The sequence below is a fragment of the Bombina bombina genome, chromosome 2, assembly GCF_027579735.1.
Source record: "Bombina bombina isolate aBomBom1 chromosome 2, aBomBom1.pri, whole genome shotgun sequence".
NCBI classification, from domain to species: domain Eukaryota; kingdom Metazoa; phylum Chordata; class Amphibia; order Anura; family Bombinatoridae; genus Bombina; species Bombina bombina.
The window spans coordinates 175373280-175445368 of NC_069500.1; positions in this window are offsets into that span (position 1 = coordinate 175373280).

Consider the following 72089-nt stretch of genomic DNA (forward strand, 5'->3'; position numbering starts at 1 on the left):
CTAATACAGAAATGCAGCCACGCACACAAATGCAAGCTCTTAATCAAACAAACTGGGAACAGGTCAGGGTTTAGGGACTTATGTAATCACCCTAGGCGTAAGCAAAACAAGGAAAAGTGGACAGCACTCTCAGACCAGACCGAGTACACATCCCATGACTCCCAAAAAGGCTCAGCCTTGGTTGCTATCGCACTCACTTAAAGCTACACTATTTACAGAGTCATAGGCAGACTACAAGTGGAGTGCTAAATATCGCTTTGATAAAAACGATATTTACGCTTCACTGTGTAATACCAGAGCACGCTAATGTGCGCTGGTATTACAAGTTTTCAGCAATGCGAACATGACCTCGGGCTCGTATTGCTGGGAAACATTGCACTCACAAGAGCGTGCTTTTATAGGCTATGCCTATGGGTGTCTCGTTCTGATGCCATAATACATGGCATCAGAACTCGTGCAGGAGGTAAGTAGCTCAGCGATGGGCAGCAATGGTTTTTTTCTAACACTCCCGCCTGCTTTAGCCCCAAAATATTGACTACTGCAGTAATTTTATTAAAAAAATAAAGATGCTGCCATCTTTATTTTGTAATAAAATACACTAGATAGTATTTTAGGGGCATTTGGGTCATATTTTGAAAAATTAACCCTATAATCTAATAATCTAGCCCTATATTTTAAAGCCTCTATATTTTAAACAACCATTCAACCTCTTTTCAAAAAGTAAAAAAGTTGCCTAAAAGACAGTAAAATCTATCTGCATATAAAACTTCATCAAGCTACAGCTAATTGTTTTCAAAGTTGAGATATTGAAAAGTATATTTTTATCAACATTTAATTACTTCAAAAATACTTTACCAATTTACTTCAAATGTGTGTGTGTTTGTGTATGTGTGTATGTATGTTGTGTGTGTCTGTGTGTGTATTTATATATGTGTGTGTCTGTGTGTATATGTATATGTGTGTGTGTGTGTGTGTGTGTGTGTGTGAGTGTGTGCTTATTTATATATGTGTGTGTCTGTGTGTGTGTATGTATATGTGTGTGTGTGTGTGTGTCTGTGTATGTGTGTTTGTATATGTATGTGTGTGTTTGTGTATGTGTGTATGTATATGTGTGTGTGTGTGTGTGTGTCTGTGTGTGTGTATGTATGTATGCATGTATGTTGTGTGTGTCTGTGTGTGTATGTATATGTGTGTGTGTCTGTGTGTATGTATATGTGTGTGTCTGTGTGTGTATGTATATGTGTGTGTGTGTGTCTGTGTGTGTATTTATATATGTGTGTGTCTGTGTATGTATGTATATGTGTGTGTGTGTGTGTGTGTGTCTGTGTATGTGTGTATGTATATGTGTGTTTGTGTATGTATATGTGTGTGTGCCTGTGTGTGTATTTATATATGTGTGTGTCTGTGTATGTTTGTATGTATATGTGTGTGTGTGTTTGTGTGTGTTTGTGTGTGTGTGTCTGTGTGTGTATTTATATATGTGTGTGTATGTGTGTGTCTGTGTGTGTATGTATGTATGTATTTTGTGTGTCTGTGTGTGTATGTATATGTGCGTGTGTCTGTGTGTATGTATATCTGTGTATGCCTGTGTGTGTATTTATATATGTGTGTGTCTGTGTATGTATATGTGTGCGTGTTTGTGTATTTGTGTGTATTTATATATGTGTGTGTCTGTGTGTATGTATATGTGTGTGTGTGTGTGTATGTATGTATGTTGTGTGTGTCTGTGTATGTCTGTATGTATATGTGTGTGTGTTTGTGTATGTGTGTATGTATGTGTGTGTGTGTGTCTGTGTGTGTATTTATATATGTGTGTTTCTGTGTGTGTATGTATATGTGTGTGTGTCTGTATGTATGTAGTGTGTGTCTGTGTGTGTATGTATCTGTGTGTGATTGTGCGCATGCATATAAAGTATATAACAGTGGTTCCCACACCTCAGGCCTCCACCCCATTGGTTACATAAATTCACCATCACCACCCCCTACTATAGTATTTAGAATAGCTATCCGCAACCCATAAAGAAGATAACAATATAATGCAATTTAAAATAGTAACAATTAATGAAACTTATTTCAATTTTAAATGAAACCTTTTAGTTTTATAAAAAAATGTTTTCTTTGAATCTTGTGATACCAGCTATATTAAATCCATAATCACTGTGCGAGATTGTTACATACCACATTTGGGGCCAGATTACAAGTGGAGAGGTATTTAAGGCTCCCACTCTTGCACTTACTTCACTAGAAGTAAGGTTTTTGCACGCCTCTGGTAGCACTCATATTACAAGTTGAAAGTAAAAAGTATTCTCTTGTACACTAACCCGATGCTCGCAAAAAGCCAAACTTCGAATATCGCGATAGCATTATTAGAAGTCAAAAAATCAAAAAAATTTGGAAAAAACTCTACTTGCACGTAAACCTGATCGCATGTTCTCAAGTACATTAACCCAACATGAAAATATGAATATTTTACATTCCAATGTTCATCATATAGCAGAATATGATTATATATAGGTAAAGATATATACATAAATATATATATATATATATATATAGAAAGATCTATTTATAAATACATAGAACATATTCTTCTATGTGCAGAACATTGAAATGTGAAATGTGTACAGTAAAAACACAGTTAAACACTTTATTAAATATAAATACTGCATAAATATGCTTTTACATGTTTTCATCTACTTGACTTCAAAGGACTCCAAAGCACTTTTTTATATATATATATATATATATATATATATATATATATATATATATATATATATATATATATTTAGGTGCATATGTATTTAAGTGTTTGTATGTGTATATATATCTGTAAATAAATAAATACACATATAAATACATATTTAGATATGTATTTGTACCTTGATGGTAGATAAGAACCAAAAAGGCCCATCAAGTCTACCCATATTACATGTTATTTCTTTCTTAGGATAGCCTTATGCATGTCCCATGTGTTTACAACCTCAAATGGAAGTGTATTCCATGAATCCACCACCCTTTCTGTAAAAAAATGCTTCCTCAAATTTCTCTATGTTAAACCTGATTTTTTTTATTCTATTTATTATACACCTGAGCCCTTATAACTTTTTTATGCAATATTTTTTAAATACATTTTATTAGATAGTGTTATTATGAGTTTAACTGTACTTTGTAATGTTTTTTTATGTGTTTTATGACAATGTTTTGTTTCACAAAACAGTTAACCAGAGCTTTGAGGACGTGGTAATAATTCTATTGTAAATCGTGATTAAGCTCAATTGTTTACGTTTACACCCGACGCACACAAACACACACAATAATCTCCTTTTCGCTTGTGCGTAATCTGGCCCTTAGTAATTACTTCACTATTTAATAAATTGTTAGTGTAATGGATGGTCCTGAATAAGTGATACCAGTTTTCCAACATCAAGTTTTATGTCACTTAGCAGGAGTCTTAAATAACAATGTTTGGATATTGGGAGTCAGTTTCTTTGATTGTAGCATAGTTGTACAACTGCACCAATAAACAAAGTTTATGGAAAGTGTATTCTACTTATCAAAATTATATGTAGCGCACACCACACAAATAGAAGACCATTCACAGATGAACTATGTGCAAAGCTACTCAGACAAGCACAACAGATTTTTGCTGTATTTATAATTTGTTACTACACAATCATTTTGAACAATGCAGTTAATGTTCACAATATACACTCAGGGCCAGCGCTTGTGTAAGGCATTTAAGCAGCCGCCTTATTGTGCCCCAGCATGGGGGCGCTGGATCTGCCTGGCTGCCGGCATTGTCAAAGCTAGCTTAATGGTCAGCAGCACTGAAGGCAGATTGCCGCTCACTCGCTCCACCTAAATCCTAACGGTCCTAACTTACCTGTCCTTAGTTGTCTCAGTCAGTTTCACTCCAACTCAGACAACTAAAGGACAGGTAGGTAGGTTGGGACAGTGGGGTAATGCACCGGGTATAGTAGTCAGTGGGGTAATGGTGGGATGGAATTGACAGACACGCGTCACGTCAGCTGTCAGGTGAGGTCAGAGCGTCTCATCAGGACAGTCACAGCATCATTGAAAGCAGAACACTGTTCCCGCTTTCAATCAAGTGTATCAATATCAGTGTCCGACTCCTGACTGTCTGTGTGTCTTACAGTCTCTGTGGCCTGCATGATGCCACGATGCATGCTAGTTGGGTTGTTGCTTTGCTTTTACCTGCTGTGTGAGCTGCACACCATTTTGCGGCCAGTGGAGGGGGCTGGGTTGTGCTCTCCTTACTGTGTGATGGCCGCTGAAGTAAAGTAATCCAATCCTGGCAGCATGACTTTTAGAGCTGCACCTGCTCCCCATGAGTCCCTAGCAAGAAGATTCAGAAGGTAACTAAACTCACATTCCATAATAGCTCTCCCAGTCCCAACCTACTGAACTTTTAAGCTCACAGTCAGTTTCACCAAATTGTGTGTGTTTTATATATATAGATACCTATATATATCCATATATATATATATATATATATATATATATATATATATATATTTTATATATATATATATATATATATATATCCATATAAATACATATGTATATATATATATATATGTATATATATATACCCATATATATATATATATATATACCCATATAAATATATATATATATATATATATATATATATATATATATATATATATATATATATAATACACTAATGTACAGAAAAACAAAGAATTCATATACAAATCAAGAAACTCAGCCACCTAGGCTAAAGTGCAGCAACATATGCTCATTGTGCTTGGAGGGCCCACTAGCATCTACTTCCTACTAACACCCCTTATGGTAGTACAAGTGCCCCCTTGGTAATCCCACAGCCCACCACCACCCATTTTGGAAACCACTGATGTAGAAAAACTATGCAAATCTGACTTATAATGTGGCCATTTACTGCAAATTATTTTCTCCAGAATAGTATTTATTACATTTTGAATGGTTCGGAAAATATTTATATGAATCTTCAATAATCAATTGAAATGAATCATTCTTTTAGTTTAAGAGACTTGGGGGCCAATTTAACAAAGTGCAAGCGGACATGATCCCCTGTACCGGATCATGTCCGCCGATCATTGATAAATGCTGACAACATACGCTGTGGGCATTTATCATTGCACAAGCAGTTCTGGTGAACTGCTTGTGCAATGCTGCCCCCTGCAGATTCATGGCCAATCAGCCACATAGCAGGTGGTGTCAATCAACCCGATTGTATGCGATCAGGCGGATTGATGACCGTCGCCTCAGAGGAGGCATATGAGTTAAGGTGCAGTGGTCTTAAGACCTCTGCTTCTTAACTCCTGTTTGTGGCAAGCCTGAAGGCTCACGCGGAAACAGTTACATTCAGGGCCATTCGGGGCCATTGTTAAATAGGCCCCTTGGAGTATTATAATTTCAGTGAAAAAACAGGATATACACTATGGCCTAGATTTGGAGTTCGGCGGTAGCCGTCAAAACCAGCGTTAGAGGCTCCTAATGCTGGTTTTGGCCGCCCGCTGGTATTTGGAGTCAGTGATTAAAGGGTCTAACGCTCACTTTTCAGCCGCGACTTTTCCATACCGCAGATCCCCCTACGCCATTTGCGTATCCTATCTTTTCAATGGGATCTTCCTAACGCCGGTATTTAGAGTCGTTTCTGAAGTGAGCGTTAGAGCTCTAACGACAAAACTCCAGCCGCCTGAAAATAGCAGGAGTTAAGAGCTTTCTGGCTAACGCCGGTTCATAAAGCTCTTAACTACTGTACCCTAAAGTACACTAACACCCATAAACTACCTATGTACCCCTAAACCGAGCTCCCCCCACATCGCCGCCACTCGATTAAAATATTTTAACCCCTAATCTGCCGACCGCCACCTACGTTATACTTATGTACCCCTAATCTGCTGCCCCTAACCCCGCCGACCCCTGTATTACATTTATTAACCCCTAACCTGCCCCCCACAACGTCGCCGCCAGCTACTTAAAATAATTAACCCCTAATCTGCCGACCGCAAAGCGCCGCCACCTACGTTATCCCTATGTACCCCTAATCTGCTGCCCCTAACACCGCCGACCCCTATATTATATTTATTAACCCCTAATCTGCCCCCCTCAACGTCGCCTCCACCTGCCTACACTTATTAACCCCTAATCTGCCGAGCGGACCGCACCGCTACTATAATAAAGTTATTAACCCCTAACCCGCCTCACTAACCCTATCATAAATAGTATTAACCCCTAATCTGCCCTCCCTAACATCGCCGACACCTACCTTCAATTATTAACCCCTAATCTGACGACCGGAGCTCATCGCTACTATAATAAATGGATTAACCCCTAAAGCTAAGTCTAACCCTAACACTAACACCCCCCTAACTTAAATATAATTTACATCTAACGAAATAAATTAACTCTTATTAAATAAATGATTCCTATTTAAAGCTAAATACTTACCTGTAAAATAAACCATAATATAGCTACAATATAAATTATAATAATATTATAGCTATTTTAGGATTAATATTTATTTTACAGGCAACTTTGTAATTATTTTAACCAGGTACAATAGCTATTAAATAGTTAAGAACTATTTAATAGTTACCTAGTTAAAATAATAACAAAATTACCTGTAAAATAAATCCTAACCTAAGATATAATTAAACCTAACACTACCCTATCAATAAATTAATTAAATAAACTACCTACAATTACCTACAATTAACCTAACACTACACTATCAATAAATTAATTAAACACAATTCCTACAAATAAATACAATTAAATAAACTAGCTAAAGTACAAAAAATAAAAAAGAACTAAGTTACAAAAAATAAAAAAATATTTACAAACATAAGAAAAATATTACAACAATTTTAAACTAATTACACCTACTCTAAGCCCCCTAATAAAATAACAAAGCCCCCCAAAATAAAAAATTCCCTACCCTATTCTAAATTAAAAAAGTTACAAGCTCTTTTACCTTACCAGCCCTGAACAGGGCCCTTTGCGGGGCATGCCCCAAGAATTTCAGCTCTTTTGCCTGTAAAAAAAAACATACAATACCCCCCCCCAACATTACAACCCACCACCCACATACCCCTAATCTAACCCAAACCCCCCTTAAAGAAACCTAACACTAAGCCCCTGAAGATCTTCCTACCGTGTCTTCACCATCCAGGTATCACCGATCCGTCCTGGCTCCAACATCTTCATCCAACCCAAGCGGGGGTTGGCGATCCATCATCCGGTGGCTGAAGAGGTCCAGAAGAGGCTCCAAAGTCTTCCTCCTATCCGGCAAGAAGAGGACATCCGGACCGGCAAACATCTTCTCCAAGCGGCATCTTCGATCTTCTTCCATCCGGTGCGGAGCGGGTCCATCTTGAAGCAGGCGACGCGGATCCATCCTCTTCTTCCGTTGTCTCCCGACTAATGACGGTTCCTTTAAGGGACGTCATCCAAGATGGCGTCCCTCGAATTCCGATTGGCTGATAGGATTCTATCAGCCAATCGGAATTAAGGTAGGAATTTTCTGATTGGCTGATGGAATCAGCCAATCAGAATCAAGTTCAATCCGATTGGCTGATCCAATCAGCCAATCAGATTGAGCTCGCATTCTATTGGCTGATCGGAACAGCCAATAGAATGCAAGCTCAATCTGATTGGCTGATTGGATCAGCCAATCGGATTGAACTTGATTCTGATTGGCTGATTCCATCAGCCAATCAGAAAATTCCTACCTTAATTCCGATTGGCTGATAGAATCCTATCAGCCAATCGGAATTCGAGGGACGCCATCTTGGATGACGTCCCTTAAAGGAACCGTCATTCGTCGGGAGACAACGGAAGAAGAGGATGGATCCGCGTCGCCTGCTTCAAGATGGACCCGCTCCGCACCGGATGGAAGAAGATCGAAGATGCCGCTTGGAGAAGATGTTTGCCGGTCCGGATGTCCTCTTCTTGCCGGATAGGAGGAAGACTTTGGAGCCTCTTCTGGACCTCTTCAGCCACCGGATGATGGATCGCCAACCCCCGCTTGGGTTGGATGAAGATGTTGGAGCCAGGACGGATCGGTGATACCTGGATGGTGAAGACAAGGTAGGAAGATCTTCAGGGGCTTAGTGTTAGGTTTCTTTAAGGGGGGTTTGGGTTAGATTAGGGGTATGTGGGTGGTGGGTTGTAATGTTGGGGGGGGGGTATTGTATGTTTTTTTTTACAGGCAAAAGAGCTGAAATTCTTGGGGCATGCCCCGCAAAGGGCCCTGTTCAGGGCTGGTAAGGTAAAAGAGCTTGTAACTTTTTTAATTTAGAATAGGGTAGGGAATTTTTTATTTTGGGGGGCTTTGTTATTTTATTAGGGGGCTTAGAGTAGGTGTAATTAGTTTAAAATTGTTGTAATATTTTTCTTATGTTTGTAAATATTTTTTTATTTTTTGTAACTTAGTTCTTTTTTATTTTTTGTACTTTAGCTAGTTTATTTAATTGTATTTATTTGTAGGAATTGTGTTTAATTAATTTATTGATAGTGTAGTGTTAGGTTAATTGTAGGTAATTGTAGGTAGTTTATTTAATTAATGTATTGATAGGGTAGTGTTAGGTTTAATTATATCTTAGGTTAGGATTTATTTTACAGGTAAATTTGTTATTATTTTAACTAGGTAACTATTAAATAGTTCTTAACTATTTAATAGCTATTGTACCTGGTTAAAATAAATACAAAGTTGCCTGTAAAATAAATATTAATCCTAAAATAGCTATAATATAATTATAATTTATATTGTAGCTATATTAGGATTTATTTTACAGGTAAGTATTTAGCTTTAAATAGGAATAAGTTATTTAATAAGAGTTAATTTATTTCGTTAGATGTAAATTATATTTAAGTTAGGGGGGTGTTAGTGTTAGGGTTAGACTTAGCTTTAGGGGTTAATACATTTATTAGAATAGCGGTGAGGTCCGCTCGGCAGATTAGGGGTTAATAATTGAAGGTAGGTGTCGGCGATGTTAGGGAGGGCAGATTAGGGGTTAATACTATTTATGATAGGGTTAGTGAGGCGGATTAGGGGTTAATAACTTTATTATAGTAGCGCTCAGGTCCGCTCGGCAGATTAGGGGTTAATAAGTGTAGGCAGGTGTCGGCGACGTTGAGGGGGGCAGATTAGGGGTTAATAAATATAATATAGGGGTCGGCGATGTTAGGGCAGCAGATTAGGGGTACATAGGGATAACGTAGGTTGCGGCGGTTTACGGAGCAGCAGATTAGGGGTTAAAAAAAATATGCAGGGGTCAGCGATAGCGGGGGCGGCAGAATAGGGGTTAATAAGTGTAAGGTTAGGGGTGTTTAGACTCGGGGTTCATGTTAGGGTGTTAGGTGCAGACGTAGGAAGTGTTTCCCCATAGCAAACAATGGGGCTGCGTTAGGAGCTGAACGCTGCTTTTTTGCAGGTGTTAGGTTTTTTTCAGCTCAAACAGCCCCATTGTTTCCTATGGGGGAATCGTGCACGAGCACGTTTTTGAGGCTGGCCGCGTCCGTAAGCAACTCTGGTATCGAGAGTTGCATTTGCGGTAAAAATGCTCTACGCTCCTTTTTTGGAGCCTAACGCAGCATTTGTTTGAACTCTCGATACCAGAGTTAAATTTATGGTGCGGCCAGAAAAAAACCTGTGGAGCGTTAACAGCCCTTCTACCGCCAAACTCCAAATCTAGGCCATAGTCTGCTAACGTTAGGTGGCTTCCCTAAAATGTTATAATATAAAATGCACAGTAGGATATCATCATTTCAGTATGACCTGTCATCTACCTTCAATATTATGTATTGTGAACAGTGCTCAGATAAGTTTCAGCTTTTCAACATTCCAAGTCTTAACTACTCTGTTTTTCTTTTTAGTTGGCCTCAGAGGAGGTCATTCTTGCTCATTAGTAAAAGAAGACAACCTCTTTCATTGTACTTTTGTTATTGTTTCAAACCAAGACAGAGACAGAGCCAAAGTAAGGACACAATTGATCAATATCAACAAAATACTTTTGCTCACCTTACAGAAAACAATAAGTTTATTGAGAGACATGTCAAACACACATTGTATTTTATAATTTATCATGTTAGAAACAAAACATACTTGTAACTGCTCTTACAATAATTTCTTAATGCAAACAGGTGCACTCATGAAAGTTGTTCTTGCAATAAATATTGCATTTAGAACAATACAAATGATTTCATCTGTATGGATCCAGTATATATTTTTTACATGATTGTAAATATTTCTGGCCAGATTTCGAGTGGCGCACTATTGCTAGGGCGAGGAGCGTAAACGCAGAGTTTTTATGCTCAAATTCATATTACAAGTGTTGTGCTGTTTAAATTACCGCAAATTCATTTACACAAACTTGCGGTAATTTATGCTCACCATATTTTCTATGGCGGCTTTGAGCGGCAATGTTTGCTCATATTACATGGTGAAAGTAAATGCAATTGTTCGAACGCAATCACATTTAATGCTCAAACATTTTACGGAACCTGAAAGTTTGTGTAAAGAGTTTGGCCTGAGGAAAAAGTTGCACTAAGCTACACAATTAACCCTAAAACCTCCACATAGCCCACCACAAAGTACCTCTCTACACTATTAACCCCTTAAACCCCACAACCCCACTTCGCAAAGTACCTGCTACACTGTTAACCCCTAAACTGCCACACCTCCACATCGCAAAGTATTAGATGTGTGCATTTTGCAGTTTCGTTTACTGCTGAATAGTGAAGTTGGAGGCTATTTTCAGTATTCAGCTCTTTTCGGAGCTGAATATCCTCTTGTGCAAGTAAAACACACTAAAATCTGGTTTTGCACAGATCTTAGTGTGTTTCACTTGTACAAGAGGCTGTTCGACTCAAGAAAGAGCCGAATATCAAACATAGCCTTCTATTTCCACATTTGGAAGTGAACTAAACTGCCAAAAGCACACATCTGCAAAGTACACCTCTACACTTTTAACTTCTAAACTGCCACAACCACCATCACAAAGTACCCAGTAACCTCTAAACCCCCTAACCAGCTAACTCCGTAACACCTAACCAAACACCCCATAAGTTACAAAAAAAAAACCTAATCTTACATGAAAAAAAGCCCTAACATTACATTAATTAAAAAAAAACTTAAACTAACATTACATAAAAAAACTAACATTACAATAACCCCACCCCCAATATTACATTTAAAAAAACACTAACATTACAGAAAATAAGAAACCCACAGTTATGCCTATTCTAAAGCTAAAGCCCCACTTCAAACCCACCACAAAATAACCCCAAAATAAAACCCACCACAATATAAAAAAACTATATTAACACTAAAATAGACTATAGCATGAACCCTTATAAGAGCTTTTTGTATTGAATTGCCCTAAAGTACTTACGGCTAGATTATGAGTATTGCAGTAACAGGGGTGCGTTACTAACTTGCACATTATTCTCACCGCTCACTTTCCTACAGTGCTGGTATTACAGGTTTTTATAAACCCGGCGTTATTAAACAAGAAGTGAGTGTAGATCAAAATTGTGCTCCATACCGCACTCCAATACCAGCGCTGCTTAAATCAGCGGTGAGCTGGTTGAACGTGCTCGTGCACGATTTCCCCATAGACATCAGTGGGGAGAGCCGGCTGAAAAAAAGTCTAAGGCCTAGATTTAGAGTTCGGCGGTAGCCGTCAAAACCAGCGTTAGAGGCTCCTAACGCTGGTTTTGGCCGCCCGCTGGTATTTGGAGTCAGTGATTAAAGGGTCTAACGCTCACTTTACAGCCGCGACTTTTCTATACCGCAGATCCCCCTACGCCATTTGCGTAGCCTATCTTTTCAATGGGATCTTTCTAACGCTGGTATTTAGAGTCGTTTCTGCAGTGAGCGTTAGAGCTCTAACGACAAGATTCCAGCCGCCTGAAAATAGCAGGAGTTAAGAGCTTTCTGGCTAACGCCGGTTTATAAAGCTCTTAACTACTGTACCCTAAAGTACACTAACACCCATAAACTACCTATGTACCCCTAAACCGAGGTCCCCCCACATCGCCGCAACTCGATTAAAAATTTTAACCCCTAATCTTCCGACCGCCACCTACGTTATACTTATGTACCCCTAATCTGCTGCCCCTAACCCCGCCGACCCCTATATTACATTTATCAACCCCTAATCTGCCCCCCACAACATCGCCGCCAGCTACTTAAAATAATTAACCCCTAATCTTCCGACCGCAAAGCGCCGCCACCTACGTTATCCCTATGTACCCCTAATCTGCTACCCCTAACACCGCCGACCTCTATATTATATTTATTATCCCCTAATCTGCCCCCCTCAACGTCGCCGACACCTGCCTACACTTATTAACCCCTAATCTGCCGAGCGGACCGCACCGCTACTATAATAAAGTTATTAACCCCTAATCCGCCTCACTAACCCTATCATAAATAGTATTAACCCCTAATCTGCCCTCCCTAACATCGCCGACACCTAACTTCAATTATTAACCCCTAATCTTCCGATCGGAGCTCACCGCTATTCTAATAAATGTATTAACCCCTAAAGCTAAGTCTAACCCTAACACTAACACCCCCCTAACTTAAATATAATTTTAATCTAACGAAATAAATTAACTCTTATTAAATAAATGATTCCTATTTAAAGCTAAATACTTACCTGTAAAATAAATCCTAATATAGCTACAATATAAATTATAATTATATTATAGCTATTTTAGGATTAATATTTATTTTACAGGCAACTTGGTATTTATTTTAACTAGGTACAATAGCTATTAAATAGTTAAGAACTATTTAATAGTTACCTAGTTAAAATAATAACAAATTTACCTGTAAAATAAATCCTAACCTAAGTTATAATTAAACCTAACACTACCCTATCAATAAATTAATTAAATAAACTACCTACAATTACCTACAATAAAACCTAACACTACACTATCAATAAATAAATTAAACACAATTCCTACAAATAAATACAATTAAATAAACTAGCTAAAGTACAAAAAATAAAAAAGAACTAAGTTACAGAAAATAAAAAAATATTTACAAACATAAGAAAAATATTACAACAATTTTAAACTAATTACACCTACTCTAAGCCCCCTAATAAAATAACAAAGCCCCCCAAAATAATAAATTCCCTACCCTATTCTAAATTTAAAAAGTTACAAGCTCTTTTACCTTACCAGCCCTGAACAGGGCCCTTTGCGGGGCATGCCCCAAGAAGTTCAGCTCTTTTGCCTGTAAAAGAAAACATACAATACCCCCCCCCCCAACATTACAACCCACCACCCACATACCCCTAATCTAACCCAAACCCCCCTTAAATAAACCTAACACTAAGCCCCTGATGATCTTCCTACCTTGTCTTCACCATGCCAGGTTCACCGATCCGTCCTGGCTCCAAGATCTTCATCCAACCCAAGCGGGGGCTAGACATCCACTGAAGAAGTCCAGAAGAGGGTCCAAAGTCTTCCTCCTATCCGGCAAGAAGAGGACATCCGGACCGGCAAACATCTTCTCCAAGCGGCATCTTCGATCTTCTTCCATCCGGTGCGGAGCGGGTCCATCTTGAAGCAGGCGACGCGGATCCATCCTCTTCTTCCGATGTCTCCCGACGAATGACGGTTCCTTTAAGGGACGTCATCCAAGATGGCGTCCCTCGAATTCCGATTGGCTGATAGGATTCTATCAGCCAATCGGAATTAAGGTAGGAATTTTCTGATTGGCTGATGGAATCAGCCAATCAGAATCTAGTTCAATCCGATTGGCCGATCCAATCAGCCAATCAGATTGAGCTCGCATTCTATTGGCTGATCGGAACAGCCAATAGAATGCGAGCTCAATCTGATTGGCTGATTGGATCAGCCAATCGGATTGAACTTGATTCTGATTGGCTGATTCCATCAGCCAATCAGAAAATTCCTACCTTAATTCCGATTGGCTGATAGAATCCTATCAGCCAATCGGAATTCGAGGGACGCCATCTTGGATGACGTCCCTTAAAGGAACCGTCATTCGTCGGGAGACATCGGAAGAAGAGGATGGATCCGCGTCGCCTGCTTCAAGATGGACCCGCTCCGCACCGGATGGAAGAAGATCGAAGATGCCGCTTGGAGAAGATGTTTGCCGGTCCGGATGTCCTCTTCTTGCCGGATAGGAGGAAGACTTTGGACCCTCTTCTGGACTTCTTCAGTGGATGTCTAGCCCCCGCTTGGGTTGGATGAAGATCTTGGAGCCAGGACGGATCGGTGAACCTGGCATGGTGAAGACAAGGTAGGAAGATCATCAGGGGCTTAGTGTTAGGTTTATTTAAGGGGGGTTTGGGTTAGATTAGGGGTATGTGGGTGGTGGGTTGTAATGTTGGGGGGGGGGTATTGTATGTGTTTTTTTACAGGCAAAAGAGCTGAATTTCTTGGGGCATGCCCCGCAAAGGGCCCTGTTCAGGGCTGGTAAGGTAAAAGAGCTTGTAACTTTTTAAATTTAGAATAGGGTAGGGAATTTATTATTTTGGGGGGCTTTGTTATTTTATTAGGGGGCTTAGAGTAGGTGTAATTAGTTTAAAATTGTTGTAATATTTTTCTTATGTTTGTAAATATTTTTTTATTTTCTGTAACTTAGTTCTTTTTTATTTTTTGTACTTTAGCTAGTTTATTTAATTGTATTTATTTGTAGCAATTGTGTTTAATTTATTTATTGATAGTGTAGTGTTAGGTTAATTGTAGGTAATTGTAGGTAGTTTATTTAATTATTTTATTGATAGGGTAGTGTTAGGTTTAATTATATCTTAGGTTAGGATTTATTTTACAGGTAATTTTGTTATTATTTTAACTAGGTAGCTATTAAATAGTTCTTAACTATTTAATAGCTATTGTACCTGGTTAAAATAAATACCAAGTTGCCTGTAAAATAAATATTAATCCTAAAATAGCTAAAATATAATTATAATTTATATTGTAGCTATATTAGGGTTTATTTTACAGGTAAGTATTTAGCTTTAAATAGGAATCATTTATTTAATAAGAGTTAATTTATTTCGTTAGATGTAAATTATATTTAAGTTAGGGGGGGTGTTAGTGTTAGGGTTAGATTTAGCTTTAGGGGTTAATACATTTATTAGAATAGCGGTGAGCTCCGATCGGAAGATTAGGGGTTAATAATTGAAGGTAGGTGTCGGCGATGTTAGGGAGGGCAGATTAGGGGTTAATACTATTTATGATAGGGTTAGTGAGACGGATTAGGGGTTAATAACTTTATTATAGTAGCGCTCAGGTCCGCTCGGCAGATTAGGGGTTAATAAGTGTAGGCAGGTGTCGGCGACGTTGTGGGGGGCAGATTAGGGGTTAATAAATATAACATAGGGGTCGGCGATGTTAGGGCAGCAGATTAGGGGTACATAGGGATAACGTAGGTTGCGGCGGTTTACAGAGCGGAAGATTAGGGGTTAAAACTGTAATGCAGGGGTCAGCGATAGCGGGGGCGGAAGATTAGGGGTTAATAAGTGTAAGGTTAGGGGTGTTTAGACTTGGGGTTCATGTTAGGGTGTTAGGTGCAGACGTAGGAAGTGTTTCCCCATAGGAAACAATGGGGCTGCGTTAGGAGCTGAACGCTGCTTTTTTGCAGGTGTTAGGTTTTTTTTCAGCTCAAACAGTCCCATTGTTTCCTATGGGAGAATCGTGCACGAGCACGTTTTTGAGGCTGGCCGCGTCCGTAAGCAACTCTGGTATCGAGAGTTGCATTTGCGGTAAAAATGCCCTACGCTCCTTTTTTGGAGCCTAACGCAGCATTTGTTTTAACTCTCGATACCAGAGTTAAATTTATGGTGCGGCCAGAAAAAAGCCCGCGGAGCGTTAACAGCCCTTTTACCGCCGAACTCTAAATCTAGGCCTAACACCTGCAAAAAAGCAGCGTTTAGCTCAGTAACGCAGCCCCATTGATTCCTATGGGGAAACAAAAACATAATTTATGAAAGAACTTACCTGATAAATTCATTTCTTTCATATTGGCAAGAGTCCATGAGATAGTGACGTATGGGATATACATTCCTACCAGGAGGGGCAAAGTTTCCCAAACCTCAAAATGCCTATAAATACACCCCCCACCACACCCACAATTCAGTTTAACGAATAGCCAAGAAGTGGGGTGATAAGAAAGGAGTGAAAGCATCAACAAGGAATTGGAATAATTGTGCTTTATACAAAAAATCATAACCACCACAAAAAAAGGGTGGGCCTCGTTGACTCTTGCCAATATGAAAGAAATTAATTTATCAGGTAAGTTCTTACATAAATTATGTTTTCTTTCATGTAATTGGCAAGAGTCCATGAGCTAGTGACGTATGGAATAGCAAATAACCAAGGTGTGGAACTCCACGCAAGAGTCACTAGAGAGGGAGGGCTTAAAATAAAGACAGCAATTCTGCTGAAAAAAGAATCCACAACCCAAATCAAAAAGTTTTAATCTTTATAATTAAAAAAACTGAAATTATAAGCAGAAGAATCAAACTGAAACAGCTGCCTGAAGAACTTTTCTACCAAAAAGTGCTTCTGAAGAAGAGAAAACATCAAAATGCTAGAATTTAGTAAAAGTATACAAAGAAGACCAAGTTGCTGCTTTGCAAATCTGATCAACAGAAGCTTCATTCTTAAAAGCCCAGGAAGTAGATACTGACCTAGTAGAATGAGCCGTAATCCTCTGAGGCGGAGATTTACCCGACTCCACATAAGCATGATAAATTAAAAGTTTTAACCAAGAAGCCAAAGAAATAGCAGAAGCTTTCTGACCTTTCTTAGGACCAGAAAAGATAACAAATAGACTAGAAGTCTTTCTGAAATCTTTAGTAGCTTCAACATAATATTTCAAAGCTCTTACCACATCCAAAAAATTCAAAGATTTTTCCAAAGAATTCTTAGGATTAGGACACAACCAAGGGACAACAATTTCTCTACTAATATTGTTGGAATTCACAACCTTAGGTAAAAATTTAAATGAAGTCCGCAAAACTGCCTTATCCTGATGAAAAATCAGAAAAGGAGACTCACAAGAAAGAGCAGATAATTCAGAAACTCTTCTAGCAGAAGAGATAGCCAAAAGAAACAATACTTTCCAAGAAAGTAATTTAATGTCCAGAGAATGCATAGGCTCAAACGGAGGAGCCTGTAAAGCTCTCAAAACCAAATTAAAACTCCAAGGAGGAGAGATTGACTTAATGACAGGCTTGATACGAACCAAAGCCTGAAGAAAACAATGAATGTCAGGAAGATTAGCAATTTTTCTGTGAAACAGAACAGAAAGAGCAGAGATTTGTCCTTTCAAGGAACTTGCGGACAAACCCTTGTCCAAACCATCCTGAAGAAACTGTAAAAATCTAGGAATTCTAAAAGAATGCCAAGAGAACTTATGAGAGGAACACCATGAAATGTAAGTCTTCCAAACTCGGTAATAAATCTTTCTAGACACAGATTTACGAGCCTGCAACATAGTATTGATCACTGAGTCAGAGAAACCTCTATGACTAAGCACTAAGCGTTCAATCTCCATACCTTCAAATTTAATGATTTGAGATCCTGATGGAAAAACGGACCTTGAGATAGAAGGTCTGACCTTAACGGAAGTGGCCAAGGTTGGCAACTGGACATCCGAACAAGATCCGCATACCAAAACCTGTGTGGCCATGCTGGAGCCACCAGCAGTACAAACAAACGTTCCATCATGATTTTGGAAATCACTCTTGGAAGAAGAACTAGAGGCGGAAAGATATAAGCAGGTTGATAATTCCAAGGAAGTGACAACGCATCCACTGCTTCCGCCTGAGGATCCCTGGATCTGCACAGATACCTGGGAAGTTTCCTGTTTAGATGAGAAGCCATCAGATCTATTTCTGGAAGCCCCCATATCTGAACAATCTGAAGAAACACATCTGGGTGAAGAGATCATTCTCCCAGATGTAAAGTCTGGCGACTGAGATAATCCGCTTCCCAATTGTCTATACCTGGGATATGAACCTCAGAGATTAGACAGGAGCTGGATTCCGCCCATGCAAGTATCCGAGATACTTCTCTCATAGCCTGAGGACTGTGATTCCCACCTTGATGATTGACATACGCCACGGTTGTGACATTGTCTGTCTGAAAACAAATAAACGATTCTCTCTTCAGAAGAGGCCAGAACTGAAGAGCTCTGAAAATCTCACGGAGTTCCAAAATATTGATTGTTAATCTGGCCTCTTGAGATTTCCAAACCCCCTGTGCTGTCAGAGATCCCCAGACAGCTCCCCAACCTGAAAGACTCGCATCTGTTGAAATCACAGTCCAAGAGGCCCCTTGAACTAAACGGTGGTGATTTAACCACCATGTCAGAGAAAGTCGAGTATTGGGATTTAAGGATATCAATTGTGATATCTTTGTATAATCCCTGCACCAAAGGTTCAGCATACAAAGCTGAAGAGGTCTCATGTGAAAACGAGCAAAGGGGATCGCGTCCGATGCTGCAGTCATGAGACCTAAAACTTCCATGCACATAGCTACTGAAGGGAATGACTGAGACTGAAGGTTCCGACAAGCTGAAACCAATTTCAGACGTCTTTTGTCTGTTAGAGACAAAGTCATGGATACTGAATCTATTTGGAATCCCAAAAAGGTTACCGTTGTCTGAGGAATCAAGGAACTTTTTGGTAAATTGATCCTCCAACCATGTTTTTGAAGAAAAAACACGAGTTGATTCGTGTGAGATTCTGCAGAATGTAAAGACTGAGCAAGTACCAAGATATCGTCCAAATAAGGAATCACCGCAATACCCCGCTCTCTGATTACAGAGAGAAGGGCACCGAGAACCTTTGAGAAGATCCTTGGAGCTGTTGCTAGGCCAAAAGGAAGAGCAACAAATTGGTAATGCTTGTCTAGAAAAGAGAATCTCAGGAACTGATAGTGATCTGGATGAATTGGAATATGAAGATATGCATCCTGTCTATTGTGGACATATAATGCCCTTGCTGAACAAAAGGCAGAATAGTCCTTATAGTCACCATTTTGAATGTTGGTATTCTTACATAACGATTCAAAATTTTTAGATCCAGAACTGGTCTGAAAGAATTCTCTTTCTTTGGTACAATGAACAGATTTGAATAAAAACCCAGACCCCGTTCCAGATATGGAACTGCTACAATTACCCCAGATGACTCCAGGTCTGAAACACATTTCAGGAAAGCCTGAGCCTTTACTGGGTTTACTGGAATGCATGAGAGAAAGAACCTTCTCACAGGAGGTCTTACCTTGAAACCTATTCTGTACCCTTGAGAAACAATGTTCTGAATCCAATGATTTTGAATTGAACTGATCCAAACATCTTTGAAAAATCGTAATCTGCCCCCTACCAGCTGTGCTGGAATGAGGGCTGCACCTTCATGCGGACTTGGGGGCTGGTTTTGATTTTCTAAAAGGCTTGTATTTATTCCAGACTGGAGAAGGCTTCCAATTGGAAACCGTTCCTTTAGGGGAAGGGTCAGGCTTCTGTTCCTTATTCTGGCGAAAGGAACAAAAACGGTTAGCAGCCCTAAATATACCCCTAGATTTTTTTATCCTGAGGCAAAAAAGCTCCCTTCCCCCCAGTGACAGTTGAAATAATAGAATCCAACTGAGAACCAAATAATTTATTACCTTGGAAAGAAAGAGATAGCAACGTTGACTTAGAAGTTATATCTGCATTCCAAGATTTAAGCCATAAAGCTCTTCTAGCTAAAATAGCTAGACATATACCTGACATCAATTCTAATGATATCAAAAATAGCATCACAAATGAAACTATTAGCATGTTGAAGAAGTTTAACAATGCTATACACATTATGATCTGGTACTTGTTGCGCTAAAGCCTCCAACCAAAAAGTAGAAGCTGCAGCAACATCAGCCAAAGAAATAGCAGGCCTAAGAAGATTACCTGAACATAAATAAGCCTTCCTTAGAAAAGATTCAAGCTTCCTATCTAAAGGATCTTTAAAAGAAGTACTATCTGCCGTAGGAATAATAGTACGTTTAGCAAGAGTAGAGATAGCCCCATCAACTTTGTTTGGGGATTTTTTCCCAAAACTCCAATCTATCAGCCGGCAAAGGGTACAGTTTCTTAAACCTTAAAGAAGGAATAAATGAAGTACCCAAACTATTCCATTCCCTAGAAATTGCATTTGAAATAGCATCAGGAACTGGAAAAACCTCTGGAATAACTACATGAGGTTTAAAAAACGAATTTAAACGTTTACTGGTTTTAATATCAAGAGGACTAGACTCCTCCATATCTAATGCAATCAACACCTCTTTAAGTAAAGAACGAATAAACTCCATCTTAAATAAATATGAAAATTTGTCAGTGTCAATATCTGAGACAGAATCTTCTGAACCAGATAGATCCTCATCAGAGATAGATAAATCAGAATGTTGGCGGTCATTTCAAAATTCATCTGATTTATGAGAAGGTTTAAAAGACCTTTACGTTTATTAGAAGGTGGAATAACAAACAGGGCCTTCTGAATAGAATTAGAAACAAATTCTCTTACATTAACAGGAATATCCTGAACATTAGATGTTGAAGGAACAACAACAGGTAATGGATTATTACTAATGGAAATATTGTCTGCTTTTGAAAGTTTATCATGACAACTAACACAAACTACCGCTGGAGGAACAGTTACCACAAGTTTACAACAAATGCACTTAGCTTTGGTAGAACCGACATCAGGCAACAGCTTTCCAGAAGTATATTCTGATACAGGGTCAGCTTGAGACATCTTGCAATATGTAATAGAAAAAACAACATATAAAGCAAAATTATCAAATTCCTTAAATGACAGTTTCAGGAATGGGAAAAAATGCAAACAGAATAAGCCTCTGGTAACCAGAAGCAAAAAGAAACAAAGACTTTAATAATGTCAAAAAAATTGGCGCCAAGTATGACGCCCACAATTGACAAATTTTTTGGCGCCAAAAATGTGTGCAACAAACACGAGCGGCATAGATGACGCAACTACGTGAAAACTCTCGGCGTCAACTATGATGCCGGAAATTACGTTATTGACGTCAAACAAACGTAATTCTCGCGCCAAAAAAGTCTCGCACCAAAAATGATGCAATAAATTCTAGCATTTTTTGCACCCGCGAGCCTAACAGCCCGCAATTTAGAAGAAAAGTCAAATGAAACATTTTCAAGTAAGAATTTTTTTTATTTATATGTATTTCCCAAAAATGAAACTGACAGTCTGAAAGAAGGAAATATACTGATTAACCTGAATCATGGCAAATATAAGTATAAAACATATATTTAGAACTTTACATATAAAGTGCCAAACCATAGCTGAGAGTGTCATAAATAAAATAAGACTTACTTACAAAAAGACACTCATCTACATATAGTAGATAGCCAAACCAGTACTGAAACGAGAATCAGCAGAGGTAATGGTATATAAGAGTATATCCTCGATCTGAAAAGGGTGGTAGGAGAAGAATCTCTACGACCGATAACAGAGAACCTATGAAATAGATCCCCGATAGGATGACCATTGCATTCAATAGACAATACTCCCTTCACATCCCTCTGTCATTCACTGCACTCTGAGAGGAAAACCTGGCTTTAGCATGCTGCGAAGCGCATATCAAAGTAGAAATCTAGCACAAACTTACTTCACCACCTCCATAGGAGGCAAAGTTTGTAAAACTGAATTGTGGGTGTGGTGGGGGGTGTATTTATAGGCATTTTGAGGTTTGGGAAACTTTGCCCCTACTGGTAGGAATGTATATCCCATACGTCACTAGCTCATGGACTCTTGCCAATTACATGAAAGAAATTTATGTTTACACCTAACAACCTAACATGAACCCCAAATCTAAACACCTCTAATCTTACACTTAAAAAAATTAAATTAAAATTAACCCCTAATCTGCCACCCCCCCGACATTGCCGACACCTACATTATACTTATTAACCCCTAATCTGCCGCTCTGGACATCGCCGCCACTATAATAAACATATTAACCCCTAAACTGCTGCACTCCCGCCTCGCAAACACTAGTTAAATATTATTAACCCCTAATCTGCTGTCCCTAACATCGCCGCCACCTACCTATATTTATTAACCCCTAATCTGCCGCCCTAACGTCACCGCCACTCTACTATATTTTTTAACCCCTAAATCTAAGTCTAACCCTAACACCCCCTAACTAAAATATAATTAAATTAAATCTAAATCAAACCTACTATTAATAACTAAATAATTCCTATTTAAAACTAAATACTTACTATTAGTTATATTGTAGCTAGCTTAGGGTTTATTTTACAGGTAAGTATTTAGTTTTAAATAGGAATTATTTAGTTATTAATAGTAGGTTTTCTTTAGATTTATTTTAATTATATTTAAGTTAGAGGGTGTTAGGGTTAGACTTAGGCGACGTTGGGGGGGTTAGGGTTAGGGTTAGACTTAGGCGACGTTGGGGGCGGCAGATTAGGGTTAATAACTGCAATGTAGGTTGCGGCGATGTTAGGGGTGGCAGATTAGTTAATAATATTTAACTAGTGTTTGCGAGGCGGGAGTGCGGCGGTTTAGGGGTTAATATGTTTATTATAGTGGCGGCGATAGGTAGTTTTTGGTGTTACTGTACTTTTTAACACTTTAGTTATGAGTTTTATGCTACCGCTTTGTAGTGTAAAACTCATAACTACTGACTTTAGAATGCGGAACGAATCTTGACGGGATAGGGTGTACCGCTCACTTTTTGGCCTCCCAGGACAAGCTTGTAATACCGGTGCTATGGAAGTCCCATAGAAAAAAGACTATACGCAATTTGCATAAGTTGATTTGCGGTAAGGCCAAAAAAGTGTGCGGTGCCCCTAAATCTGCAAGACTCGTAATACCAGTGGTAGTTTTTTTTCATAAAAATAAATACTACCCCATTCTACAATACAAGTAACCCACCACCCAAAAAAAAACGACTTTAAAAATTGCCCTGAAAAGGGAATTTGGTTGGGCATTGTCCGTAGTAGGGAATTTGGTAGGGCAGTGCCCTAAAGCTTGTTTGCTGCCCCCAAAAAATAAATAATAAATGAATAAAACCATATTCTAAAAAAAACACCCCAAAAAAGTCTAGATGGTACTCACCAGACTTGAATCAGGCTCCTACGTGTTCACCAACTGCGTTGCTCCTCTTCTATCCCAATGGCAGTGCTCTTCTATCTTCATCCCAGCATCAGTGGTGGTCTTCTATCTTCATTGTGACGGTTGTGGTCCATCCTCATTTGTCTTCTTCCATCTTCATCCATCTTCTTTTCTTCTTATTTTCTGATCTTCCATCCGATGCCCTCTTCATGCTGTCACCAGCCGCACACTGAATTTTGAATGCAAGGTACCGCCTTTTTATAGGTGTACCCTTGCATTCTTATTGGCTGATTTTAAATTGAAATCATGACCGCATCTGATAAGAAAAGAAGATGGATGAATATAGAACACTGTTCTGATGAATATAGAAGACCACCACCGTCGCCGGAATAAAGCTAGAGGACCACCACCGCTGGGATGAAGATAGAAGACCACCGACACCAGGATAGAGGAGAACTGCAGTTGGTGAGCAAGTAGGAGCTGGATTCAAGTTTGGTGAGTACCATATTTAGGTTTTGAGGTAGACTTTTTTAAATGTTTTTTTTTTTTTTTTTAAATAGGGTTTGGGGGGTTTTTTGGGCAGCTAAAGAGCCTTTGGGCAATTGCCCCTCTAAGGGCAATGCCCAACCAAAAGCCTTTTTCATGGAAATTTTTAGAGTAGGCTTTTTTAAGTTAGGCTTTTTTTGGGGGTAAGGGGGTTACTTGTATTGTAAAATGGGGTAGAATTTATTTTTGTGAAAAAGAGCTGTCATATTAGGGCAATGCTCTACAAAAAAACCTTCTAAGAGCTTAATGCTATAGTTTTTGTAGTGTTAATATAGGGTTCTTAATTTCGGGGTGTTTTAAAGTGGTGCTTTAGTTTTAGAATAGGCATAACTGTGTTTTTTTTCTTTTTGGTAATTTATTCTTTTTTTCTGTAATTTTAGCTTTTTTAACGTAAGGTTAGTTTTTTTTTAATGTAATATTTGTTTGTTTATTCTTTATGTAATGTTAGGTTTTTGGTTTTTTTAAGTTATTTTAGGGTTTTTTTCTTGGTGTTAGGTGAGGGGTGTTAGGGGGCTAGCTAATTAGGGGGTTTAGAGATTAGTGGATACTTTGAGATGGGGTAGTGGCAGTTTAGGAGTTTATAATGTAGAGGGGTACTTTACAATGTGGAGGTGTGGCACTTTAGGAGTTAATAGTGTAGAGGGGAATTTTGCGATATAGGGGGGTTGTGGTTTAGGTGTTCATAGTGTAGAGGCATGCTTTGCAATGTGGGGGGTTTAGAGGTTAATAGTGTAGCAGGTACTTTATGATGTGGGGGTGTGGCAGTTTAGGGGTTAATAGTGTAGAGCGTACTTTGCGATTTGAGGGTGTGAATGTTTAAGGGTTAATAGTGTGGTGGGAACTTTGCGGTTGTCTATGAGGCGGATTAGGGGTTATTAGAGTAGGCGGCTTATGGATATTTGGGTTAGCCCGCAAGTATGGGTGTCTTTTCCGATTTTTTCTCTCCATTGAAGTTTATGGGGAAGTGCATTAATGTGGCTGCGATATTCTAACTTCGGCTCTTTGAGCGAGTTGGGTTAGCGCTAGGGATGGGCGAATGTGTTGATATATCCGAATTCGAATGTTAGAACGAATGTTATTGTAGAAATTCGATTTACATAATAGAATGTTGATAAGAACAAATATTCTTAAAAATTCGATTTTCGAATGTTATTTACAGTTTTCGAATGTCACATTCGAATGTCACATTCAAATTCGAATATTACATTTATAAAACACAATTGTAGACTAGAAGCACTATTTCGAATGTCACATTCGAATTGAATATCACATTCAAATCGAATGTCACATTGGAATTTGAATATTACATTTATAAAACACAGTATTAGACTAGAAATACTATTTCGAATTCGAATGTCACATTCGAATCGAATATCACATTCGAATCGAATATCACATTTAAAACACAGTATTAGACTAGAAATACTATTTCAAATTTGAATGTGACATTCGAATTCGAATGTAGCATTTGAATTTGAATATTACATTTATTAAACACAGTTGTAGACTAGAAATACTATTTCAAATTTGAATGTCACATTTGAATTCGAGTGTCACATTCAAATTCGAATATTACATTTCGAAATTGAATGAATACATAGCTAAACATTCTATTATTCGAACGAATATTTTCGAATTTTATTGAAAAATTCGAAAACGAAAATTCAAAAATAGAATGTTAGAATGTTATATAAACATTAGAAATTCGATTCGAACGAACAAATGTATAAAAATTCGTTTTAAATTTTGAATTTTTAGAAACATTCGCCCATCCCTAGTTAGCGCGCAAGCAAAAAATGTTTACTTTCAACTTGTAATATGCGTGCTACCCAATGCATGCAAAGATCCTAAGTCGAGTATAGTTAGCATGCGACCAGGAGCAATAAATAGTGCTAAACTCGTTATCTAGCCCTTTATAAATACTTTACATTTTGAGTATTTATTTAAAAAAACTAAGAAGTGCAAAAAGAAAATACTCTAACGAGTTAGATCATTTTATCTTTGCACTATTGATTGCATGTAACAATGTGTTCCTTCCTGCAATGGGGTAAAAAAAACACATAGCTAAAGTGAGCTCCACAACAGCAATGCAATACCGGGAGCTAGGTTATCACATAAAGCCTATAACAAGAGGCGATCATTGATAGATGCTTGTGTTAAAAGTTATTACCACTATAGTGAAAACTTAAAGGGACAGTCAATTCAAAATTAAACTTTCAAGATTCATATAGGGCATGCAATTTTAAACATCTTTCCAATTTACTTTTATCATTGCTTTATTCTCTTGGTATTCTTTGTTGAAAGCTAAACATAGGTTTCTAAGCTGTTGAAGCACCAAAAGGCAGAGGTGAATCAAGACAGTGAACTGCAATATTAAACTATAAAATCTTCTATATACTCAAAGTTACAATTTTTAATACATAATATATGAAATATAAATAAATTTAAACGTCATGGATCCATGCATACATGAAAAGCCTAAAAAGCATCAGACAATAAACCAGACTTGAGTCTTGAAAAAGGCCTGGTATCAGGCCGAAATGCGTCGACATATCTACTGGTGATAATATTTCTGATACTCTAAACAAGTATTTTTCAAATTGTCTACAGTATTATTTTTATTTCTTTTCACAGGTTACTTTTATATGTATTTTATTGGAATTACAAACCAGCCACCACACAGGAATCTCCTTCAGTTTTAAGATATTTCTATCACTACTGTGTTTTGTGTGATACCACCAATTCACAATTTAACTTGGTATTGTGCTAATTTGTATTTTTTCACTTTTTTTCATTTTTTGCCATTTTTTCATCTTTTTTCATTTTTTTCCACTTTTTTCTATTTTTATTTTTGTTCACTACCAGTATCACAATTTTTTTTTTTTTTTTTTTTTAAATGATTTTTATTGAAGTCATAAACAAATACAGAAAATATGGTATGCCCCAAAACGGTTACAGATCAATGTATACATCGCAAAATGAACAAGGTAATGCATTTCAGTATCACAAACATTACTATAATATGTGGGCAATCTCATGGAGAGACTTCAGTTTTGTTATAGAGAATTGTCAACATAATTTAAACAAGAATGGTCCTCTCCTAGCTATATAGGGAGAAGAGTAAGGTATCTATTTAAGTAAGGGTGAGGCTAGGGAGGAGGTGGCTCTATATTTTTAAGGGGGAGGGGGATGCAGCGGACGAGAGCCGCTCAAGATAGAATAAAGGGGGGGATGGGGGACGGAGCCGGCTAGTATGTCAGATTCAGATATATCCTGAGAACATCATTCTTTAATATGCTCTATGATATATAACTATCCTCTAATCACCTCTTGAATAAATTGAGGCTGGAATATGTAACTATAAGGGGAATTCCCTAAGGAGGATCCAGACAGGGGAGGTCAACTAAGTATATGAAAAAGTACATGAGAAACAGGGATAAATAAGGCCCTCGCATTGTCAGATATCTCCAGCACCATATATTATGTTAGTTACTACCTATATATCCGAACTAAGGTCATTAATTTATCTGATATACTGAGCCGTGCTTTCCCAGTTAACACAGCCCAGCAGTAACCCTTATATCATGTATTGAGAGACCTCCGTAGAGTCAATACCAACTCTCGAACTGAAAAGTATTGTTTGGAGATACTTAAGTAGTGAGTTTTTCAAACAAGAGCAAGTAAACTCGATATCAGAGATAGGTTTAAACATTTAAGGTAGCAATAGGATATATACAATAAGAAAACTGATTCAAGTCTATTAGCTAGGTATGTTGAAGCTAACTAGATGTATGTGTCATGAATCTAGCTGGGAGATTAAATCAGGCCCTGAAGATATAGCGAGGATAAGGGAACAAAACTAAAGATGGCTATATTGCAGACATTGAGGAGTGGGAGTAGAAACTGTTCGCTAGTCCCTTACATAGATATAAGGGAGAAGTTATAATGCTCAGTTCTCCACTGGAGGCTACAAGAGTACTCAAAAGACAAACTATGTGAGGCTAGGAGGTCTAGTATAGTGATTAAATTGTAATAGGGAGTCGTATGATGGCATTCACAATGTATTTGACAAGAATCCTAATCTGGCGCCAGAGGGATCTAATACGTTTCCTGTGCTTATGTATCAAGAGGCCTCTCAGGTTAAGATTAGATTGAAAGACATAAAGTTAGCGGTGATAGGAAGAACAGACACGTAAATAAAAAAACATCATAAAGTCTAACAGAAAGCTCATACCGCTAGGGGTGACCTGTAGATTTCCTCTAAATCAGGGAGTAGCAGTGAGAACAGATATAGCTGTGAGAAGATATAGCAGGAGAGAGCAATCATTATTAGCTGAGACAATATGTAAAAAGGAGCATCAAACTAAACCAAGCTCCTACATTAATGAGATAATTTATATACAAACAAGGTTGCAGGTTCAAGGTAAAAGCGATGTGTTATAAACAGGGTTGGCATATATATATAAATTAAATGAAAATGAACACAGCTGCTAATCTCTGAGAGGCTCATATCGTTATAACTGTATAGGTTTAAAATAGTGCAATACTTCCAAGAGAGCTGTAACATATCAAAAGCAAAAATCTAATTATTAAGGGTTAACAAGAAAATATAATCAACAGCACATTAGGAGCGCAAACATTCAGCTAACACAGGTTTCAACAGTGAGAATTATTAAACAGTCACTTTCAGGCATTGGTCTAAGTAGCCATATGCAGACCCGATTTCTAACCTACTCCAGCTGCGTGAGGGGGGCAGTAGTAGGGACAGTCAGCATGGCCCACATTATATTTTAGGAGGTACATATGTCTTACAAAAGCTTGGACTTCAGGCCCCTTTTGGAGGAGAGGAGCGGATGCGGTCAATAGCGATAGTTCATTTAGCCAGAGTCTCCCCCAGAGATCTAAAGATGCGGCCGTTATGACGTTTATGTCCGATGGAGGTCGAGGAAGACTCAGCACCTGGAGGGGCAGAGGTGAGGTAGCCATAGATTCCGTGAATGGGAGCTTCGCAAGTGATACTCCTCTCTCCTCTGACTCCGCCAAGAATGGGATGCTCCCTGTAGTGCCTGTTTCCTCGCTGCCCTCCGCAACATTCTGGTTCAGCGGTATGCGCGGCTCATACTCCGGCTCTCTAAACCCTGTATCAGAGGCAGGATGTTGAAATATTTGCTGCGACTCGTGGTCAGCATGCTCCGGTAGCGTGCTAGATAGGTCCGCCGGCATATCTTGTGTGATGCCCCCATCAAGGGCCTTCCCATCAGGGCTGCAGGGATCCTGCTTCAAGACATATAATAGATCCTCCCTCTGTCGGTCTAATTTTGCGCTGAGTGCCGCAAAGATGGAAGGCAGGTCCATTGTTTCTTAAGCGGTTAGGTTGGTATTTGTAGTAGGGCTTATCCTTGTAGGCTGGGATAAGAGGGAGAGTGACATCGCTTCACTTCTAGCCCTTGAAATAAGTGTTAGATACCCAGAGGAAGTTAGGTTCAGTAGCAGGTTGAAGTTGAGCGACCGCCACGTGGATTCTGTGTCAAGCTGATGTTAAATTGTCCAGTTTAAGAACTCACCAGGGTCATGAGTATGGAGGTATTCCATTTAGAGTTATAGTTGTCTACTTCTGCAGTAATTAGTCACCCAAAAAGAAAGAGATAAAAGTGTTTTTAAAAGCTGATTAGCAGGAGCTCTCTTACTATGTGTCTGCTCTTATCGGCGGTTGGCTCCGCCCCCTCCCCAGTATCACAATTTTTTAAGCACTATTTGTTCTTTTACATTTTTGGACACAACATGTTTTGCAACTAATTGTATATTTTTAGATATTTTTATTGGAACAGACTTTTTTTTGGTTAAACACATATTTTTGGACACACGCACTGGACTCTTCACTATTGGATACTCATTGACTTTGTTTAGGATTCAACCAATACCTTTGGGTAGGAAATGTAAACATCACCTTTCATCATTTATACAGCTGTATTAGAGACGATACTTTATCTAACTTGGTATTTAATCTGGTTTGACTGCAGCATTCCTACTTTTATTTTATTCTATTGTGTTTATTGTCCTCCTACTTCAAATTTGGCCTAAACACAAGTGGCTGTCTCAAAACAGTCCGGCCACCAGATAGATAGATTTGATAGATAGATATACATAGATTGATAGTTAGATAGAATCGATAGAAGATAAATAGATAGATTTGATAGATAATAATTACCCCGACAAAGTATAATAATAAAACATGTGGTCTGGGACCCATGGTAACTAGGTTGTGTTAAGTAGTACTATTCTTAGCACTTTAATCCCTGTTACTCCTCCTATCGGGGGAGGTCTATATGGCCTGCATGATTACCCTGACAAAGTATAACAACAAGACATGCGGTCTGGGACCCATGATAACTAGGTTGTGTTAAGTAGTACTGTTCTTAGCAGTTTAATCCCTGTTACTCCCCCCATCGGGGGAGGTCTATATGGCCTGCATGATTACCCTGACAAAGTATAACAACAAAACATGTGGTCTGGGACCCATGGTAACTAGGTTGTGTTAAGTAGTACTATTCTTAGCACTTTAATCCCTGTTACTCCCCCTATAGGGGGAGGTCTATATGGCCTGCATGATTACTCTGACAAAGTATAACAACAAGACATGTGGTCTGTGACCCATGGTAACTAGGTTGTGTTAAGTAGTACTGTTCTTAGCAGTTTAATCCCTGTTACTCCCCCTATCGGGGGGAGGTCTATATGGCCTGCATGATTACCCTGACAAAGTATAACAACAAAACATGTGGTCTGGGACCCATGGTAACTAGGTTGTGTTAAGTAGTACTATTCTTAGCAGTTTAATCCCTGTTACTCCCCCTATCGGGGGAGGTCTATATGGCCTGCATGATTACCCTGACAAAGTATAACAACAAGACATGCGGTCTGGGACCCATGGTAACTAGGTTGTGTTAAGTAGTACTATTCTTAGCAGTTTAATCCCTGTTACTCCCCCTATCGGGGGAGGTCTATATGGCCTGCCTGATTACCCTGACAAAATATAACAATAAGACATGCGGTCTGGGAGCCATGGTAAGGTTGTGTTAAGTAGTACTATTCTTAGCACTTTAATCCATTTTACTCCCCCTATCGGGGGAGGTCTATATGGCCTGCCTGATTACCCTGACAAAATATAACAATAAGACATGCGGTCTGGGACTCATGGTAACTAGGTTGTGTTAAGTAGTGCTATTCTTAGCACTTTAATCCCTTTTACTCCCCCTATCGGGGGAGGTTTATATGGCCTGCCTGATTGCCCTGACAAAATATAACAATAAGACATGCGGTCTGGGAGCCATGGTAAGGTTGTGTTAAGTAGTACTATTCTTAGCAGTTTAATCCCTGTTACTCCCCCTATCGGGGGAGGTCTATATGGCCTGCCTGATTACCCTGACAAAATATAACAATAAGACATGCGGTCTGGGAGCCATGGTAAGGTTGTGTTAAGTAGTACTATTCTTAGCACTTTAATCCATTTTACTCCCCCTATCAGGGGAGGTCTATATTGCCTGCCTGATTACCCTGACAAAATATAACAATAAGACATGCGGTCTGGGACTCATGGTAACTAGGTTGTGTTAAGTAGTGCTATTCTTAGCACTTTAATCCCTTTTACTCGCCATATCGGGGGAGGTCTATATGGCCTGCATGATTACCCTGACAAAATATAACAATAAGACATGCGGTCTGGGACCCATGGTAATTAGGTTGTGTTAAGTAGTACTATTCTTAGCACCTTAATCCCTTTTACTCCCCCTATCGGGGGAGGTCTATATGGCCTGCCTGATAACCCTGACAAAATATAACAATAAGACATGCAGTCTGGGAGCCATAGTAACTAGGTTGTGTTAAGTATTACTATTCTTAGCACTTTAATCCCATTTACTCCCCCTATCAGGGGAGGTCTATATGGCCTGCCTAATTACCCTCACAAAATATAACAATAAGACATGCGGTCTGGGAGCCATGGTAACTAGGTTGCGTTAAGTAGTAATATTCTTAGCACTTTAATGCCTTTTACTCCCCCTATCGGGGGAGGTCTATATGGCCTGCCTGATTACCCTCACAAAATATAACAATAAGACATGCGGTCTGGGAGCCATGGTAACTAGGTTGCATTAAGTAGTACTATCCCTTTTACTCCCCCTATCGGGGGAGGTCTATATGGCCTGCATGATTACCCTGACAAAATATAACAAGACATGCGGTCTGGGACCCATGGTAACTAGGTTGTGTTAAGTAGTACTATTCTTAACACTTTAATACGTTTTACTTCCCCTATCGGGGAGGTCTATATGGCCTGCGCGATTACCCTGACAAAATATAACAACAAGACATGCGGTCTGGGACCCATGGTAATTAGGTTGTGTTAAGTAGTACTATTCTTAGCACTTTAATCCCTGTTACTCCCCCTATCGGGGGAGGTCTATATGGCCTGCATGATTACCCTGACAAAATATAACAACAAGACATGCGGTCTGGGACCCATGGTAACTAGGTTGTGTTAAGTAGTACTATTCTTAGCACTTTAATCCCTTTTACTCCCCCTATCGGGGGAGGTCTATATGACCTGCCTGATTACCCTGACAAAATATAACAACAAGACATGCGGTCTGGGACCCATGGTAACTAGGTTGTGTTAAGTAGTACTATTCTTAGCACTTTAATTCGTGTTACTCCCCCTATCGGAGGAGGTCTATATGGCCTGCCCGATTACCCTGACAAAATATAACAACAAGACATGCGGTCTGGGACCCATGGTAACTAGGTTGTGTTAAGTAGTACTATTCTTAACACTTTAATACGTTTTACTTCCCCTATCGGGGAGGTCTATATGGCCTGCGCGATTACCCTGACAAAATATAACAACAAGACATGCGGTCTGGGACCCATGGTAATTAGGTTGTGTTAAGTAGTACTATTCTTAGCACTTTAATCCCTGTTACTCCCCCTATCGGGGGAGGTCTATATGGCCTGCATGATTACCCTGACAAAATATAACAACAAGACATGCGGTCTGGGACCCATGGTAACTAGGTTGTGTTAAGTAGTACTATTCTTAGCACTTTAATCCCTTTTACTCCCCCTATCGGGGGAGGTCTATGTGGCCTGCCTGATTACCCTGACAAAATATAACAACAAGACATGCGGTCTGGGACCCATGGTAACTAGGTTGTGTTTAGTAGTACTATTCTTAGCACTTTAATTCGTGTTACTCCCCCTATCGGGGGAGGTCTATATGGCCTGCCCGATTACCCTGACAAAATATAACAACAAGACATGCGGTCTGGGACCCATGGTAACTAGGTTGTGTTAAGTAGTACTATTCTTAGCACTTTAATACGTGTTACTCCCCCTATCGGGGGAGGTCTATATGGCCTGCCTGATTACCCTGACAAAATATAACAACAAGACATGCGGTATGTGACCCATGTTAAGGTTACTTCCTTTTGCACAATCAAGTACAGGTATGGCATCGATTTTAGGAACCCGGAGATAATTTTTAGGAACCGGGAGATGGAAAAAGATGCTTGGACACCCAGTACAGTTCGTTCTCCTTCAGCCTTTTTATACGAGGGTACCGGACCCTCAACAGAAACAACATCATGAAACACCACATATGCCATCCTTTTGCACAATTGAGTACAGGTATGGCATCGATTTTAGAAACCCAGAAATAATTTTTAGGAACCGGGAGATGGCCTGCCTGATTACCCTGACAAAATATAACAATAAGACATGCGGTCTGGGAGCCATGGTAAGGTTGTGTTAAGTAGTACTATTCTTAGCACTTTAATCCATTTTACTCCCCCTATCAGGGGAGGTCTATATTGCCTGCCTGATTACCCTGACAAAATATAACAATAAGACATGCGGTCTGGGACTCATGGTAACTAGGTTGTGTTAAGTAGTGCTATTCTTAGCACTTTAATCCCTTTTACTCGCCATATCGGGGGAGGTCTATATGGCCTGCATGATTACCCTGACAAAATATAACAATAAGACATGCGGTCTGGGACCCATGGTAATTAGGTTGTGTTAAGTAGTACTATTCTTAGCACCTTAATCCCTTTTACTCCCCCTATCGGGGGAGGTCTATATGGCCTGCCTGATAACCCTGACAAAATATAACAATAAGACATGCAGTCTGGGAGCCATAGTAACTAGGTTGTGTTAAGTATTACTATTCTTAGCACTTTAATCCCATTTACTCCCCCTATCAGGGGAGGTCTATATGGCCTGCCTAATTACCCTCACAAAATATAACAATAAGACATGCGGTCTGGGAGCCATGGTAACTAGGTTGCGTTAAGTAGTAATATTCTTAGCACTTTAATGCCTTTTACTCCCCCTATCGGGGGAGGTCTATATGGCCTGCCTGATTACCCTGACAAAATATAACAATAAGACATGCGGTCTGGGAGCCATGGTAACTAGGTTGCATTAAGTAGTACTATCCCTTTTACTCCCCCTATCGGGGGAGGTCTATATGGCCTGCATGATTACCCTGACAAAATATAACAAGACATGCGGTCTGGGACCCATGGTAACTAGGTTGTGTTAAGTAGTACTATTCTTAACACTTTAATACGTTTTACTTCCCCTATCGGGGAGGTCTATATGGCCTGCGCGATTACCCTGACAAAATATAACAACAAGACATGCGGTCTGGGACCCATGGTAATTAGGTTGTGTTAAGTAGTACTATTCTTAGCACTTTAATCCCTGTTACTCCCCCTATCGGGGGAGGTCTATATGGCCTGCATGATTACCCTGACAAAATATAACAACAAGACATGCGGTCTGGGACCCATGGTAACTAGGTTGTGTTAAGTAGTACTATTCTTAGCACTTTAATCCCTTTTACTCCCCCTATCGGGGGAGGTCTATATGACCTGCCTGATTACCCTGACAAAGTATCACAACAAGACATGCGGTCTGGGACCCATGGTAACTAGGTTGTGTTAAGTAGTACTATTCTTAGCACTTTAATTCGTGTTACTCCCCCTATCGGAGGAGGTCTATATGGCCTGCCCGATTACCCTGACAAAATATAACAACAAGACATGCGGTCTGGGACCCATGGTAACTAGGTTGTGTTAAGTAGTACTATTCTTAACACTTTAATACGTTTTACTTCCCCTATCGGGGAGGTCTATATGGCCTGCGCGATTACCCTGACAAAATATAACAACAAGACATGCGGTCTGGGACCCATGGTAATTAGGTTGTGTTAAGTAGTACTATTCTTAGCACTTTAATCCCTGTTACTCCCCCTATCGGGGGAGGTCTATATGGCCTGCATGATTACCCTGACAAAATATAACAACAAGACATGCGGTCTGGGACCCATGGTAACTAGGTTGTGTTAAGTAGTACTATTCTTAGCACTTTAATCCCTTTTACTCCCCCTATCGGGGGAGGTCTATATGACCTGCCTGATTACCCTGACAAAATATAACAACAAGACATGCGGTCTGGGACCCATGGTAACTAGGTTGTGTTAAGTAGTACTATTCTTAGCACTTTAATTCGTGTTACTCCCCCTATCGGAGGAGGTCTATATGGCCTGCCCGATTACCCTGACAAAATATAACAACAAGACATGCGGTCTGGGACCCATGGTAACTAGGTTGTGTTAAGTAGTACTATTCTTAGCACTTTAATACGTGTTACTCCCCCTATCGGAGGAGGTCTATATGGCCTGCCTGATTACCCTGACAAAATATAACAACAAGACATGCGGTATGTGACCCATGTTAAGGTTACTTCCTTTTGCACAATCAAGTACAGGTATGGCATCGATTTTAGGAACCCGGAGATAATTTTTAGGAACCGGGAGATGGAAAAAGATGCTTGGACACCCAGTACAGTTCGTTCTCCTTCAGCCTTTTTATACGAGGGTACCGGACCCTCAACAGAAACAACATCATGAAACACCACATATGCCATCCTTTTGCACAATTGAGTACAGGTATGGCATCGATTTTAGAAACCCAGAAATAATTTTTAGGAACCGGGAGATGGAAAAAGATGCTTGGACACCCAGTATAGGTCGTTCTCCTTCAGCCTTTTTATATGAGGGTCCACCACCATCAACAGGCACAACAGCATGAAATACCACATATGCCATCCTTTTGCACAATAGAGTACAGGTATGGCATCGATTTTAGAAACCCGGAGATAATTTTTAGGAACCGGGAGATGGAAAAAGATGCTTGGACACCCAGTACAGGTCGTTCTCCTTCAGCCTTTTTATACGAGGGTCCCGGACCCTCAACAGAAACAACAGCATGAAACACCACATATGCCATCCTTTTGCACAATAGAGTACAGGTATGGCATCGGTTTTAGGAACCCGGAGATAATTTTTGGGAACCGGGAGATGGAAAAAGATGATTGGACACCCAGTACAGGTCCTTCTCCTTCAGCCTTTTAATATGAGGGTCCAGGACCCTCAACAGAAACAACAGCATGAAACACCACATATGCCATCCTTTTGAACAATACAGTACAGGTATGGCATCGATTTTAGGAACCCGGAGATAATTTTTAGGAACCGGGAGATGGAAAAAGATGCTTGGACACCCAGTACAGTTCGTTCTCCTTCAGCCTTTTTATACGAGGGTCCCGGACCCTCAACAGAAACAACAGCATGAAACACCACATATGCCATCCTTTTGAACAATCCAGTACAGGTATGGCATCGATTTTAGGAACCCGGAGATAATTTCTAGGAACCGGGAGATGGAAAAAGATGCTTGGTCGGTCCTCCTACTTTGGGGCACTGTGCGTGGAATCTACTGTAGCAGCGGCCAGAAAAATTTATGTTTGTAAAAGAGTTAGAAAGTGCCCTAAAACCTTGCGGCTTGAACACTAGTTGTTGGCGGATAAGTCACGCAAGTCATCCGGCATTCGAAGATAAAATACAGCAGCGTGTGTACCATTTGTAGCACAAGGCAGCTCATCTCATCAGGTCTTTTTTACTCAAATGTATCGCCCAATGTCAGTCCCTTCGGGATCCATCCCTCATTCATTTTAATAAAGGTGAGATAATCAAGACTTTTTTTACCTAGGCGACTTCTTTTCTCAGTGACAAAACCTCCTGCTGCACTGAAGGTCCTTTCTGACAGGACACTTGAAGCGGGGCAGGCCAGAAGTTCCATTGCAAATTGGGATAGCTCAGGACACAGGTCAAGCCTACACACCCAGTAGTCAAGGGGTCTATCGCTCCTCAGAGTGTCGAGATACGCAGTTAATGCTAGGTAGTCTGCTACCTGTCGGTTGAGTCTTTCTCTGAGGCTGGATCCCGAAGGGCTGTGGCGATGCATGGGAGTTAAAAAGGTCCGCATGTCCTCCATCAACAACACGTCTGGAAAGCATCCTGTCCTTGCCGACGTGGTCGTGGGAGGAGGAGGAGGATTACTTTCATCTCTTCCCCTGTTAGATTCCCGTTGTGCTGTGACATCACCCTTATACGCTGTGTAAAGCATAGTTTTTAATTTATTTTTGAACTGCTCCATCCTTTCCGACTTGCAGGAATTTGGCAACATTTCAGTCACTTTATGCTTATACCGGGGGTCTAGTAGCGTGGACACCCAGTACAGGTCGTTCTCCTTCAGCTTTTTTATACGAGGGTCCCTCAACAGGCACGACAGCATGAAAGAACCCATTTTCACAAGGTTGGATGCCGAGCTAATCATGTCCCGTTCCTCATCCTCACTGATGTCACTGAAGGTATCTTCTTCCCCCCAGCCACGTACAACACCACGGGTACCAGATAGGTCACAACAATGAGCACCCTGGGATGCCTGTTGTGGTTGGTCTTCCTCCTCCTCCTCAAAGCCACATTCCTCCTCTGACTCCTCTTCCTCACAATCCTCTTCCTGCGTTGCCGCTGTTCCAGCAAGCGATGCTGATAAGGCTGTTTCTGGTGGTGATGGAGACCACAACTCTTCCTCTTCCTCTTCACGCTCATCTACGGCCTGATCCAGCACTCTTCGCAGGGCACGCTCCAGGAAGAAAACAAATGGTATGATGTTGCTGATGGTGCCTTCGGTGCGACTTACAAGGTTTGTCACCTCCTCAAAAGGACGCATGAGCCTACAGGCATTGCGCATGAGCGTCCAGTAATTTGGCAAAAAAATCCCCAGCTCCCCAGAGGCTGTCCTAGCACCCCGGTCATACAAATACTCGTTAACAGCTTTTTCTTGTTGGAGCAGGCGGTCGAACATTAGGAGTGTTGAATTCCAATGTGTCGGGCTTTCGCAAATCAAGCGCCTCACTGGCAGGTTGTTTCAACGCTGGATATCGGACAAGTGCGTCATGGCCGTGTAGGAACGCCTGAAATGGCCACACACCTTCCTGGCCTGCTTCAGGACGTCCTGTAAGCATGGGTACTTATGCGTTGATTGGCGTGCTGTCTGGCTGACCCCGGGTGCCGATGCATGCTGTCTCACTGTGCCACTAGCTCCTTGCGACGACATCCCCCTGCTTCCAACTCATCTCCTCCTCCACCTCTCTGTCTCCCCATCTGAACTTTCCCCCTCTTCTTCTTCTCTTCTAGCGGGCACCCACGTGACATCCACGGACACATCATCATCAACCGCTTCACTTGTATCTGACAAATCAACAAAGGAAGCAGCAGCGGGTACAACATCATCATCATCACACTGTACGTCCATGTCTGTAATGCTGCCTGACTGAGACATATCACTGTTATCTACATCCTCTGTCAATGATGGTTGCGCATCACTCATTTCTTCCAACTGATATGCCAATAACTCCTCTGACAGATCAAGTGAAGCAGCTGTGGTGCTAGTGTTGGTGGTGGCGGCAGGCGGGCGAGTGGCACTGGTCACTTGAGAGGTGCCCGAAGCTAAGCTGGAGGTGGATGGTGCGTCAAGGTTAGGACTAGGAGCGGAAGCTGTAGAAGATTGGGTGTCCTGTGTTAGCCATTCAACTAGGTCCTCCTCAGAACTTTTCGCGTCCATGGCACGTGGCCTCTGAACACTGTGCATAGTTGTAGGGTCTAAGGGAATCACAGCACCACGACCATGACGGCACCTGTGGGGTGGCCTGCCTCTGCCTGTCATTTTTTTTTAAATGTACACTTACACTACTATTAAACAAATTATGAGTGGTGGCACTGGGCAAGTGGGCACAGTATACGCTGTGAGCCTGACGCAAAAAAGCAGACTGATGTTTCAAAGTCAAAAATGTTTATTTTTTAAATATTAAAAGTACTGTTACAACAAATATGAGTGGTGCCACTAACTTGGCAAGTGGGCCTGGCACACACGCTGGCCGGCAGGCAACTTCAATTAGATTACAATAGTAGACTGATGTTTCACAGTCAAAAAAGTTTTTTTATTAAATATTGACACTACTGTTATAACAAATATGAGTGGTGGCACTAGTTTGCAAGTGGGACTGGCACACACGCTGGCAGGCAGGCAGGCAAGTGCAATTAGATTGCACTAGCTGACTGATGTTTCACAGTCAAAAAAGTTTTGGTTTGAAATATTTACACTACTGTTACAACAAATATGAGTGGTGCCACTAACTTGGCAAATGGAGCTTGGCACACACGCTGGCAGGCAGGCAACTTCAATTAGATTACAAAAGCAGACTGATGTTTCACAGTCAAAAAATATTTTTTATTAAATATTTAAACTACTGTTATAAAAAATATGGTTGGTGGCACTAGTTGGCAAGTGGGCCTGGCAAACACGCTGGCAGGCAGGCAACTTCAATTAGATTACACTAGCAGACTGAAGTTTCACAGTCAAAAAAGTTTTTTTTTTAAATATTTACACTACTGTTATAACAAATATGATTGGTGGCACTAGTTGGCAAGTGGGCCTGGCACACACGCTGGGAGGCAGGCAACTGCAATTAGATTACACTAGCTGACTGATGTTTCACAGTCAAAAAAGTTTTTTTAAAAAATATTTACACTACTGTTATAACAAATATGATTGGTGGCACTAGTTGGCAAGTGGGCCTGGCACACACACTGGGAGGCAGGCAACTGCAATTAGATTACACTAGCTGACTGATGTTTCACAGTCAAAAAATTTTTTTAAAAAAATATTTACAATACTGTTATAACAAATATGATTGGTGGCACTAGTTGGCAAGTGGGCCTGGCACACACACTGGCAGGAAGGCAACTGCAAGTCAATTGCACTAGCAGACTGATAATTCACAGTCAAAAAAGTTTTTAGTTTAAATATTTACAATACAGTTATAACAAATATGATTGGTGGCACTAGTTGGCAAGTGGGTCTGGCACATACGCTAACAGGCAGGCAACTTCAATTAGCTTACACTAGCAGACTGATGTTTCACAGTCAAAAAAATTTTTAAAAAATATTTACACTACTGTTATAACAAATATGATTGTGGCACTAGTTGGCAAGTGGGCCTGGCACACACGCTGGGAGGCAGGCAACTGCAATTCGATTACACTAGCTGACTGATGTTTCACAGTCAAAAAAGTTTTTTTAAAAAAATATTTACACTACTGTTATAACAAATATGATTGGTGGCACTAGTTGGCAAGTGGGCCTGGCACACACGCTGGGAGGCAGGCAACTGCAATTAGATTACACTAGATGACTGATGTTTCACAGTCAAAAAAGTTGTTTTTTAAAATATTTACACTACTGTTATAACAAATATGATTGGTGGCACTAGTTGGTAAGTGGGCCTGGCACACACGCTGGCAGGCAGGCAACTGCAATTAGATTGCACTAGCAGACTGATGATTCACAGTCAAAAAAGTTTTTATTTTAAATATTTACAATACTGTTATAACAAATATGATTGGTGGCACTATTTGGCAAGTGGGCCTGGCACACACGCTGGCAGGCAGGCAACTGCAATTCAATTGCACTAGCAGACTGATGATTCACAGTCAAAAAAGTTTTTAGTTTAAATATTTACAATACTGTTATAACAAATATGATTGGTGGCACTAGTTGGCAAGTGGGCCTGGCACACACGCTGGCAGGCAGGCAACTTTAATTAGATTACACTAGCAGACTGATGTTTCACAGTCAAAAAAGTTTTTTTTAAAATATTTACACTACTGTTATAACAAATATGATTAGTGGCACTAGTTGGCAAGTGGGCCTGGCACACACGCTGGGAGGCAGGCAACTGAAATTAGATTACACTAGCTGACTGATGTTTCACAGTCAAAAAAGTTTTTTTTTAATATTTACACTACTGTTATAACAAATATGATTGGTGGCACTAGTTGGCAAGTGGGCCTGGCACACACGCTGGGAGGAAGGCAACTGCAATTAGATTACACTATCTGACTGATGTTTCACAGTCAAAAAAGTTTTTAGTTTAAATATTTACAATACTGTTATAACAAATATGATTGGTGGCACTAGTTGGCAAGTGGGCCTGGCACACACGCTGGCAGGCAGGAAACTGCAATTCAATTGCACTAGCAGACTGATGATTCACAGTCAAAAAAGTTTTTATTTTAAAAATGTACACTACTTTTATAACAAATATAATTCGTAGCACTAGTTAGAAAGTGGGCCTGGCACACACGCTGGCAGACAGGCAACTGCAATTAAATAACACTAGCAGACTGATGTAAAAGTTTTTTTTTAAAAAAAGTTACACTAATGTTACAACAGATAGGAGTGGTGGCACTGAGGATGGAAGTAGGCACAGTATATGCTGGCAGCCTGACACACAGGCTGGCACTAGTGGCAGGCTGGCCTGGCAACTAAAATTAAATAACACTAGAAGACTGATGTAAAAGTTTTTTTTTTTACAAAATTTAAACTAATGTTACACCAGATAGGAGTGGTGGCACTGAGGATGGAAGTAGGCACAGTATATGCTGGCAGCCTGACACACAGGCTGGCACTAGTGGCAGCCAGGCCGGCCTGGCAACTAAAATTAAATAACACTAGAAGAGGACTGATGTAAAAGTTTTTTTTTTTAAAAATGTACACTAATGTTAAACCAGATATAAGTGGTGGAAACAGAGCTATTAATCACAGTATATGATGTGTGCCTGACACACAGGTCTGATGGAAAATGAAATTAGATTATACTAGCAAAATTATGTAAAAGTTTTTTTTAAAAAATTTACGCTAATGTTAACCAGATATCAGTGGTGGCATAGAAGAATTAATCACAGTATATGATGTGGGCCTGACACACAGGCCTGATAGAAAATGAAATTAGATTACACTAGCAAAATGATGTAAAAGTTGTTTTTTTAAAATTTACACTAATGTTAAGCAGATATCAGTGGTGGCACTAATCACAGTATATGCTGTAAGCCTCACACACAGGCTGACAGCCAGGCAAATGCAAATGAAATTACAAATAAAAAAATAAAAAACGACTGAAGTTCTAGCCCTAAAAAGGGCTTTTTTGGGCTGAAGTTCTAGCCCTAAAAAGGGCTTTTTGGGGTGCTGTCCTTACAGCAGAGATTAGATGAGTCCTTCAGGACTGTAGTGGACACTAAATACTGTAGCCTAGCTATCTATTTCCCTATACAATCAGCAGCAGCAGCACTAAACCTCCTCTCTCTAAGAATGCAGGATCGTAATGAATCTAAAATGGCTGCTGCCCAGGAGCTGGGAGGGTCTGTGAGGGAGTGTCTGCTGCTGATTGGCTCAAATGTGTCTGCAGGCTGTGAGATACAGGGTCAAAGTTTCCTCAATGATGACGAATAGGGGGCGGATTGAACATCGCATTTGTTCGCCCGCCGCGGCGAACACGAACATGCTAAGATCACCGGGAACTGTTCTCCGGCGAACAGTTCGCGATATCACTCATCATCAGTAGGGCTTGTATCATGTCAGTAATTAACAAATTGAGTCATTACCAGATGGTACAATCACTTTAGGCTCTCTGAACAAGTGTTGTGTTTAAAATGCTGGTGCACGGTGTATACTTAAATACACTTTTGAAACAGCTATAGCTTTTATTAGAAGCATTTTTGATAATGCATGTATATTACAAAATTGCTTCTGTTCAATACCGAAATGCACCCATGTGGTTTCCAATTTTGGCTGGAATATCCCTTTTAAAGGACAGTCTACTCCAGAATTGTTATTGTTTAATAAGGCCTAGATTTAGAGTTCGGCGGTAAAAGGGCTGTTAACGCTCCGCGGGTTTTTTTCTGGCCGCACCATAAATTTAACTCTGGTATCGAGAGTTCAAACAAATGCTGCGTTAGGCTCCAAAAAAGGAGCGTAGAGCATTTTTACCGCAAATGCAACTCTCGATACCAGAGTTGCTTACGGACGCGGCCGGCATCAAAAACGTGCTCGTGCACGATTCTCCCATAGGAAACAATGGGGCTGTTTGAGCTGAAAAAAAACCTAACACCTGCAAAAAAGCAGCGTTCAGCTCCTAACGCAGCCCCATTGTTTCCTATGGGGAAACACTTCCTACGTCTGCACCTAACACCCTAACATGTACCCCGAGTCTAAACACCCCTAACCTTACACTTATTAACTCCTAATCTGCCGCCCCCGCTATCGCTGACCCCTGCATTACACTTTTAACCCCTAATCTGCCGCTCCGTAAACCGCCGCCACCTACGTTATCCCTATGTACCCCTAATCTGCTGCCCTAACATCGCCGACCCCTATGTTATATTTATTAACCCCTAATCTGCCCCCCACAACGTCGCCGACACCTGCCTACACTTATTAACCCCTAATCTGCCGAGCGGACCTGAGCGCTACTATAATAAAGTTATTAACCCCTAATCCGCCTCACTAACCCTATCATAAATAGTATTAACCCCTAATCTGCCCTCCCTAACATCGCCGACACCTACCTTCAATTATTAACCCCTAATCTGCCGACCGGAGCTCACCGCTATTCTAATAAATGTATTAACCCCTAAAGCTAAGTCTAACCCTAACACTAACACCCCCCTAAGTTAAATATAATTTTTATCTAACGAAATAAATTAACTCTTATTAAATAAATGATTCCTATTTAAAGCTAAATACTTACCTGTAAAATAAATCCTAATATAGCTACAATATAAATTATAATTATATTATAGCTATTTTAGGATTAATATTTATTTTACAGGCAACTTTGTAATTATTTTAACCAGGTACAATAGCTATTAAATAGTTAAGAACTATTTAATAGTTACCTAGTTAAAATAATAACAAATTTACCTGTAAAATAAATCCTAACCTAAGATATAATTAAACCTAACACTACCCTATCAATAAAATAATTAAATAAACTACCTACAATTACCTACAATTAACCTAACACTACACTATCAATAAATTAATTAAACACAATTGCTACAAATAAATAAAATTAAATAAACTATCTAAAGTACAAAAAATAAAAAAGAACTAAGTTACAGAAAATAATAAAATATTTACAAACATAAGAAAAATATTACAACAATTTTAAACTAATTACACCTACTCTAAGCCCCCTAATAAAATAACAAAGCCCCCCAAAATAAAAAATTCCCTACCCTATTCTAAAATACAAATATTACAAGCTCTTTTACCTTACCAGCCCTGAACAGGGCCCTTTGCGGGGCATGCCCCAAGAATTTCAGCTCTTTTGCCTGTAAAAAAAAACATACAATACCCCCCCCCAACATTACAACCCACCACCCACATACCCCTAATCTAACCCAAACCCCCCTTAAATAAACCTAACACTACCCCCCTGATGATCTTCCTACCTTGTCTTCACCATGCCAGGTTCACCGATCCGTCCTGGCTCCAAGATCTTCATCCAACCCAAGCGGGGTCTAGACATCCACTGAAGAAGTCCAGAAGAGGGTCCAAAGTCTTCCTCCTATCCGGCAAGAAGAGGACATCCGGACCGGCAAACATCTTCTCCAAGCGGCATCTTCTATCTTCTTCCATCCGATGACGACCGGCTCCATCTTGAAGACCTCCAGCGCGGATCCATCCTCTTCTTCCGACGACTAGACGACGAATGACGGTTCCTTTAAGGGACGTCATCCAAGATGGCGTCCCTCGAATTCCGATTGGCTGATAGGATTCTATCAGCCAATCGGAATTAAGGTAGGAATTTTCTGATTGGCTGATGGAATCAGCCAATCAGAATCAAGTTCAATCCGATTGGCTGATCCAATCAGCCAATCAGATTGAGCTCGCATTCTATTGGCTGATCGGAACAGCCAATAGAATGCGAGCTCAATCTGATTGGCTGATTGGATCAGCCAATCGGATTGAACTATATTCTGATTGGCTGATTCCATCAGCCAATCAGAAAATTCCTACCTTAATTCCGATTGGCTGATAGAATCCTATCAGCCAATCGGAATTCGAGGGACGCCATCTTGGATGACGTCCCTTAAAGGAACCGTCATTCGTCGTCTAGTCGTCGGAAGAAGAGGATGGATCCGCGCTGGAGGTCTTCAAGATGGAGCCGGTCGTCATCGGATGGAAGAAGATAGAAGATGCCGCTTGGAGAAGATGTTTGCCGGTCCGGATGTCCTCTTCTTGCCGGATAGGAGGAAGACTTTGGACCCTCTTCTGGACTTCTTCAGTGGATGTCTAGACCCCGCTTGGGTTGGATGAAGATCTTGGAGCCAGGACGGATCGGTGAACCTGGCATGGTGAAGACAAGGTAGGAAGATCATCAGGGGGGTAGTGTTAGGTTTATTTATGGGGGGTTTGGGTTAGATTAGGGGTATGTGGGTGGTGGGTTGTAATGTTGGGGGGGGGGGTATTGTATGTTTTTTTTTACAGGCAAAAGAGCTGAAATTCTTGGGGCATGCCCCGCAAAGGGCCCTGTTCAGGGCTGGTAAGGTAAAAGAGCTTGTAATATTTGTATTTTAGAATAGGGTAGGGAATTTTTTATTTTGGGGGGCTTTGTTATTTTATTAGGGGGCTTAGAGTAGGTGTAATTAGTTTAAAATTGTTGTAATATTTTTCTTATGTTTGTAAATATTTTATTATTTTCTGTAACTTAGTTCTTTTTTATTTTTTGTACTTTAGATAGTTTATTTAATTTTATTTATTTGTAGCAATTGTGTTTAATTAATTTATTGATAGTGTAGTGTTAGGTTAATTGTAGGTAATTGTAGGTAGTTTATTTAATTATTTTATTGATAGGGTAGTGTTAGGTTTAATTATATCTTAGGTTAGGATTTATTTTACAGGTAAATTTGTTATTATTTTAACTAGGTAACTATTAAATAGTTCTTAACTATTTAATAGCTATTGTACCTGGTTAAAATAATTACAAAGTTGCCTGTAAAATAAATATTAATCCTAAAATAGCTATAATATAATTATAAATTATATTGTAGCTATATTAGGATTTATTTTACAGGTAAGTATTTAGCTTTAAATAGGAATTATTTATTTAATAAGAGTTAATTTATTTCGTTAGATAAAAATTATATTTAACTTAGGGGGGTGTTAGTGTTAGGGTTAGACTTAGCTTTAGGGGTTAATACATTTATTAGAATAGCGGTGAGCTCCGGTCGGCAGATTAGGGGTTAATAATTGAAGGTAGGTGTCGGCGATGTTAGGGAGGGCAGATTAGGGGTTAATACTATTTATGATAGGGTTAGTGAGGCGGATTAGGGGTTAATAACTTTATTATAGTAGCGCTCAGGTCCGCTCGGCAGATTAGGGGTTAATAAGTGTAGGCAGGTGTCGGCGACGTTGTGGGGGGCAGATTAGGGGTTAATAAATATAACATAGGGGTCGGCGATGTTAGGGGTAGCAGATTAGGGATACATAGGGATAACGTAGGTGGCGGCGATTTGCGGTCGGAAGATTAGGGGTTAATTATTTTAAGTAGCTTGCGGCGACGTTGTGGGGGGCAAGTTAGGGGTTAATAGATATAATACAGGGGTCGGCGGTGTTAGGGGCAGCAGATTAGGGGTACATAAGTATAACGTAGGTGGCGGTCGGCAGATTAGGGGTTAAAATTTTTAATCGAGTGGCGGCGATGTGGGGGGACCTCGGTTTAGGGGTACATAGGTAGTTTATGGGTGTTAGTGTACTTTAGGGTACAGTAGTTAAGAGCTTTATAAACCGGCGTTAGCCAGAAAGCTCTTAACTCCTGCTATTTTCAGGCGGCTGGAATCTTGTCGTTAGAGCTCTAACGCTCACTGCAGAAACGACTCTAAATACCGGCGTTAGGAAGATCCCATTGAAAAGATAGGCTACGCAAATGGCGTAGGGGGATCTGCGGTATGGAAAAGTCGCGGCTGTAAAGTGAGCGTTAGACCCTTTAATCACTGACTCCAAATACCAGCGGGCGCCCAAAACCAGCGTTAGGAGCCTCTAACGCTGGTTTTGACGGCTACCGCCGAACTCTAAATCTAGCCGTAAGATAGATAATTCCTTTATTACCCATTCCCCAGTTTTGCATAACTAATGTGGTTATATTAATACACTTTTTACTTCTATGATTACCTTGTATTTACGCCTTTGCAGGCTGTCCCCTTATTTCAGTTCTTTTGACAGACTTGCATTTTAGCCAATCAGTGCTGTTTCATGAATAACTCCACAGGAGTGAACAAAATGTTATCAAAATGTCACACATGAACTAGCATCTACTACACTCAGTTATTATACTTGATCCACACTCCAGGCCAATAGACAGATATGGAGGATGCATAAGAATCTTAACGCTATATTTAGAGTTCTGTGTTAGCCGTCAAAACCAGCGTTAGAGGCTCCTAACGCTGGTTTTGGCCGCCCGCTGGTATTTAGAGTCAGTCAGGAAAGGGTCTAACGCTCACTTTCCAGCCGTGACTTTTCCATACCGCAGATCCCCCTACGCCATTTGCGTATCCTATCTTTTCAATGGGATCTTTCTAACGCTGGTATTTAGAGTCTTGGCTGAAGTGAGCGTTAGAAATCTAACGACAAGACTCCAGCCGCAGAAAAAAGCCAGGAGTTAAGAGCTTTCTGGGCTAACGCCGGTTCATAAAGCTCTTAACTACTGTGCTCTAAAGTACACTAACACCCATAAACTACCTATGTACCCCTAAACCGAGGCCCCCCCACATCGCCGCCACTCTAATAAAAAAATTTAACCCCTAATCTGCCAACCGCACACCGCCGCAACCTACGTTATCCCTATGTACCCCTAATCTGCTGCCCCTAACAACGCCAACCCCTATATTATATTTATTAACCCCTAATCTGCCGCCCCCAACGTCGCCGCCACCTACCTACAATTATTAACCCCTAATCTGCCGACCGGACCTCACCGCTACTATAATAAAGTTATTAACCCCTAATCCGCCTCACTCCCGCCTCAATTACCCTATAATAAATAGTATTAACCCCTAATCTGCCCTCCCTAACATCACGACACCTAACTTCAAGTATTAACCCCTAATCTGCCGACCGGACCTCACCACTACTCTATTAAATTTATTAACCCCTAAAGCTAAGTCTAAACCTAACACTAACACCCCCCTATATTAAATATAATTTAAATCTAACAAAATAAATGAACTCTTATTAAATAAATTATTCCTATTTAAAGCTAAATACTTACCTGTAAAATAAACCCTAATATAGCTACAATATAAATTATAATTACATTGTAGCTATTTTAGGATTAATATTTATTTTACAGGCAACTTTGTATTTATTTTAACCAGGTACAATAGCTATTAAATAGTTAATAACTATTTAATATCTACCTAGTTAAAATAATTACAAAATTACCTGTAAAATAAATCCTAACCTAAGTTACAATTAAACCTAACACTACACTATCAATAAATTAATTACATACAAATACCTACAATTAAATACAATTAAATAAACTAACTAAAGTACAAAAAATAAAAAAAGAACTAAGTTACAAAAAATAAAAAAATAATTTACAAACATTAGAAAAATATTACAACAATTTTAAGCTAATTACACCTACTCTAAGCCCCCTAATAAAATAACAAAGCCCCCCAAAATAAAAAAAATGCCCTACCCTATTCTAAAATAAAAATAGAAAAGCTATTTTACCTTACCAGCCCTTAAAAGGGCCTTTTGCGGGGCATGCCCCAAAGAATTCTGCTCTTTTGCCTGTAAAAAAAAAACATACAATACCCCCCCCCCAACATTACAACCCACCACCCACATACCCCTAATCTAACCCAAACCCCCCTTAAATAAACCTAACACTAAGCCCCTGAAGATCTCCCTACCTTATTTTCACCACACCGGGTATCACCGATCCGTCCAGAGGAGGCTCCGAAGTCTTCATCCAAGCCCAAGCGGGGGCTGAAGAGGTCCATCATTGGGCTGAAGAGGTCCATCATCGGGATGAAGAGGACCATCATCCGGCTGAAGAGGTCCATCATCGGGCTGAAGAGGTCCATCATCCGGCTGAAGAGGTCCATCATCCAGCTGAAGAGGTCCATCATCCAGCTGAAGTCTTCTATCAAGCGGCATCTTCAATCTTCTTTCTTCCGGATCCATCTTCATCCCGCCGACGAGGAACATCCATCCTGGCCGACGACTTCCCGACGAATGACGGTTCCTTTAAATGACGTCATCCAAGGTGGCGTCCCTCGAATTCCGATTGGCTGATAGGATTCTATCAGCCAATCAGAATTAAGGTAGGAAAATTCTGATTAGCTCATGGAATCAGCCAGTCAGATTGAGCTCGCATTCTATTGGCTGTTCTGATCAGCCAATAGAATGCGAGCTCAATCTGATTGGCTGATTGGATCAGCCAATCGGATTGAACTTGAATCTGATTGGCTGATTCCATCAGCCAATCAGAATTTTCCTACCTTAATTCCGATTGGCTGATAGAATCCTATCAGCCAATCAGAATTCGAGGGACGCCATCTTGGATGACGTCATTTAAAGGAACCGTCATTCGTCGGGAAGTCGTCGGCCAGGATGGATGTTCCGCTTCGGCGGGATGAAGATGGATCCAGAAGAAAGAAGATTGAAGATGCCGCTTGATAGAAGACTTCAGCCGGATGATGGATCTCTTCAGCCCCCGCTTGGATCAAGACTTCAGCCCGCTTATGGAACTCTTCAGCCCCCGCTTCGATCAAGACTTCAGCCGGATGATGGACCTCTTCAGCCCGATGATGGACCTCTTCAGCCCGATGATGGATCTCTTTAGCCCCCGCTTGGGCTTGGATGAAGACTTCGGAGCCTCCTCTGGACGGATCAGTGATACCCGGCGTGGTGAAGACAAGGTAGGAAGATCTTCAGGGGCTTAGTGTTAGGTTTATTTAAGGGGGGTTTGGGTTAGATTAGGGGTATGTGGGTGGTGGGTTGTAATGTTGGGGGGGTATTGTATGTTTTTTTACAGGCAAAAGAGCAGAATTCTTTGGGGCATGCCCCGCAAAAGGCCCTTTTAAGGGCTGGTAAGGTAAAAGAGCTTTTCTATTTTTATTTTAGAATAGGGTAGGGCATTTTTTATTTTGGGGGCTTTGTTATTTTATTAGGGGGCTTAGAGTAGGTGTAATTAGCTTAAAATTGTTGTAATATTTTTATAATGTTTGTAAATAAAAAAAAATATTTTTTGTAACTTAGTTCTTTTTTTATTTTTTGTACTTTAATTAGTTTATTTAATTGTATTTATTTGTAGGTATTTGTATTTAATTTATTTATTGATAGTGTAGTGTTAGGTTTAATTGTAGATAATTGTAGGTATTTTATTTAATTAATTTATTGATAGTGTAGTGTTAGGTTTAATTGTAACTTAGGTTAGGATTTATTTTACAGGTAATTTTGTAATTATTTTAACTAGGTAGCTATTAAATAGTTATTAACTATTTAATAGCTATTGTACCTGGTTAAAATAAATACAAAGTTACCTGTAAAATAAATATTAATCCTAAAAATAGCTACAATATAATTATAATTTATATTGTAGCTATATTAGGGTTTATTTTACAGGTAAGTATTTAGATTTAAATAGGAATAATTTATTTAATAAGAGTTATTTTATTTCGTTAGATAAAAATTATATTTAATTTAGGGGGGGTGTTAGTGTTAGGGTTAGACTTAGCTTTAGGGGTTAATAACTTTATTATAGTAGCGGTGAGGTCCGGTCGGCAGATAAGGGGTTAATACTTGTAGGTAGGTGGCGGCGATGTTGGGGGCGGCAGATTAGGGGTTAATAAATATAATATAGGGGTTGGCGGTGTTAGGGGCAGCAGATTAGGGGTTCATAGGGATAACGTAGGTTGCGGCGGTGTACGGAGCGGCAGATTAGGGGTTAATAATAAAATGCAGGGGTCATCGATAGCGGGGGCGGCAGATTAGGGGTTAATAAGTGTAAGGTTAGGGGTGTTTAGACTCGGGGTACATGTTAGGGTGTTAGGTGCAGACTTAGAGAATGTTTACCCATAGGAAACAATGGGCTGCGTTAGGAGCTGAACGCTGCTTTTTTGCAGGTGTTAGGTTTTTTGTTCAGCTCAAACGGCCCCATTGTTTCCTATGGGGATATCATGCACGAGCACGTTTTTTAAGCTGGCCGTGTCCGTAAGCACCGCTGGTATTTAGAGTTGCTGTGGCGGTAAATTATGCTCTACGCTCCCTTTTTGGAGCCTAATGGAGCCCTTCTGTGAACTCTAAATACCAGCGGTATTTAAAAGGTGAGGGGGGGGAAAAGCATGCGTAGCTAACGCACCCCTTTGGCCGCAGAACTCTAAATCTAGCGGTTATTTTCTTCTTGGGGTTTCCTTTTAGTGCATCTACTTTCTTCTTGACTTCATTGAGAGTTCAGAAGGTTTGTACTTGCATTTTCCTCTCTCTGGATGGTGCTGCCATCCTTGATATCCAAATAACTGTTTCTTTAAAGTGACAGGAAACCCAAAATGTTTCTTTAATGTTTCATATAGTGTCCTTTAAGATATTATGAGGAATGCTGAATCTTCAGATGCTCGTAACCTCAAAGAGAAAAGACAGACCACATAGTGATTAAATTGCCAGGCATTTCAGACGTGTGCTGCTCAGCTGTAATTAGCACCATTCTACTTACCAAAAGGTAAATGCAAAGCCATGCATGTCTATGCTATTTCTAAACAAAGGGGATCCCAGAGAAGCTTTTACAACCATTTGGATAATGATTGCTCAAGTGATTTGTAAATAATTTCAGTGAGAAACCCAAAGTTTGTGAAAAAGTTAAAAACAAAATGTTTTACATGATCGAATTTAGCAGTGAAATAGTGGCATGAAATATACCAAAATGGGCCTAGATAAATACCCTGGGTTGTCTGCTTAAAAATATATATAGTTTTGACAGGTAAATAAAAAAAAAAAAAAGCTCTATTTATGTTTAAATTGAGTGATAGTAAAAATGCTAAAAATTCTCCAGTACTTTGGGAAAGTTCTTCTCTGAAAATCCCGGTAGTGAATGGGGTTAATTAATTGGTCAGGTGCCAAGGCAGAAAGCGCATAAAAAGTACAAGCAAATATAATTATTTAGCTGTCACTCTGAATCTAGCTGATGCAATGTTGAAGAAACAGTAACTCACAATGAATAAAAAATAAGAGAACCAGTAGCTTTTGTTTGGAATTAAATAAACCTGAAGCAATGCAAATATTAATACACCACTGAAGTCATACAAATGTTTAACCCTAAATACTTGTAATCCCCAAATACTAATTATATAATGTTATTCTATACTGGGAAAACCCCTGTCAGAAATCCAGTAAAAGACAAAGGGGAAAAACATATTTTGTCACCAAATAAGAAAAACTTTCAACCTTTAAACAACAGGGCACAATTGTTGGCTATTTAACTGACTAATATTTACCATTGTGCTGCTCCAATTAATTGAAGCTTAGTAATTAACTCCAGGAAATAAGATGTTAGATATTTATAGGCAGTTTTATGTTTTAAAGCAAATTACTTCTGGATTCTAAAAACATTATTGTTAAATTATTAAAATACAGTATAAGGATGTGAGATGATGGTCACTGTATACATTTAACTCAAGAACCAATGGTTTATATAGTTGATTAAAAGGAAGCTTCTTTTTTCTTTGTTTTGTTTTTAGAGACAGTTGTCCTGCTAGGGGCTGATTGGCTGCGAATCTGCAGGAGGCGGTATTGCACAAGCAGTTCTGGTTAACTGCTTGTGCAATGATAAATGCCGACACCGTATGCTGTCGGCATTTATCTATGTGCAGCGGACATGATATGCTACATTGTATCATGTCCGCTTGCACTTTGATAAATATGGCCCTTAGTTTCCACTGCAAGCTTTCAACTCTATCCAGCCTTGCCAGTTTGTCTGTTACTCTACAAAAGTCATTCATTACATTTAGAGACATGTGCAAGCATTAAAGTGTGTGTGTATATATATATATATATATATATATATATATATATATATATATATATATATATGTATATCTATCTGTACGTCTATCTGTCTATCTCACTCTATCTTTCTATCTTTCTATCTATCTATCTATCATCTATCTATATATCCATCTGCCTGTCTATATACTGTATATAATATATAGATAGATAGATAGATAGATAGATAGATAGATAAATAGATAGCAAAACACAATTATTTTACTTCTGGCACAAAATATTTTCCAGTAAATCTGTGCTGTGGGTGGTATTATCATTCATTACATTTAGAGAGCTGTGCAAGCATTAAAAAAATATATTTTTATATATTTCTAGATTGTAGATTCCTGCGGGAATAGGGCCCTCAATTCCTCCTGTATTTGTTTGATAACATTTGCCCTGTCTCTTTAAAAATAGTGTATCATCATTGTACTTTTATCTTTTGTACCCATGGCCAGAGCTGCAGAATTTGTTGGCGCTTTCTAAATAAAGTATAATAATAATAATAATTTATCTATCTTTCAATCTATAATCTATCTATTATATATATAAAATTGCTTCACAGGGTTGTTTTCAAACTCCAACCACCTCAATTGCACCAATTACCTTAATGTAGCAATAACCTTGTGAAGTGAATTTAAAAAATAAAATAAATATCAGGACTTTTTAGGGGCAAAATAAAGAGAACAATTCCTTTTAAAAGATGCTTATTAATTTCACACATACTGCACAATTATGTTAAAAAAAATAACGTATTGGGGCATATTTATCAATGTGGGAGCGGACATAACTTCTGTTTCAGGCGAGTCTGAAGGCTCGCCGGAAACAAGGGGCATCAAGCTAGATAAATATGCCCCTTAATGTCTGTTTACTTAATAAGTAATTTATGGCTAGATTAAAAGTGGAGCACTATTTAATGCTCCGCTCGAGTGTTAACTACGCTAGAAGTAACTTTTTTGCACACGTCAGGTTGCACTAGTATTATGAGTTGAAAGTAAATTGTTTTAGCTTGCGCACTACTCCATTGTGTGTAATAAGACCAACTAAGGATACTGCACACGTGATAACCTATTCCTCCCAAGTCAATGGAGCAAAAAAAACGGAAAAAACACCCGAATCGCAGGTAAACAAGATCCCACATTCTGAAGTGCACTAACACGACATGAAAATATTAATATTTCAAATTCCAATGTTCTACACATAGAAGAATATGCTCTATTTATTCATAAATATATATTTCTATATATATATGAAAATACATATTTATACCTATATATAGATGATTATATATAGGTATAGATATGTACATATATATATATAGGAATATCTATTTATAAGTACATATTTTCTTACGTGAAGAACATTAGAATGTGAAATATTTACAGTAAATACACAGTATAACACTTTATGAATATTGCATAAATATGCTTTTACATGTTTTTTATCTATTTAACTGCAAAGGGCTTCAATGCACTTATATATATGTCTTATTTGTGTACATACATATATACACATATAAATACATCTGTATAAATATATATATATATATATATACATCTTTAGACATGTATATGTATGTATCTCAATTTTAAAGCCCTTTGCCTGATATCTTTGAACCTTTATAACTTTTGTGTGCAATTTTTTTTTTTAATATTTTTTATTAGATGGTGATATTATGAGTGTAACTGTAATTTGTAATGTATTTTTTATGTGTTTTGTGACTTTTTGTTGTTTCGCAAAATAGTTAACTAGAGCTCTGAGGACACGGTAATCATTCTAGCGTAACTCTTGAATGCGCTCAAGTGATCACTTTTACTTTCAATTTGTACGAGCGGAAAACCTGACGCGGGCAAACAGCCGCGATTAAGCCCTTATTGCTGGTAACTGTTAACGCAATACTCATAATCTGGCTCTTAAAGGGACAGTCAAGTTCAAAATAAACTTTCATGATTCAAATAGGACATGTCATTTTAAACAAATTTCCAATTTACTTTTATCACCCATTTTGTTTTGTTCTCTTGATATTCTTAGTTAAAAGCTAAACCTAGGTAGGCTCATACGTTAATTTCTTAGACCTTAAAGGCTGCCTCTAATCTGAATGGATTTTGACAGTTTTTCACCACTAGATAACATTGAGCTCATGCACATAAAGTTACCTAGGAGTCAGCACTGACTGGCTAAAATGCAAGTCTGTCAAAATAACTGAAATAAGGGGGCAGTTTGCAGAGGCTTAGATACAAGGTAATTACAGAGGAAAAAGCATAATTTATGTAAGAACTTACCTGATAAATTCATTTCTTTCATATTAGCAAGAGTCCATGAGCTAGTGACGTATGGGATATACATTCCTACCAGGAGGGGCAAAGTTTCCCAAACCTCAAAATGCCTATAAATACACCCCTCACCACACCCACAAATCAGTTTAACGAATAGCCAAGATGTGGGGTGATAAGAAAAAAGTGTGAAAGCATAAAAAATAAGGAATTGGAATAATTGTGCTTTATACAAAAAAATCATAACCACCACAAAAAGGGTGGGCCTCATGGACTCTTGCTAATATGAAAGAAATGAATTTATCAGGTAAGTTCTTACATAAATTATGTTTTCTTTCATGTAATTAGCAAGAGTCCGTGAGCTAGTGACGTATGGGATAATGAATACCCAAGATGTGGATCTTCCACGCAAGAGTCACTAGAGAGGGAGGGATAAAATAAAGACAGCCAATTCCGCTGAAAATAATCCACACCCAAAATAAAGTTTAAATTTTATAATGAAAAAAACTGAAATTATAAGCAGAAGAATCAAACTGACACAGCTGCCTGAAGTACTTTTCTACCAAAAACTGCTTCAGAAGAAGAAAACACATCAAAATGGTAGAATTTAGTAAAAGTATGCAAAGAAGACCAAGTTGCTGCTTTGCAAATCTGATCAACCGAAGCTTCATTCCTAAACGCCCAGGAAGTAGAAACTGACCTAGTAGAATGAGCTGTAATCCTTTGAGGCAGAGTTTTACCCGACTCGACATAAGCATGATGAATTAAAGATTTCAACCAAGATGCCAAAGAAATGGCAAAGGCCTTCTGACCTTTCCTAGAACCGGAAAAAATAACGAATAGACTAGAAGTCTTTCGGAAATTCTTAGTAGCTTCAACATAATATTTCAAAGTTCTAACTACATCCAAAGAATGCAATAATCTCTCCTTAGAATTTTTAGGATTAGGACACAATGAAGGAACCACAATTTCTCTACTAATGTTGTTAGAATTCACAACCTTAGGCAAAAATTTAAAAGAAGTTCGCAACACCGTCTTATCCTGATGAAAAATCAGAAAAGGAGACTCACAAGAAAGAGCAGATAATTCAGAAACTCTTCTAGCAGAAGAGATGGCCAAAAGAAACAAAACTTTCCAAGAAAGTAATTTAATGTCCAGTGAATGCATCGGTTCAAACGGAGGAGCTTGAAGAGCCCCCAGAACCAAATTCAAACTCCAAGGAGGAGAAATTGACTTAATAACAGGTTTTATACGAACCAAAGCTTGTATAAAACAATGAACATCAGGAAGATGAGCAATCTTTCTGTGAAAAAGAACAGAAAGAGCAGAGATTTGTCCTTTCAAGGAACTTGCAGACAAACCTTTATCCAACCCATCCTGAAGAAACTGTAAAATTCTAGGAATTCTAAAAGAATGCCAGGAAAAATGATGAGAAAGACACCAAGAAATGTAAGTCTTCCAGACTCGATAACATATCTTCCTAGATACAGATTTACGAGCCTGTAACATAGTATTAATCACAGAGTAAGAGAATCTCTTTGACTAAGAATCAAGCGTTCAATCTCCATACCTTCAAATTTAAGGATTTGAGATCCTGATGGAAAAAAGGACCTTGCGACAGAAGGTCTGGTCTTAACGGAAGAGTCCACGGTTGGCAAGAGGCCATACGGACAAGATCCGCATACCAAAACCTGTGAGGCCATGCTGGAGCCACCAGCAGAACAAATGAGCATTCCTTCAGAATCTTGGAGATTACTCTTGGAAGAAGAACTAGAGGCGGAAAGATATAGGCAGGATGATACTTCCAAGGAAGTGACAATGCATCCACTGCTTCCGCATGAGGATCCCTGGATCTGGACAGATACCTGGGAAGTTTCTTGTTTAGATGAGAAGCCATCAGATCTATTTCTGGAAGTCCCCACATTTGAACAATCTGATGAAATACCTCTGGGTGAAGAGACCATTTGCCCGGATGTAACGTTTGGTGACTGAGATAATCCACTTCCCAATTGTCTATACCTGGGATATGAACCGCAGAAATTAGACAGGAGCTGGATTCTGCCCAAACCAGTATTTGAGATTCTCTCTTTAGAAGAGGCCATGACTGAAGAGCTCTGAAAATTGCACGGAGTTCCAAAATATTGATTGGTAATCTCACCTCCTGAGATTCCCAAACCCCTTGTGCTGTCAGAGACCCCCAAACAGCTCCCCAACCTGTCAGACTTGCATCTGTTGAAATCACAGTCCAGGTTGGAAGAACAAAAGAAGCCCCCTGAACTAAACAATGGTGATCTGTCCACCACGTCAGAGAGTGTCGTACAATCGGTTTTAAAGATATCAATTGATATATCTTTGTGTAATCCCTGCACCACTGGTTCAGCATACAGAGCTGAAGAGGTCGCATGTGAAAACGAGCAAAGGGGATCGCGTCCGATGCAGCAGTCATAAGACCTAGAATTTCCATGCATAAGGCTACCGAAGGGAATGATTGAGACTGAAGGTTTCGACAAGCTGAAATCAATTTTAGACGTCTCTTGTCTGTCAGAGACAGAGTCATGGACACTGAATCTATCTGGAAACCTAAAAGGTTACCCTTGTCTGAGGAATCAATTAACTTTTCGGTAAATTGATCCTCCAACCATGATCTCGAAGAAAGTCGATTCGTATGAGATTCTGCTAAATGTGCAGAGCCACAAACTGGTAATGCTTGTCTAGGAAAGAGAATCTCAGAAACTGATAGTGATCTGGATGAATCAGAATATGCAGATATGCATCCTGTAAATCTATTGTGGACATATAATGCCCTTGCTGAACAAAAGGCAGGATAGTCCTTATATTTACCATTTTGAATGTTGGTATCCTTACATAACGATTCAATATTTTTAGATCCAGAAGTGGTCTGAAGGAATTCTCCTTCTTTGGTACAATGAAGAGATTTGAATAAAACCCCAGCCCCTGTTCCAGAACTGGAACTGGCATAATTACTCCAGCCAACTCTAGATCTGAAACACATTTCAGAAATGCTTGAGCCTTCGCTGGATTTACTGGGACACGGGAAAGAAAAAATCTTTTTGCAGGAGGCCTTATCTTGAAGCCAATTCTGTACCCGTCTGAAACAATGTTCTGAATCCAAAGATTGTGAATTGAATTGATCCAAATTTCTTTGAAAAAACGTAATCTGCCCCCTACCAGCTGGGCTGGAATGAGGGCCGCACCTTCATGTGGACTTGGGAGCTGGCTTTGGTTTTCTAAAAGGCTTGGATTTATTCCAGACTGGAGATGGTTTCCAAACTGATACCGCTCCTGTGGGTGAAGGATCAGGCTTTTGTTCCTTATTGTAACGAAAGGAACGAAAATGATTATTAGACCTAAATTTACCTTTAGATTTTTTATCCTGTGGTAAAAAGTTCTTTTCCCTCCAAAAACAGTTGAAATAATAGAATCCAACTGAGAACCAAATAATTTATTACCCTGGAAAGAAAGGGAAAGCAAAGTTGACTTAGAAGACATATCAGCATTCCAAGTCTTAAGCTAAAATAGCTAGAGACATATACCTGACATCAACCCTAATGATATCAAAGATGGCATCACAAATAAAGTTATTAGCATGTTGAAGAAGATTAACAATGCTATGAGAATTATGATCTGTTACTTGTTGCGCTAAAGCTTCTAACCAAAAAGTTGAAGCTGCAGCAACATCCGCTAAAGATATAGCAGGTCTAAGAAGATTACTTGAACATAAGTAAGCTTTTCTTAGAAAGGATTCAATCTTCCTATCTAAAGGATCCTTAAAGGAAGTACTATCTGCCGTAGAAATAGTAGTACGTTTAGCAAGAGTAGAGACAGCCCCATCAACCTTAGGGATTTTGTCCCAAAACTCTAATCTGTCAGATGGCACAGGATATAATTGCTTAAAACGTTTAGAAGGAGTAAATGAATTACCCAAATTATTCCATTCCCTGGAGATTACTTCAGAAATAGCATCAGGGACAGGAAAAACTTCTGGAATAACTACAGGAGATTTAAAAACCTTATTTAAACATTTAGATTTAGTATCAAGAGGACCAGAATCCTCTATTTCTAATGCAATTAAGACTTCTTTAAGTAAAGAACGAATAAATTCCATTTTGAATAAATATGAAGATTTATCAGCATCAACCTCTGAAACAGAATCCTCTGAACCAGAAGAATCATTATCAGAATCAGAATGATGATGTTCATTTAAAAATTCATCTGAAAAATGAGAAGTTTTAAAAGACCTTTTACGTTTACTAGAAGGAGGAATAACAGACATAGCCTTCTTAATGGATTTAGAAACACTCTGAGTATTAGATGTTGATGGAACAACAACAGGTAATGTAACATTACTAAAGGAAATATTATCTGCATTAACAAGTTTGTCATGACATTCATTACAAACAACAGCTGGAGGAACAGATACCACAAATTTACAGCAGATACACTTAACTTTGGTAGATCCAGCACCAGGCAGCGATTTTCCAGAAGTATCTTCTGACTCAAGGTCAATCTGGGACATCTTGCAATATGTAATAGAAAAAACAACATATAAAGCAAAATTGATCAAATTCCTTAAATGACAGTTTCAGGAATGGGAAAAAATGCCAGTGAACAAGCTTCTAGCAACCAGAAGCAATAAACAATGAGACTTAAATAATGTGGAGACAATAGTGACGCCCATATTTTTTAGCGCCAAAAAAGACGCCCACATTATTTGGCGCCTAAATGCTTTTGGCGCCAAAAATGACGCCACATCCGGAACGCCGACACTTTTGGCGCAAAAAAACGTCAAAAATGACGCAACTTCCGGCGACACGTATGACGCCGGAAACGAGAAAAAAAAATTTTGCGCCAAAAAAGTCTGCGCCAAGAATGATGCAATAAAATGAAGCATTTTCAGCCCCCGCGAGCCTAACAGCCCACAGGGAAAAAAAAGTCAAATTTTAAGGTAAGAAATTTTTTTATTTATTCATATGCATTATCCCAAATATGAAACTGACTGTCTGAAATAAGGAACGTTGAACATCCTGAGTCAAGGCAAATAAATGTTTAAACACATATATTTAGAACTTTATATAAAAGTGCCCAACCATAGCTTAGAGTGTCACAGAAATTAAGACTTAGTTACCCCAGGACACTCATCTACATGTAGTAGAAAGCCAAACCAGTACTGAAACGAGAATCAGTAGAGGTAATGGTATATATAAGAGTATATCGTCGATCTGAAAAGGGAGGTAAGAGATGAATCTCTACGACCGATAACAGAGAACCTATGAAATAGACCCCGTAGAAGGAGATCATTGCATTCAAATAGGCAATACTCTCCTCACATCCCTCTGACATTCACTGCACGCTGAGAGGAAAACCGGGCTCCAACTTGCTGCGGAGCGCATATCAACGTAGAATCTAGCACAAACTTACTTCACCACCTCCATAGGAGGCAAAGTTTGTAAAACTGATTTGTGGGTGTGGTGAGGGGTGTATTTATAGGCATTTTGAGGTTTGGGAAACTTTGCCCCTCCTGGTAGGATTGTATATCCCATATGTCACTAGCTCATGGAGTCTTGCTAATTACATGAAAGAAACATATATTATTAGAACTGTGATGGTTATGCAAAACTGGGGAATGGGTATTACAGGGATTATCTATCTTTTTAAACAACATAAATTCTGGTGTTGACTGTTCCTTTAATAGGTATTTAAGCAAGCACATATTTTCCCTTCAGATCTCCATCTAATTGCTAAATATAAATATATATTTGTATATACACAATATGATTCACACCTAAACTACCTAGTATTCCCACTGCTACTACATATAATGCTTTTCCTATCATGTTTGTTGATGCAAAACGGATAATCCACCTTGAGAAAACAAATGACTAGAGAAGCAAGGAGAGTGAGAGGGGGAGAAAACACTAGTTTACAGAAAAGTAGATAACAGCAATAAACCGAGGCTCCTTGAGGAGAAAATGAAACAAGAACATTTTACAGGGAAAGGCAGCAACATAAATAATGGGATAGATTGTAAAAAACCTTACAGACATTTGCTCCCTATTGGAATTTCATATCATAAATAAGAATTTCACAGCACTTTTTTCATGTTCAGTGTAGATTTATAACAATAGCAACTGTGTTTCTTAAATTTGTTTTTCCCGTGTAATTTCAATACAAATTTAATTTTGTTCATAAAATACGATTTTTTGCAGAACAATGTTTAGCAATTTTCGTGGTTAATCAATACAATTTTTACTTCATACCTTTAGTTTAAAACTTCATTTATTCTTTTCATACATTTTTTTGTGTGGCCTTTTGTAATATTTGTGTCGCCTTTGCATACTTAGAATCAGGGAACACTCCTCAAAGTAAAAATTGCATTTAGAGAATTCCAGTAGGAGCTTCATAGAAGACAACATTTCTTAGATCATTTCTAAAACTCAGAGAGCTTTAAAGAATCAGGCCCTAAGTATGCAATATTTTTAAATAGGTTTGATGGAGTATGTATTTAATTTATTTATATGCCTTCAAATAACAGCCAATTAATGGAGATGTAAATGGACACAGTTGGACTCACAACCCTTTGATAACTTAACTATTAGGGCACTTGGTCAGCTGTGTGACAGCAGGGTGCTAAGAACTATCTCCCTACCCTCAAATACACCTTCAGCGTTGGCTGAAGGAGGGACTGGTCAAACCCGTTTATATATAGATATAGATATATTATATAGACTGCTGACAGTGGAACTGTGGAACTGTGGGAGCTCAGCAATTCAATGAACAAAAGGAAGCTTTTGGCAGGTAAGCAGAGTCGATCATGGACCAGAGGTACTAAGAGAAAAGTCCTGGAGTACATTGGTCCATCAGAGAGAGACCAAAGAATATATATATATATATATAATTCCCAAGTATCAGCACTCACTGTTCCATAAATCAAATGCAGGGTGCAATCCAGATAATAATTAGAATAATAAAGTCCAAGAGATGCACTTGCCGTGTTACAAAGGTTTATTCAGTTGAATAAGCCTTTGTAACACAGCGAGTGCATCTCTTGGACTTTATTATATATATATATATATATATATATATATATATATATATATATATAATATTAGTATCTATATAGCAATATTATAGTAGTTCACAACTTCTTTTAGAGTGTTTTATTTTTGTACACAATATAATACAATATGGTATATCTTTTTATTGAATACTTGTATGTATGTTTTGATTTTATCACTTTTCTAAAAGAACATACTTTCTTACTCAAGCCTCAATGAATTCTCAGAATTGTTTCACCTTAAAGGGACACTGAACCAAAAAAAATTCTTCCGTGATTCAGTTAGAGCATGCAATTTTAAGCAACTTTCTAATTTACTCCTATTATCAAATTTTCTTAATTCTCTTGGTGTGTTTATTTGAAAAGCAAGAATGTAAGTTTAGATGCCGGACCATTTTTGGTGAACAACCTGGGTTGTCCTTGCTGATTGGACTGCACCAATAAACTGCTGTCCATGGTTCTGTCCATGGTTCTGAACCAAAAATTTGTTGGCTCCTTAGCTTAGATGCCTTCTTTTTCAAATAAAGATAGCAAGAGTACGAAGAAAAATTGATAATAGAAGTAAATTAGAATGTTGCTTAAAATTGCATGCTCTGTCGGAATCATGAAAGTGCCATAAAACAGGTTAAGATCTGTGCATATTCTAAAAGGGCTCATTAAGTAAAAAATAGTTTGCATAAAAAAATTTTAAAAAATTGCTGGCAAGTATTTTAAAATAATTTTCAAAAGTAAGCAAAATGACTTACATAGCAATGCAGTCTTGAGTAGACCAATCCACCCCCCCCCCCCCCTATCAGTGTTTAACATCAGAAACACAGGCATTGTATTTCAACTGAGTTCACAGCAGATTATTTGCTTCTAGGCATGATCCAGCAGATAATGAGTTTTAAAGTCTTGCATTCTACCAAAGCAAAGGTGGAGATAGATACAGCCATAGAAGGAATTGTGTGGGGGAGTTACAGCTTTACAGTTCAGAACTTTAAAGTGAAAGTCTATCCTAGCATTTTACAAACGCTAGGATTGCCTATTGAAACAAATAAAGGGGACTTTCATAAGATACTACTATAAGATACTTCATGTAGAAAGCTCCTTTATGTGTTTCAATCTATCACCGTTCTTAGCTGCTACAGCAGACCACGGCTAAAAAATGTTTTTGCTAAGAGGTGACGTTTTCACCTCTTAGCCAATAGCCGTGCGGTAATTCTGGCTTGGCGCCCATGGGAGCCGGATTTACCACACGGCTATTGGCTAAGAGGTGAAAACATCACCTCTTAGCAAAAACATTTTTAGTCATGGGCTGCTGTATTAGCTAAGAACGGCGATCGATTGAAACAAATAAAGGCGCTTTCTGCATGAAGTATTTTATACTTCATGAATGAAAGTCCCCTTTATTTGTTTCAATAGTCAATCCTAGTGTTTGTAAAACGCTAGGATTGACTTTCACTTTAAAAGAAAGGGTTAATGGTGAGGCACTGCAGTATAAATTTACAGGTAAAATAATTTAAATACATATTATTATATTTTGTCTCTATCCCAACTTGTTTTATGTCCCTTTAACAATTTAATCTACCCTGATATATACTTCTACAGTTATTGAAACAATACTTAGAGCACTCTGACCCATTACGGCCAATAATAAATCCATACATCCATGAGGCCACTCACTTAAAGAGGAGACTATCCTCTTTCAAACTATATGCCAGATTTTGGTTAATACAAGTAAAGGATTTATTTATTTATTGGCTGCTTCGAATTGGGTACTATATTTTTTATCACGTCGCCATCAGAAGCAGCTCTTTACCACTTACTCTATATATATATTAATCAGGATGAAAGAATATAATACATTAAATTTCAGTTTAGATTAAGCTAGCCAAAATTAATTATTTTTGGTGGAAGTATCATTGCAAATGTAAGTTCTCATTTGTGTTATGGCTTCAGCCAGTCTGTGCTTGGTTATTCTTTATGAAAGTCCTAACATTCTTGTTTCTGTCCTGGACTTTTGATCCTGACTCTGGCATGTTTCCTGATTTATGTTCCTTGTCTTACCCTTGTCTGTACCTTGAACTGTGGACTGATTACCAATACTTGGGATTATTCTCTTGCTTGTAACATTTTTTCTTTTTTCGGCTTACCTATTGCTGAGTCTTGGGTTTCCTATCGACTATTCTTCTGTTCACCTTCAGACTACTGGTACCTGCTGCTGTCTTCTGGAAGCTGATTCAAGTTTGTACCAGCACTGGGCCTTCAACTCATCTCTTGCAGAGTTGGTTATAATTATTATTATTATTAACAGGTATTTGTAGAGTGCCAACAGATTCCGCAGCACTATAAACATAGTTGATATACAGGATAACATTTATAGGGATCCAATGGGTAGAGGGCCCTGCCGAGGGTTGCAGTGTTGTAGTTGGCTCTTATGATGGTGATCTGCAAACAGCTGGGCTCTTAGGCTTACATTCTAAGGGGTTCAAGGGGAAAGCAATGAGTTAGGAAAGGTTAGCGTTGGCTGTATGCATCCCTGAATAGAAGAGTCTTTAGGGAGTGCTTGAAGCTGGTAAAACTAGGGGAGAGTCTTGTGGAGCGAGGCAGGGAGTTCCACAAAATGGGGGCCAGTCTGAGGAGAGGAGGCAATTGTGAGCAGAGCGAAGGGGACGGGAGGGAGAGTATCTGGAGACAAGGTCTGAAATGTAGGGGGGGTAGCAGTGCAGTTGAGGGCTTTGTATGTCAGAGTGAGGATTTTGTGTTTAATCCTGGAGGCAAGCGAAAGGATAAGAGAGTGGATTAAGATCTTAGTTGTGTCTTGTATAAGGAAATGTCTAATTTTAGATATGTTTTTAAGGTGGAAGCGGCAGGCTTTAGCCAAGGACTGAATGTGAGGAGTGAAGGAAAGGTCTGAGTCAAGTGTGACCCCAAGACATCGGGCATGCGGGGTAGGGGTAATGATGGAATTATCAACAGTTATAGAAAATTGGGGGGTGGAGATTTTGGAAGAAGGGGGGAAAATAAGGAGTTCAGTTTTGGAGAGATTTAGCTTAAGGTAGTGAGAGGACATCCAAGATGAGATATGAGAAAGACAGTTAGTGACACGGGTTAATAAGGAAGGCGATAGATCTGGTGCAGAGAAGTAGATTTGGGTGCCATTGACATACAAATGATATTGAAACCCGTGGGAGTCAAGTGTGACCCCAAGACATCGGGCATGCGGGGTAGGGGTAATGATGGAATTATCAACAGTTATAGAAAATTGGGGGGTGGAGATTTTGGAAGAAGGGGGAAAAATAAGGAGTTCAGTTTTGGAGAGATTTAGCTTAAGGTAGTGAGAGGACATCCAAGATGAGATATGAGAAAGACAGTTAGTGACACGGGTTAGTAAGGAAGGCGGTAGGTCTGGTGCAGAGAAGTAGATTTGGGTGCCATTGACATACAAATGATATTGAAACCCGTGGGACATTATTAAGGAACCTAATGATGATGTCGTTTACAGCAAACAACCAAGGTAACTACTTTATTATTTATTATTTTATAATTAGACAGACTGATTTCAAAATGTATCCAAATTATGACAAACAAAAAGCAAAACATAAAACAATACTTCACCCAAAGAAGATCAAGGGGTTCAGAAAAAAAGGAAATTAAATATGATGTAGTGCATATGAACTAACATACAGATAGTAGGTACTGAAAAGTTCTTATAAGAGTTCACATAAACATGATGTATAATAAAGACACCAATCTGTATTCATGTAGTGGCAGGCAGCTCCTCTGGTCTGGTCAAGCAACATAAAGTCTCTAACACAGTTTGAAATGATCATAAATAAAACTATTGGGTAGGGGTGTGTCCATTGCTCTATCTAATACACATAAGATTTTTGTATTGTTTGTTGATCTTTTTTTTTATATAAACTTTATTGAAAAGTAATAATATGATACAAAATGTAAAAACTTGTATGCAAGGCTTGCAGCATACATAGATAAGTCAATGAACATTTTTACTTCCAGTTGAAACTAGACTAATACAATGACAACTCATATTTGCTATAGTGCAAGACTGTTGTATACATTTGTTTTTTTTTATTTACTCCTCTTTCCTAAATTTGTTTTTCATTCTTCTTGAGTAAAAACTATTGTATAATTAACCAATTCGAGCAATCTTGATTTTCTTTGCTACCAAATATTCTCAAATACAGACCCCAATTTTATCCTAAATATTTTAATACGATTTATTTTATCAAACAGCATACAATATTGCATTGTTCTATCATAATTTGTTTTCTTAAAATATTTTTTAGACTGACCATGGATTATTTGTCGATCTTAATAACTTTAAAAAAACATTCGAGAATAGTTAAAGTGAAAGTAAATCCTAGCGTTTTACAAATGCTAGGCTTTACTATTGAAATAAATAAAGGGCACTTTCATTCATGAAGTATAAGATACTTCATGTAGAAAGCTCCTTTATTTGATTCAATCGATCACCGCTCTTAGCCCCTACAGCAGCGTATGGCTAAAAAAAAATTTGGCTAAGAGGTGACGTTTTCGCCTCTTAGCCAATAGCCGTGCGGTAGGTGAAAACGGCACCTGTTATCCAAATTTTTTTTTACCCGTGGGCTGCTGTAGGAGCTAAGAGCGGTGATCGATTAAATCAAATAAAGGAGCTTTCTACATGAGGTATCTCATACTTCATGAATGAAAGTGTCCTTTATTTGTTTCAATAGTAAATCCTAGCTTTTGTAAAACGCTAGGGTTTACTTTTACTTTAAATATTGTTTTACACCATATTGTGGCAATATAGATTTATCTGAACCAGATCAGATGTGAGTAATGGGAATGTTTCCCGATGATTTCCACTCACACGTATATGGTTGATGCTGAATGGTTATACAGTATGTTCTTTATATACAAAGTGTTTTTTACTTTGGCACCATTAAGCCTAAGGGAATGTACAGATTGTTCATTCGAGAAATTTGTTTCTATAATACTGATATGTGTTTGATTTAAAAAAAATGTTTTTATATGAATTGGGTTATTTCATGCATTCATATTATGAGTAAAACAGTGGTGTGATTGTGAATCAATAGCTGCTGCCTGCTGATAGCGAAGTAATAGCCTAGCTGGAAGACTTGTGATCCCAGCATGCACTTACAGAACTTGCAAAGTGCAATGATAAATGCCGTCTGCATTTATCGATGTTCGGCGGACACGATACGCTACATTGTATCATGTTCGTCCGCACTTTAATAAATCAGCCCCTAAGTATAGTTTATAATAAAAAAAAAAACTTGTAATTTACTTCACTATTTAGATTTCCTACTTAATCAGCATCTGTAATAAGGAGAAATTTATTTTTTCCCACTGCCCCCAGAAAGGAGTTTCCAGAACAGTGACCATACAACATTATACACAATAATTGTTTGACCAACCTAGCAGAATATTTTCCCCTAAACTGCCAAAGAAAAATAAATAAGATAAACATGCTTAATGGTTATATATCTGGACTGCAAAACAATGCAATATTTTGAGTAACACAGTACTTAATTACTGAAATATATTTTGCATCAAAAAAAAAACATCATGTTTCATTTTTTCCTTTATTTTCCTCCTATTTTTATGATATATAAATCCATAGCAACAGGGACATCCAAAATATGCAGAAGCCATTAATAAAGGCTGTGTTAACAGAGTAGTTATATTTTCTGTAAAACGACCTTCACTTGCTGGGAAAAAAAGAAAAGAATTGTCTCAGCTCTTGGCAGACATGATTTTGCTACATATCAGTGAGATGCAATGTGCACACCTTTGAAAAATAGTGCTTTCAAGCTTGCCCTGTGGCACAGTAAATTTGAAAGTGCTTTTAATAATAACCAGAATCAACAATGACATTAATAGTCTTAAAGCCATTGCGTAATTTCATTAGCTGATGCAGATATAGGCTAGAGGTGATGTCATACTTTTCTCCTTGCTCTGAAATCTGAGTCAGACACCAAAGATAGAAATCAGTTTTACTGCTCCTAATCGAATATAAGTTCCTGGCAGCTGATGTTCGATTTGTTACTGGGTAAATCTATAAATTCTGACAGGTTTGTAAGTTCTTGCTAACATCTGACTCCTCAAAAACAGCTGGATGACTCCAATATACACTGAACTGTCAGAAAATACATAGCTTAAAGAAAAAAAAGAAATATGAAATGCTATAATAAAGACAGCACAATCTATGAATATGGATTGTCTAGTGCAGTTTTTTGTATGAAACCTATTAGTAAGCCTAAGATGCATTACCTCATCATCTAGTGATGAAATCAATGCAGCAATCTATTAAAAACTCTCAGGGCACTTATATAAGTGAAACACTTCTAAAGGAATCATTAATATATGAGGCTACTAAAAAAAATGATATTCTCTTAAACACACCAGGGATAGAGAGACCTGAAGCATATTAGTCTTTCTATGCATAATAGGCTCCGCTGAAACTGAAGACATTCATGCAATATTAATGCTGATTTGGAGTTAACAATATATTCATTTCAGAACTAATCAAAAAATTCTTGCTACAAAAGCAGAAATCATTTTAAAGCACAGGCCATACAATAAGGGTCAAATAAATTATTTACTGCATTGCATAAAAAATAGAAATACAAATGTTTTACATCAGGGTACTCAATATGCACTGTCTAAGGGCACATGTCAAGAAAATAATTAGTAAATAAATTCCTGATTTCTTATTAAATATGGATTAGAAAAAACTGGACAGTCAGAGACAAACTTGAGAATTCTCAAGGTTTGACCCAGAGGGACCGATTTACCAAGGGCTGAATGGCCGCTGATGCCCCTGTTTCCGCGCAAGCCTTCAGGCTCGTTTTAACTGGTCTGCTACCTCTGAAACTGCGGTCTGCAATCCGCCCGATCCTATATGATCGGGTTGATTGACACCCCCTAGCCAATTGGCCGCAAATCTGAAGGGGCGGCATTGCACAAGCAGTTCAACAGAACTGCTTGTGCAATGTTAAATGCTGACAGTGTATGCTGTCGGAATTTTGCGATGTCTGTCGGACATGATACGCTACAGCGTATCATGTTGGACAGACAATGATAAACCGGCCCCAGAGTCTCAAGACCGCAAATTAAAGTTTAGGAAAGTTAGCAGAGAAAGAATGACTTGTATTGTGCCAGTATACTGATCATAGTACAGGGTATTCTAAAATAAATACAAAAATGCATTCATCCCTATTTGTAGCTAACCAAAAGCTTCAGGTTCCTCCCTCTGGTTAAAGTGAATCAATAATAGGAAAGGAAAATATTCTATAAAGAATGAGAGACACAAAGAGGTTTGATACACTGTACGATGAATGCAGGGAAAACTGTAATGACTAAACTGGGTTACTAAGGTAAGATTAGAGCACAAGAGCAATATATAGACATAGATACCAATGACAGATAAGACGCAGAAGGCCCATCCTCTCTGTCAAAATGTTCTTCAGAAGTGCTAGTTTAATCAACTCTTAGGCGTTCTTCAATATCTTTACAGTATTTGTCTATGGCACTTGTATTAAGTCAACCACTATTTCTGTATAGAAATGCTAGCTCAGATTACTCCTGATATTACCCTCCAACTTGAGATCATGACCTCTTGTTCTGGCGTTTCTATTTTTTTGCAAAAAATACTTTTATAATTTACTAAAGTCTTTACTTGCCGGTTTATATTATATCTCCTCTCTTTGTGTTACAGAAGTGCACTGGGTGCAAACATGCCAATAACCTTTTAGACTGTACCCCTGTTTTGACAAAATAGCCCCTCACAGTCTCACCCATGGTAGCCCAGTCATGCCTGTAACCCCCCAGTAACAACACGGGACAATTCAATTCTGCCGACCCCCCATGGCCCTGCCTACCCCTTTTATTGCATGCTGGAGCTACCATTGAGTCTTGCAATAAATTATAATACAAGATGAGTGTGAAAAAACGAACTTACTTTACTGCAGTTGTTTTTCAATAGACAAATTCACCTAACATTTGTTGTTACAGAAGCATTAGTTATTTTGTTGTGAAGAAACTTATTTCCCAGCAGCAATGCCTGAACCAGCCAAGCCAGCGCCTAAGAAGGGCTCCAAGAAAACTGTAACAAGTATCATTTCATAAAGGGTTAACTCTGTTCAGTTTTGAGAAAACTATTTTCTGAGGCAGGTTTCCTAGCATATTGTGTACTGTAATTAAGTTTGTGATAAGCATTCACTGCTAGGTGATAAGAAGGACTCAATTGTTTTCTTGTGTGTACTTGTTATCTGCGGTGGCCTGTCCAAGGGCTTTGTCTAAATGTGTGATGGGGGATTTTATGCTTCCCCCCCTGGGAGTGCCCTGTGTGCATGTAACCTAAATAAAAAGCAGGCTGGGCATCCCAGTCCTCAGTTCTTGGTTGTCCCTCAATCGCAGCGTTGACTCGTTTTTGTGGGCAGAAGGGTATCCTAGCTGTACTACAGCTAAGGGGGATTATTCTACATTTGCGAGACTCATATAGAATACTATGGAAAGCAGTTTCTCCCCTCTTCAGCAATAGGAATCCAGGCTACTAAGCGGTCCATCTCTCAGCGAGACTAAGGGTAACCGTAACATTTGGCGGCAGCGGTGGGATTTTTCCTGGATTTCCTAGGAGAGGTACAGAACGGATGGAGAGCGCTTACGAAAAATTGAAGCGTACAACCCTAAAGGATTTACTTGAAAGCAGAGGGGGGTACGCCAGCAACCGGCCGAGGAGAGAGCTGATCGCAGAATTGACCGAACTGGATCAGAGCTTCACAATGGCGGAAACACCGACCACGATTAGTGACGAAAAAACCAGGATTGTTCGGGAGAGGCTCTCACTGTACGGGCCGAACCCCTCCATGGAATTGGTACAGCAGTTGATGGCGGAAGCGGACAAGGATATACGAGAGACTCGAGCCCACGAACTCAACCTAGCGAACGCACACCGCAATGCTGAAGCCCCGCAGGTAATCATCCCTGTCGAAAATGCTGGGAGGCCCAAGATACCCTATGCGGCATTTCGACCCTTCCTAGAGAGCGAGACAGGGATTGATGAATATTTGGCGGACTTCGAAAGGCAATGTGCCCTGCACCAGATTCCCAACAGGGAGTGGCCCACGATATTGTCTGGGAAACTATCCGGGCGAGCCCTGGAAGCCTTTCGTACTCTGGGTGCTGAGGAAGTGACACAGTATGAGCTAGTTAAGGAGACACTGTTGCGACGGTACGCAGTAACTCCGGACGCGTATCGCCGACAGTTTCGGGGCACGAAAAAGAAGCCTAACGATACCCATATGGAATGGGCGCACCGAATGCGGAGAGCGGCAAATCACTGGATGAGCGGAAGTAAAGCGGTGACTGGTGAGGAAATTTTACAATTGTTTCTCTTAGAACATTTTTATAATGGCATGGAACAGCAAGGGAAGGAATGGCTGCGAGACAGGCGACCTTCTACCTTAGAAGAAGCAGCCAAATTGGCCGATGAACATTATGACTCCCGTCTTCACGAACCCAGAGAGGTTTACCGTGCACCCCCTCGTGCTGAATTCCGAGCCCCGGTGCCCGCAGGGCCCGCCCGACACTCAGGACCACCCAATAACAGCTCTGAGCGTCCCAGACCGACTTGCCACCGATGCAAGCAACCAGGGCA